Genomic DNA, 72,089 nt, shown 5'->3' with positions numbered 1-72,089 from the left:
CTAGGCTACTAGGAAAAATCACTCCCTTTATCTTTTATGAATATGCTGTAGGTTTTTGCTTTGTGGCTACCATGAGGCTGACATAGACCATCTTGTACATATAGTAGTCTACATAGATACCAGTTTAACTTCAATCACCTACAAAAACCCTTTTACCCCCCCCTTTTAGGTTTTTGATGTCACAACTTACATCTTTTTATATTGTATATCCATTAAGAAATTACTGTAAGTATAGCTTTTTAAAAATATGTTTGTCCAGTATCTTTTCTATTAAAGTAGTTAACATACTGTTATAGTATTAGAGTATTCTGAATTTGACTATATGTGTAATTTAACCAATGTGGTATATACATATTTTCATATGTTTCATGTCACTAATTATCACCCTTTCATTTCAGCTTGAAGAGTTCCTTTCAGCATATTTTGTAAAGTAGGCATGGTGGCGAAGAAACTTCATTTCTGAAGGGCAGTTTTGCTGGGTCAGTTATTCTCGATTGGCAGTTTCTTTCTTCTAGTACTTCGTATACAGGATTTCATTCTCTCCGGGTCTGTCAGATCTGTACTGAGAAATCTGCTCTTAGTCTCTTGGGGTTTCCTCTCTATGTATTTGTCTATTGGATTCTTCAGTTTGCTCAGTGTATTCTCCAGCTCCACAATTTCTGTTTGGTTCATTTTTATGTTTTCTATCTTTCTGTTGAACTTCTCATTTTATTTTTCTGTTGTTTTCCTAATTTTGTTGAATTACACATCTGTGTTCTTTATAGTTCTCTGAGCATCTTTAGAACGATTATTTTGAGTTGTTTATTGGGCAATTCTTGTATCTCCATCACATTGGGGTTTGTTACTGATGGCCTACTGTGTTCCTTTGGTGGACTCATGACTCCCTGGTTCTTTATGATCCCATATAGGCTTTCATAGATGTCTCTACATTTAAATAACTAGTCACCTCTTCATCCATGTCAGCATGCCCATCAGTGGCTGTATTGTCCCCCATCGGACGTGGATACCGGTGGACACTGGTGACAGGTGTCAGGCTAGTGGTGTTCAAATACAAAGCTGGAGTGGCTTTATGAAGTACACTCTAGGAAGAGGATGTAAGCTGTGGGGTCTAGGCTGGCATCTTGCACTCATGTAGCCACAGAGGCCTGGGCCGGCCACCAGTACAGTCACTTTAAACCATGACTGCTTTTCTTCCTTGTTCCTAACTGTCTGTATGTGTCTCAGCTTTGTCAGTCTCTGGGTGGGGGTGAAACTGAAATGGGACCTTCATAAGGTACCCCGAAGGCTGGGGGAGGTGGCGGCTCACTCTCTCCACTCTTCCTTTCCTGGTGAGGGGAACTGTTTCTGGTTGTCCTCTTTTCTTTCTAGAAGTTCTCATCTGGCTCTGAGTAATGTTATCTTGAGGAATGGGATAATGCAGGCAAAATGAAGCTTCCTTCCTTCCCTTGTGAGGTTATTCTCGAATTTTTGCTCTCCTACCTTGCTGAATGGACTCCAGTGCTCTCCAGAGCTGTTTCTGTTCCCAGAGAGCTGGCTAACTGCTGATCTTTATTGGGGAATGGAGGGTGGGGCTTTCTGCATCACTGTTTTGGTAAAATCTTTCTGGCCGTCACTTCAGAGAGTTTGTGACAAAGGCCCTGTACTTACACGTGTGTATGCTTTTTCCTAGAGAATTAATTCGTATTGTTCATCAGATTTTCAAAAAGGCTGGGGTAGAGGTTAAGAATGATTACACCATATGACATATAAAGTATTTCTTAAATGAATACTTGCATTGGACTCTATTTCTTCTTGAAAGATTTAATATGCACCATTTCTTCTAGAAAGATGTCTCCTTTAGAAACTCCTCAGCTAACAAAGGTGAAAGTCTGTTATTTCACTCTCAGCAAATGACTAAACATAAAAAAAAAAAAAAAAAGTTTTATTTCCCATGAAGAAGGAATTCATAGGGCCTGGACTCCATCTTAGGCCTGTTCATGCTGATCATGCTCGGCCACCTTTCCAATGGACTCTGAACTCTGTGTTTAGTGCCTATGAAAACAACAACAGAAGGATAAGACCCCCTCCAGACAGGGGAACCTTGAAGATCGTATCTAGGTGACTCATTGCCTAAGAGAAAACATACGCTAATCACCCCTTCCTCCAGACAGGCCATAAATTTTTCTGTATCTGTCGGAGTGTAACCTCGGATTTATTGATTATTGGCTAATTGTTTGACTGTTTGAGCACATGAGCACATAGCACGTGAATGATGGGGTTATTGGGATTGTATTTTCCTTGGTTTATGTAAGTCTCAAGGAATTTGGGGTGTTGGGTTCGGCACGTACACATGGGGTATAAAAGATGTTCACAAATGCTGGTCGGGGTCCTTGGCTAAGAGGAGACTCTGCCTTGGGCCCGCCGGTGTAATAAACTGCACTCCACTATCTGCATTGTCCTTCTGAGTGAGTTTGTTTCCCGGAACGTGTGGCTACAACACCCAGAGCTCCCTGCTCCCCTTTTCTGGAATCTTTCACATCTGAGAAGCAAAGTACTCCTGAATGTCACAGGGGCTACACAGACAAGCTGTGGCCCCAACACTTCAGGGTCATTGTCCCTCCAGATATGCAGTCCTGGCTGTGCTGTAGTCAGGGACACAGCCGTCTGGGTCTTCAGTCCACACAGGCCCAACTCTCGTGGGGCACTCTCTCTCATTTTTTAGTGCTTTGAGAGCAAATTTAATAAAGGATACAGAAAATTCCTGGTGGGCTACTCAGATCCCAGGTGCCATCTGTTTTGGTGGTCATGGGGCTGTCCACTCTGATACCTGCCACACCCTGCATGGTGGGGGCAGCCTCCAGATCCTGAGCAGCTCCAGCTCCTGTGGAGCTCAGGCTTCTGATAGGGTGTCAGGACTGCTCTCTCCAGCCTGTGCTGGATCTCCAGCCCCACTGAGGCCCAGGTCCAGCTGCAGAGCCTCTGGCTCCTCCTGAGGCTGTGGGAGGTTGAGGAGGGCAAGCACGCAGCAAAAGCAAACTCTGCCCACTCCTGTACTTCGGTGCTCTGGCACCTTTTGCCCCAACAGTCAAGCGTCCCATGGTTGAAAAAAAAAAACAAAACAAAAAACTCCTCCATTTCTCTCTGCAGCAGCTGGTTCCTCTTTTCTGCATCTTCCCATGCCCACTCTGAGCTCCTCAGCTTCATTCTGTCTGGCTCTGCTCCTCAGCCAGCAGCTCTGTTTCTTGGTCTAAGGAAGGAACTGGTGAGGAAGGAAGGCTAGAGGAGGGGGGGACAGGAGGTGGCATAGGCTGAAAGCTTCCAATTGTGATAACCTAACTTTGAATTGATCTAGAATGAAAACTTTTTTTCCTCCTAAGCTGCAAGTATTTGAAATGCTCTCTGGTGTCTTTGGGGTAGGAGATTAGCATAACTTCCTTTTCTCTCAGTCAGGTCTTCCAGCCTCCCAGTGGGGTTTCTCTTTGAAATAAGAGTCGAGTGTGTGGAAAGGATTCAGGAGCAAGGCTTGAAGGCCAAGAAGAAAAGTAACCAGCCTATTTCCCATCCAAAGAGTAACCAGATACAGCTGTAACATTAGACTGAAGTGCTTGGGAAAATGATTCTTATTATTATTTATTTAAGAAACAAATGTAGATTGCTGAGGACAGGGCCTAAATCTAGCTTTGATGATATAGTTCAGTATACTGTGTAAAATTTAACAAGCTAGTTGATTTATTTCCTTAGGGGAAAAACTTAAAATTAATCTTAAAAAAACCCAAAATGATTATATATCAATTTAGAAATACAAACCAGAGATTCTCAAACACCCAGAGGATACAATAGACTTATGGCCCGTTCCTATTTCCTTCCGTATTGGCTACATTCAAGTTTGAGCAATTACTGAAGGAAGTTATAATTCTCTGGCATTTTGACTACCTGTGGGAGCTATAATAAGATCTCAGCTGAAACAGGAAACATCCTATAAATCCTCCTTGTATGACTGGAATTGAACGTAGTTTATGATGTTTGCAATAATCATGTAACTTTGTTGGGGGCAACAAATAAATTACCTTGTAAGTTACATATTACCAAATAGCCTCTGCTGAATAATACCCTGTTTTGTATATTTGTCACCTCTTTGTAACAGCAGCCTGTGTCTGCACTGTAGTTAACACACAATCAACTGTGAGATATTGAAATGAAGAGAAAAGAGGCATTTAACACTGAGTTTGTGAAAGGTTATATGTAACAGGATTTCCCATGAGCAAATTATACCAAAAAAGATACACTACATTTTCTTAGTTTGAATAGAAAAGAGTTAGGTGACTTGAAAACTAGGGACTATGTCAAGGGAAGGGAATATGGTTTATTGGCTCAATATATTTTTTCAAGGAATTATTATTTATGAGCCTGAAGGAATACTACCCCTTGTCTTTCTTTTAGCTCATTCAAAAGAATTTCAACATAGTTATTCTTTAATTACTATCCCTGGAAAACTAACCTTGAAAAAAGAAAGACAAAAATAAACTATTATATTTCTTGAGTCCAATTCATTTGAAAACCCTGTATTGGAGTTACCATATATGTGGGTTTGAACCAAACTCTTTTTGTTCAAGTCAGTCTACGCAGTTCAGATTCAGGATACCTGTAGTGCCAGTCCCGCCTGATTTTGCACCTCCAACCTATGACCTAAGCAAGTTGTTGTTGTTTGGTTGCTAAGTCGTGTCTGACTCTTTATGACTGCAGCACATCAGGCTTCCCTGTCCTTTACTATCTCCTAGAGTTTGCTCAAATTCATGTTCATTGAGTTGGTGATGCCATCCAATCATCTTATTCTCCGTTGCCCCCGTTTCCTCCTGCCCTCAATCTTTCTCAGGGTCTTTTCCAAACAGTCATCTCTTTACATCAGGCGGCCAAAGTATTGGAGCCTCAACTTCAGCATCAGTCCTTCCAGTGAATGTTCAGGACTGATTTCCTTTAGGATTGACTGGTTTGATCTCCTTGCAGTCCAAGGGACTCTCAAGAGTCTTCTCCAGCATCACAGTTAGAAAGCATAGATTCTTTGGTGTTCAGCCTTCTTTATGGTCTAACTCTCACATCTGTACATGACTACTGGCAAGACCATAGCTTTGCTATATGGACCTTTGTCAGCAAAGTGCTGTCTCTGCTTATTAAAACGCTGTCTAGATTTGTCATAGTTTTTCTTCCAAGGAACAAGTGTCTTTTAATTTCATGGCTGCAATCATGGTCCACAGTGATTTTGGACCTAAACAAGGGTGGATGTAGTTGAAATGAGTTGTGCAAGTGAAAAATCAGAATTTCAGTATCAGATGTGTTGAAACACAAATTCAAACATTTTAACAATCTGCATCTGTTTTCATTCATGATCCTTGCTCTGAGTGTTGTACAATTCTAGCAAGGGATTTTGTGAATCAGAGAACAGACTATAAAGCCCAGAAGCTACAGGACTGTTAGCTAATCGGTTCGGACTTAAGTAAAATGCTTTTCTGCAGAGTGTCGAAGGGATGCTACCTCATGACTGTATGCATTATGAATAAATTAGGGAAGGCCCCGTAAAAATAGGGGGAAAACCTACAAATCACACTCAAGAAAATTAAACAATAATAAAGAACCCCTTGCCTGAGACCTTTACACTGACCCTTTAGGATATCTGCATTTCTGCTCTATGTGCTGTTGTCTAGAGTATACCGTAGCTTAAATGCTAACACAAAAATTCAGTAATGATTCCTGTATTATTTTGTGCATAACACCTAGGCCTTCTGTCGTTATCAGGCTGAATCCCAGTCTTCTATAGCTGAAAAATAACACTTTCCTATTTATTTCTTTACAGCATTCTTAAGAGCCAGCACTCTACAGAGAGGATATTATACTAGGAAAGCTCGACTCTTAATGTATTATTTCCTGGTGGAGATAACCACTTTTCCTCCAACTGAGGAGGCAGTCTTAGGTGGACAAAACAAGGAGGAATTGGATGGTAAAACGAGTTTTGCCTGTGCTCCCGTCATCAGTACTTAGGTGGACAGCTTGACCCCATTTTGCTTGCCATGTAAAGGTAGAGGGTAGAATTAGGGTCATCTTTGTTTCAAAAATCTAAAGATGTCTCCCAGGTGAATTTAGAGTACATAAAGCCACCACTAAATGCCCCTTTTATCATCTTTCAGCTCATGAGAGGTGCACATTTGTATGAAAAGTCTGATTCCTCAGGAGGTCCTAGGAGGTCAAAAGCTGCTAGTGCAGGTCTTCCCTATCCAAGGCCTGGGATGGTGGCTGTGACTTGGTTCCCATGTCACCAGGCCCTAAGGCACAGGAGATCTACTCTGCCTGCAGCAAAGCCAAAAGGGGCATGAGACTACATTAATGCAAGTTGGGCTTGGAAAGTGTAAACACATAAAAATATGCACAATTTTTTTCTTTTAGAATAAGTATGGTACAGTCTGTTAATTGGTTAATATATGATTTTTCTTCTAGTGTATTCCACTTAAATAATTTTTACATGTTATAAAGTAATACTTGTTTATTGAAGGAAATAATATTTACTGAAGAAAATCCATATTTATTCAGGAAAAATACAGACAAGGAAAAAACACAAATGTTAAATCACCCTAAATTCCATGTTTATTAATATGGAATTAACATTTATTTTACATTTTTATCATTAACATTTTATCTAGATACAGATAAAAAAGATATCTATATATATAATATACATACACATGTGTATATGTTTTAGAGCTGTATGCATTTCTATATCTATATTATATCTACATCTACCCCATACATCCGTTGATCCATTGATCTCTTGATCTAATTATTTCAGTATCCATATGTACTTACTTGATATCACAATACTCACTGTTCGATAACTTTTTAAAACTTAACATATCATGAGCATTTTTCCATGTCATTTTCCACCACTACTGTGTAGTCTACTAAATCATTTTGAATGGTTCAATTCATAGTATCCCATGTGCCATACTTTTACCAATCCCCTGTTGTTTTATTAAGGCCCATCTGCAGAAGTGAGCCAACATTGTAAGGCTTTCAGCAACACTGTCCGCAAATGGTCTCTTCCTATTTCTGCTTCCACCTGCAGGATTTGAAAGGGCCTGCTTCCACGCCTTATTACTGAACATTGCTCTAAAACTCTTGCGAGGTGTTCTTGTCTGAACAGCTCAAAGTATCACAGACATCCACTTAACAATGTCTTCTACTTAGGCAAGGGAGTGAAAAGGGTTCTTATACTTATTTTAGTGAAAAACATTCAATATTTGACTGAAGTAGGAACTAAGGGTAGGTCAAGCAAAGACCATGAATTGACTCCTGATCAGCTGACTTCCCAGTTATATTTCTTTCATTTTAGCTATATTGCCAGAATTTCAGTTAACTGTATATTCAAAGAACTGTTATTTTAGTTGAATGTCATGGTTCATTTTGTAGTAGTAATACATTTTTTCAGTTCAGAGTTTCAAAATGGATTCTAATTTAGTTCAGGGCAACTTCAGGACAAAATAGGCTTTTAAGAGACCTGTAAAAAGAAACTAAAATAAATTCCTAGATATAAAAATACCCCTTAAGTCAAATTGGTGAGTATAAATTAATTAAAAAATAGATTAAATTTCTGACAATACCCACTGAGTTAAGAAAATTATACTGATTAGAAAATGCATTGAACTGAACACAAAATATTTGGAAAATAGCTTGAAAGTTTTGCGAAGTCTACAATATATCAGAATTTACTCAATCCTAATTTTGTTGCATTTTCAAATATTAACTTCTGGTATTTAAGAGTACCTTCACAAACTGAGAAGAACTATCTCTAAAGGGCTGCTATATAAAATACATAGTATAAATGCTGTGTACTGAAGGATAGATTTACTCTAGGAGTTACTGTAAAATGGAATAATCTGCATTTGATTGATATAGAATCTCAACAAAAACACATAAAAATTCAATATGGGAAGGAATCATTTAACGGTAGGGGTAGGCACAATCTGGGTGGAGATAGGTGTCCCCTGGTGAAGACCTGCCATTTTTGCATATGCACTTACCTCTATTCAGTTTGTCTTCTTTGATCCTCATCTCTGACTTCCTTCTTCTATTTCCCCTTTTCTATATATTTTAATCTTTTCTTGCTTTTTTCATGTCATTCTTTATTTTAGGTTATCGAGCTTTCCATAGTCTTTTCCAGTGGAGGAGAAAGAGGGAATATGCTTCTAATTGTGATTCCTTCTACTAACTCACTTTATCTCCAATGGAACATTCCTGTGTGTTTCTCTCAAACAGGTAAAAGTATAATAAATATAATAAATGAATAGACAGCATCACTAACTCAATGGACATGAGTCTGAGCAAACTCAGAGACGGTGAAGGCAGGGAAGCCTGGCATGCTGCAGCCCGTGGGGTCATAAAGAGTCGGACACGACTTAGCAACCAAACAACAACAAAATGTATAATGGAAGGAATCCTTAGTAGCCTTTTGCCCGCAGCATCATCCTTCAGCTGTAGGTGTAAAAAGAGAATACTGTCCTAGAATTAGTGATATTAAATGGACTGGGTCAGGGGTCTGAAAGCCCCGCATCCAAATCCAAACCTACTATTCACCAGTTCCTTGCTAGGGGACTGACTTAAAACGCTGTGTCTTAGAATTAAATAAGATAATGTAGCTCCAGCATTTAGCACAGACTTTGGCATACAGAAAAACATTTTTTAGGAGGTGAGATAAACAATCATTTGGGACTCTATTAAGTATGTTGACTCCACTAGGTGTTACTGGGAGTTACTTTGCCATCTTACAGTTAAACACCATTCCACTGACTGCAGAAAATCCAGTGTTTCCCCACAAATTACCAAGGAGCTTATGGTCATGGTGCCCTATGGCTCCAGTCTCAAGCTTCTGTCAAATTATGTTTTAGGGACTCACCATCCCATGAAAGCGTCCATGTTTTGTGACACTTTCATCCTGCTACCCAGTGTTTTTTTTTTTTTTTACTTTGCATGCACACACAAAAATTACTCACAAAAGATATTTATTTGTATGTGGAAAGCTTGACTGAAGTTTCTGGTAAAGGGATTTATATTATAGACAAGTTAACTTACAAATGAATTGTTGGATACTCTTCATTTTGAAAGTTCCTTGGTCGTTTTTGAAAAATCGGCTTTAGTTTCTGTAAAATGATGATAAATAGTAATATCTAAATCATAGGATTGTGGTGAGGGCCGAATGAGATTAACCATGAAAAACACTTAGAACAATGCCTGGCGGGAAGTGGTGAGCTACTGCTTCCACTCTTACTATTGTCATCACTGTTATTGTTATCTGCCCAGCTGCCATGTGGCCTGGCCGTCCTCTCCCTTCTTTATCTTCTTTCTTCTGCACCCCCATTTATGTTTGTTGTCTTGGCAGCTGCTGACCTTTAGCTCTGGCATTCATCTGAGGTGGCTGTGAAAACATTTCCTAAACTGAGATAGTTTCCTTTCTAAGGAGAATTCTGCAGCTAGCTGTTAAGATAAATGCATTGGCAGTTTTTTCGCCTACAGCTTATATATTTTAAGCATATAGAATAAGTTTGTTTAAGAAGGTAGGCTCCAGATATATTGTATATCAAGGTCAAATTCATCCCTGTTTCTTATACCTACTAAGTATTCAGTATATTTGTTGACCCAATAGTGTGTTTCCTATCTTTGTACGAGAGTGTACACTCTTTGATGGCAAGATTGTGTCTGACACATTCTGATCTGACACAGAGACTTTCATGTAGTGGATGTAATAAATATCGACTGATTGACTCCTTTCTCCACCATCATGATTGACTCTTTTCCTCGCTGTCTCTTTTACAAAACTTTCAGAGTCAGGTGATTTCTGGCCAAGAAACAAAAGCAGAATCATTTCATTCTCCTCAAACTTTATATGAAAATTCATAACACAGTCAGGTGAATCCCCAAGAGGAGACACCGATGAAGAACCAGGCTGAATCTATAAGGAATTGTACATCCGAGACTCACATTTATGCTGTATCAAGGTCACTAGCATTTTACCCTATCAAGCTAAAAAAATGCCGTTACCAGTACAGTTGGACATATTTTATCGGGAAAATATTTTTTTTAATTTATGCCTCTGCGCTAATAGGTTGGTTCAGCAATAAATATGTGAAACCTATTGTATAAAAAATATGAATAGATGGAACAATATTGAATATATATTCAATTCCAAGGAAGAAAAGTACTTTTAAGAAGAGCCAGCAATTTTTTTAAGGTAGCTTGGAGGTTTTAATTTAATGGTTCTCTCATAGAAGGAGAGGAAGAGGTGATGATGACGATGCAGAGACCACCCGTCTGCACCAGCTGAGCCCATCTGCAGAGGGCGTTCTGCAGATGCCTTGCTGCAGCTCAGCTCCCAGCTGCACAGGAGCTGAAGAGACCTGCATGGGAGCAAGTGGTCTGCAAGATTTGCAGTGTGTGTGCGTGTCTGGGGGCATGCGTCTGTGTGGACGAGCATGTCTGTATGCGATGTGCAGCGCAGGGGTGGGTGGGTGTTGAGGAGGCGGGGTGAGGGTGGTACTCTTTTCATCCTTGTGTCTAGCTGAGCCTCCTTTGGACAGCTTTGGATGCATTTGGCATTTTAAAAACCTTGTAAGTCTCCTACCAGCCTCAGGCCTAATACAGTTTAGGGCATTTTATTTGAAAGAGGACATTTACATAATTCTTAGAATCCAAGGATTAATCTTTATCATCTGCAAAAACCAGGAATTTAACACATATTCTGCTTTTCCTGACATTTCCTGAGATATCCATGATATTGCCTGAGATATTGCCAAAGAATGTTCAAATTACTGCACAGTTGCACTCATCTCACATGCTAGCAAAGTAATGTTCAAAATTCTCCAAGCTAGGCTTCAACAATACGTGAACTGAGAACTTCCAGATGTTCAAGCTGGATTTAGAAAAGGCAGAGGAAACAGAGATCAAATTGCCAACATCCGTTGGATCATTGAAAAACCAAGAGAATTCCAGAAAAACATCTGCTTCATTGACTACGCAAAAGCCTTTGACTATGTGGATCACAACAAACTGGAAAATTCTTGGAGAGATGGGAATACCAGACCACATTACCTTTCTCCTGAGAAACCTGTATGCAGGTCAAGAAGCAATAGTTAGAACTGGACATGGAACAAGAGACTGGTTCAAAATTGGGAAGAGTATGTCAACGTTGTATGCTATCACCCTGCTTATTTAATTTTATACGCAGAGTACATCATGTGAAATGCTAGGCTGGATGAAGCACAAGCTGGAATCAAGATTTCCAGGATAAATATCAATAACCCCAGACATGTAGATGACACCACCCTTATGGCAGAAAGTGAAGAAGAAATAAAGAGCCTCTTGATGAAGGTGAAAGAGGAGAGTGGAAAAACTGGCTTAAAACTCAGCATTCAAAAAACTAAGATCATGGCATCCAGTCCCATCACTTCATGGCAAATAGATGGGGAAATAATTGAAACAGTGACAGGCTTTATTTTCTTGGCCTCCAAAATCACTGCAGATGGTGACTTTAGCCATGAAATTAAAAGAGACTTTCTCCTTGGAAGAAAAGCTATGACCAACCTAGACAGCATATTAAAAAGCAGAGACGTTACTTTGGCAACAAACATCCGTCTAGTCAAAGCTGACTACTTTGACTACTGGTTTTTCCAGTAGTCATGTAGGGACGTGAGAATTGGATCAAAAAGAAAGCTGAGTGCCAAAGAATTGATGCTTTTGAACTGTGCTGTTGGAGAAGACTCTTGAGCGTCCCTTGGACTGCAAGGAGATCAAACCAGTCATTCTTAAAGGAAATCAGTCCTGAATATTCAGTGGAAGGACTGATGCTGAAGTTCAAACTCCAATACTTTGGCCACCTACTGTGAAGAACTGACTCATTGGAAAAGACCCTGATGCTGGGAAAGGTTGAAGGCAGGAGGAGAAGGACGGAGGATGATATGGTTGGATGGCATCACCTACTAAATGGACATGAGTTTGAGTAAACTCTGGGAGTTGGTGATGGACAGGAAAGCCTGGCATGCTGCAGTCCATGGGGTCGCAAAGAGTCAGACATAACTGAGCGACTGAACTGGGGGAAAAAAGTGTAGAATGAGGAGTGAGTTATTTGTGTGGTGTTTCGTATGATAGAATAACAAATGGCACTGGTGAGGAGGAAAGTCAAGGAGAAAATATAGAAGGAAGGAAAGAAGGGAAGAAAGAAAAGGAGGGAAACAAGGAAGAAGGAAGAGAAAGAAGTATGTTGTGGGGGAGTGGGATTCTGGAGCCTGCTATGAATTTACTCAGTATTCACAGTGGTGAGAGTAGGGTCTGGGAATGGAAGGGGATCAGATATCTGGTTACTTTCTTTTGTTTTTTGAGATGTAATTGACATATAACGTGTTAGTTTCAGGTGTACAGCATAGTGATTTGATATTTGTATGTATTGCACAGTGATCACCACAATATGTAGTTAACATCTGTCACCCAATATAGTCAAGATTCTTTTTCTTGTAATGAGAAACGTTCTCCTAGCAACTTTCAAATGTGTGATACATTGTCATTAACTGTAGTACCGTGTTGTACGTTATAGCCCTATGATTTACTCAATTTGTAACTTAAAGTTTGTATTTTTGCCGGACATTTTCTAATTATGGCATTGCTTCATTGGATTCCAAGGGCCACAGAATCCAGCTGTCCTGTCTGATCTGTTCATCTCTGTAAACTCCTGGACTAGAGCAGTGCCTACAATAGAGTAGATACTTTATGAATATTTGTCCAATGAACAAATTCAGTTTTTTCATAAAGACATCACTTTATCTTTGTTTCCCATATTTAAAATAAACAGTTCTCTTCACCCAGCATGCTAACTTGTGGCTGAAAGACTCACAGAAAGGGCTGAGCTGACCTCACTTTTCAGGAATCCCAAACCAGGGAGGGTAACAGGAATCCCTGGGCTCCACCTAGACGAGGCACAGATCACAGACCCGTTTACCCTTTCCAGTCCAGGAGAAACAAACAGCAGAAAGTCTTGGAGAGAGAATTTCCAATTTAGCTGTGCCAATCCCTCCACACACCCTTTGTAGGAAACATGAAGGTGATCTCCTTGGTCATGAAGGTACTGCTGGCCAAGGTGATTCATCCAAAGCCAGAAATCACCTCATTGACAAGCAGTGGAACTATTATTACACATAAAAATCTATTGTTAGTTCCATAAGTTTCTATGAAGATTATCTCTTACACAGAAAAGAATGGGCAGTTATTAATTACTTATTTCCTTTGATGAGAAAATACCAGTATTGAGTTCAGAATGGGGCAGGTGGGGGAAATGTCCGTGTTATATGTGGGAAGAGCAGGTATCATTAAAAGAGAGATACTTGGACAGGTAATGTGCCCACCTAACAAAGGGGCGGGGCATTTTTAGGATGAGGAGAGGTACTTTCTCAGACAAAATTAGTGATTATCATAATAGCTAACGTTGATCAGACCAGGCACTGTTCTAATTGTTTACACATTTATCTCATTTAAACCTCACAGCAACCTCATGAAGCCAAATACTGTTAACATTCCTGTTGATAAGAGGGAGAATGAGGCTGAGAAGGGTTGACACACTTACTCAAGGTTACAGTGTATTGCTGGCCTCCTCTATTGATGAATGGGGGAAATAGGCAATTTGGTAAGCTCCAACCCCAGAAATATTAAAATGAAAGGCTAAGATTTTAGGCACTTAGGCTTCTATTCCAGAAGTAAGTTGGTAAGCATAAACCTGGGAGCATGACTCTTAGCAGTTGCCAACTTTGTAACCTCTGATGTTGCCTATTTTTGTTATTCCTCTTAATCCCTGTCAAACGTTCATTTTACAATTTTAAATGAAATGAACTGGACAGCTTATATCTAGAAGCAGTAAGGAAAATTGAGCTTGGGACCAAGAGACAGGTTAGGGATGGTGGCTGGGTCCCTGGAGTCTGTTGGGCAAAGGAAATCACAGGCACAGGCATGTAAAGAGGCCGTGGAGATGAGCAGATAATTCCAGGACATGAGATTATGTAAATCATGGACGCAGACTCAGGCATCTTTGAGAGAGGTTGTGGAATACTCTTTTCTGAAGGTGTTTAGACTTGGGGCTTATTTCCTGGAGCTCTGTCTTTATATTATCAGTGAAAAGGACATGTGGTTTCATGTGTCCTGGCCACAGCATCTGAAATATTCTGTCCCCACACCCACTCCAACTACTCAGACATAGGATACTGCTTCCCCTAGACTCGCTTATGAAGCATTGCTAAGAGTGCTTAAAGAGCTGTAGAAACAAGTACTTTGCTTATTAAAAATTTTATTTGAAAAATGATGAGAATATTATGTAAACACTATTTATCCCATCTTTGTATCATCATGGTATAAGGTAAGCAGCTAAATTCCTCCTCCTGCTTGCACACACATTTAATTCTGCTCTCCAGGGGAAAATATTTTATCCTTTCCATTTTATCCTTTCGTCCTCATTTTATCCTTTTATCCTCATTTTATCCTTTCCAACTTGTTCCTACAGAGACTTGGATGTTTTTGTAGATGTTATTTTATCCTAAAACTGCCTTTTGATGTCAGAGGAGAAGGAACTATTATGACCATTTTACAGATCAGGATATTCAGGCTTAGAGAAGTTCAATGACTCACACAAGGTCATTATGTTGGTATGACATGGAACTCAAACCAGTGTGCCTTGCTAGTGTTCATATTTGGTGAGGGTACCATAGTAAATAACTTCTCAGTGTTACCATTCCTTTCTATAACAATCAATAAAGACTTCTTCACAGTCACTCATTCACTAATTCACGCAACAAATATTTTTTGAGTGCCTTCTAGGTGCCCATTGTAGGTCCTACAAGAAATAGTCAGATCACTACCTGTGTTGAGCTTACCTTCTAGGGGAAGAAGATAGATAATAATGTAAATATATAGAGAGAATATTAACAAGGTGCTGAGTTAGGGAGAAAAAGAAAGCAGTGGAAAAGGGGGGATAAAGAGAGACACAGGATTGGGCATTTATCTTTTTAAATAGGGTCATCAGGGAAGTCTTCCTTGAGTTCACATGTAGGCAAAAACTTGAAGGAGGTACAGGACTGAGTCATGTAGACATCTGGAGAAAGAGTACTCCAGACCGAGGAATCAGCAAGGGCAAAATCCACGAGTCAGGAGCATTTCCGTTCCCAGTATGTTCAGGAGAATGTTCAAGGGAATGTATGTGGTGGAGTGGAGTGAAGGAGAGAAAAAACAGTAGGAGATGAAGTCAGAGAGGAAAGGGGAAAGTAGATTCAGCTGGTCTTGGGGACTGCTGGAAAGATTTTGATGTTTACTTTAAGTACAAATGAAGGAAGTGTAACATAATCCAACTTATATTTATAAAGGGTTGCTTTCACTGCTGTGTTGTGATTAGACTGGAAGGGACAGAGTGGAAGCAGTGGGACTGGTCACAAGGCTGTTGTGATCATAGACTTGTTCCGCTGTTCTAACAGTTGAGGTGATGAGACGTGGTCTGGTTCTTTATATATTATTTTGACGGTAGAGACACAAGGTAAAATGACCCCTAGGATTTTGTCTTGAACCCGTGGTAGGATGGAGCTATCATTAACTGAAATTGAAAAGATCGCAAGTAGGCCAGGTTTTAAACTTTTTTTATTCTTTCCTTTCTTTTTTGGCATGGTAGTGGCAAAACATCAGAGCACAATTTGGGGCATGCCAAATTTGAGGTGTTTACTAGATATCGAAGTAGAAATGTTGAGTACATTTCAGGGTCAAAGTCTGAGCTAAGAGACATAAATCTGAGAGTCATCAGTTTCTAGATGGAACACAGAAGTTGTGAGATTGCATGAAACTGCCAAGGGAGTTAAATACAGAGGAAATACGGGGGTCAAGGACTGAGTCCTGAGGTCCTCCAACATTAGGAAATGAAGGAGATGAGGATTTCAAGGATCATCTCTCAAATAGAAAATACACCAAGACTCTCCTGGGTGTCCAAACAATCTGTCGCCATCACCTCACTCATACCACTATCATCACTTCCATGACCATATACCTCTTCTATGATGTCGATCATGTGAACTGGATCTGCCATCGCAGTGCTGTGCAGAGCAAGTTAACGTCTCACCTCTTTGCCTGTCCAAGAGAGCAGTAAATTTGCTGAGTGGAGAAATTTCTTAACTGACATTCACATAACAAGGAACACCTCTGACTGTACTACTATCACACGTTGGTCCAGAAAGGGCTTTGCTCTGGATTAGCATGCCTCAAATAGAGAAGCTAGTAGAAAAACATTCTATTCTTATTTAGATTATGAATACTAATCATCTACTATGGGGCCAGCACAATACAAGGTATAATGGGGTACATGAAGAGATACTATATGGCCCTCAACCTTGAGGCATCACAAGCTATTACATGCCTCTATAACAAGGGATAATCTGATTAAGTGATGGAGTCGTACGTAAGTATAGTCACTGGTTGCCAAGATTGGGGAAAAGTTCATGAAGGTCATCCTTATCCAACTGCCTTCCTGGAGCAGAGAATATGTATTGAGAAAGAGCTGTGTGTTGGCTTGGATGAAGGAGTGGGACAAGTTCTGTGTAAGGGACATGAAGAGACCAGGATCAAGGGAGTCTTGGGGTGGTGGTGGTTGGTGATGGGAGCACAGCTTGACTGATGGGAGAATGTCAAGGGTCTGGCTATCCCAGACTAAAAGTGTTATGACAAAAACTTCCAAGGGTAAGCCTCAGCTCCAGCTCACTTCTTCAGTTCAGTTCAGTTGCTCAGTCATATCTGACTCTTTGCGACCCCATGAACTGCAGTACGCCAGGCCTCCCTGTCCATCACCAACTCCTGGAGTTCACCCAAACTCATGTCCATCGAGTCGGTGATGCCATCCAGCCATCTGTCATCCCCCTCTCCTCCTGCCCCCAATCCCTCCCAGCATCAGGGTCTTTTCCAATGAGTCAACTCTTCGCATGAGGTGGCCAAAGTATTGGAGTTTCAGCTTCAGTGTCATTCCTTCCAAAGAACATCCAGAGCTGATCTCCTTTAGAATGGACTGATTGGATCTCCTTGAAGTCCAAGGGACTCTCAAGAGTCTTCTCCAACACCACAGTTCAAAATCAATTCTTCAGCACTCAGCTTTCTTCACAGTCCACTTCTCACATCCATACATGATCACTGGAAAAACCATAGCCTTAACTAGACGGACCTATGCCACTTTAAAGAGGGATTTGGGGGGAACTGGACATCAGGACTCTGGGAAGCTTCTGATGGTGGATGTGGAAGCTGTGTAGCACCACTGAATTCCTGGGTCTTCCCTTAAGTTCAGGATGAGAGGCACAGAAGGTGATGCTGAAGGACTGTTTTATTTCATCCCCTCACTCCCTACTAGTGTTAAGTTTAACCTCAGTAGGAAAATGTGTTCTTAATTTAAAAAAAAAAAGCTTTCTTTTTTATATTGAAACAGTTTTGAAGAAAAAAAAGGTTGTTAAACTAGATAAAATGACACATATTCTTTGTTTTACTTATTTATTTTATGTACTCACCCTCACAACCTACATTTATTGAACATCTATTCTGGGAGATAGCGAGCTGAGGACACACGATGGATGGAGCATAATTGCCTTACTTCTCTGCAGGCCCCTGTCTTGTGCTCACATCATTTATCTTATAGTTGGAATATTTTCTGGTAGGAAAAAACCTCACTTGAGTGTGTGCCCCATCACATCCACTCTCATAACCTTAAACAGGGGTTCAGTTTAATTCAGCCACTCCCCGCACCTGTGTGCCTCAGAGGAGAAAGTAATGAGCAGATATTCTGTTGAATAAAGCCAAGTTGTTCTTTTTGTTGCAGTCAGTCTCAGGGCTGAAACCGCCCTTGTGCTCATGCTGAAAGTTACCAGCCTGCAGAAAAATCTAGTGCTAAACTTGCTTAGTTTTATAATTTTATTCCCATAACAAGGGATGTTTTCCATTGAGTGGGAAAGAGACATAAGACATTTATTTGGTGGGATAGGTGGTTTTAAGACTTTTCTAGTCAAAGCATTTTGATTCCATGATTAGCAACATCAGATTTTCTTCTGAAAGCCTTATTTTGGGACGAGCACGTTGAACTTCAGAATGTATTTTAAGTGCTGTAATTGCTCTAATAAAAAAAGATAAACACTGTGACCATTTCATAAGTTTCAGTGTTCACATTATTTCTTTGACACCCAACAAAGCCAAAAGGAAATAAATGAGCTCCAGAACTTTTGGCATACTTCATCTAAAATGTTTTTTGTTTGCTTTCTTAACACTTAGGACCATAATTCTTGTATTGTCCATTTAGGACTAGGTAAGTGCAGCCACACTGACTTTAGCAAAAGCTCATTCTTTTTTTTTTTTTTTTAATTGAGATTTCTGGGTCATTTTCAAAACATTACACTAAGGAACCTTTAAATGGTAGCAATATAAGTGTTTTGTTTAAGCTTAGTCATTTGATGGTTCATGTCTGTCTGAAAAAGACTCCCTAATATGGGTCTACCAAATATCATCAAATACATAAAGTAACTTAAATTTGTAGTTCAGTATGCCATCTTAAAACAAAATGTCAGTCCAGGAGAATTCTCACGTCAATGTAACATTTTATGGGTTTCTATAAAATGTTTAATGTGAATAAGTTATTTTAAAGGCTTCAATTTTAGGTTGGCATATTAATCAAACTGTAATGGAAAGTCTAACTCTTTAAAATTTTTCTAATTAGTTTACTTTAAACCAAATGGACTTAAAATTGGTTGTTGATTTGAAGAGCTGTATAAATTACATGTTAAAAATCCTGTTTTTAAAAACAGAATGGAATAAAGAGTTGTATTTTGTTCATTTTTAATCCAATTGCAAGCCTCCTGTCTTGCTGCCAAGATAAAGGCTCTAGGCAGCTCTTAGCCACAGTTGATGGCATTATTCACAAGTAGACACTGTCTCATCTTCTCTAGAGGCCACAATAATGAGACACGGAATCTACTTCCATTTTTATGGTACTTGACTTGTCAAATCAGAGACATCTCATCAGGACTAGAAAGAGGGAAAGAGGTGGTGTTGATAAATGGCTGATGAAGTTGGCATGGAAGTTTCTTACACTCTGTTAGTGCAACTGATTGCAACCCTGGATAGTTTATCTGCAGGTCTCAATGACATATTTTTTCCACTTCTTCCTTCTCCCCTAAATTATCATTGTCAGTGAAAAAATTAGTATATACTTTGGAGCTACTGGAACGATTTAAGCTATATAAATTTAGTTGAGAGTCGGTTTATCATTGAAAAATTGATTTAAAAAGCCCTAACACCACCCCTCAGAGAAGGCAACAGCACCCCACTCTAGTTCTCCTGCCTGGAAAATCCCATGGATGGAGGAGCCTGGTAGGCTGCAGTCCATGGGGTCGCTAAGAGTTGGACACGACTGAGCGACTTCCCTTTCACTTTTCACTTTCACGCATTGGAGAAGGAAATGGCAACCCACTCCAGTGTTTTTGCCTGGAGAATCCCAGGGACGGGGGAGCCTGGTGGGCTTCCGTCTATGGGGTCGCACAGAGTCGGACACGACTGAAGCGACTTAGCAGCAGCAGCAGCAGCAACACTACCCCTAGACAGCCAGATAAGTAAAAATTCAAATATATTATTTTTATCTTCATTAGTCAAATTTGTTTATTAACATGTAGATTCAATCTAAGGGCTTAAAATATATACATAAAATTGATCTAAAATAAATAGAGAATATAAAAAGAAATATAAAGATATACCTATATTTGTGTATGTTTACTTACATATACTTGGTGAGAGAAAAAAGAGAAGGGGGGAGAGAGAAGAACCCTGGGTCTGGCAAGAAAGTGGGGCTTGAGGGTCACAATTTGGAAGAGTTATGTGTCCTCTGGAATATTTGCAAATGTAAATAATTTCAGACCATGTCTGCTTTCAAGTACAGAGATACATTTTGAAGTTTTTAGTTTCCTTTTCATCTCTGCTTCTCTTGTATTTTCTCCTCCCTTAGTTTGAAAGTTATATATTCTTCTGCTGTTTTTGTAGTGGTCACCTGAAATTTTTTTAAAGGATACATTTAACCTAACACAATCTAATATTAATGATTAGACAACCAAAGTATCAGTCCACATGATAAAGGATTTTGTAATATCTTAGCACTGCTTACCCTTTCCTTTGGAATTACACTCTATTGTTAACTAGTAAATAAGTATCTATGGGTGGACATTCTCTAAAAAAAAAAAGATTTGGGGGAGCTAAGAATTCAACAGATGTGCATTTTTTATAAACAATTTATAAACTAATTAATAGTGAAAATGTATAGGAACTGTTACCTCTCAGGCATTAATATCTTGGAACCATTATGTCTTGAGTTGAGCCTTAGTTCACAGGCCCATATGATCATGCTTGGAATTCATTACTTTTATTAGTGGGGAGTGGCAAATAAAAGAGTCTTAGTGACAGTAAATGATAAACCTGGTGGGATATATGCTGAATTACAAGCAGATTTACACAGAAGCTCAGCGGTTTTCATGGATCTTACCCCAGAATCTTATAATATTTTATGGCTTTAGCCACAGTATAGATCGGATTCCTGAACAGTACTCATATCATAAAAAAGGTGTAACACAATTTTGGCCTTGTAAAAACATACAGTATGTCAAAAGCAGTTTTAGTCCTAGGCTTTTTCCAGGGGTAGGGAAAGGGTTATTCAGCACACCGTCTATTCCATCTTATATTTCTGTAGTACTTGATCTCCAGGGCATTTTTCTTTATAGATAGGCAAAGAACAGGCAATATAATAAACAGAAAAATTTAAATGGTGAGAGTTGAAGTTCTGGTAAATAGTACTTTATACTTACCATCTGTGACCTATTTGTTCTTTGTAATAATTTTTATAAAAATAAACAATGTTATTAATAAGAGTAGGACTTTGATGTGGAATCATCTTTTTGGGGTTGTATCCCTTGTGGGGATGTACTGCTGGGGCACTGCACAGAGGTGTCATTCCTGTCCCTATTATAGAGGAACTAGCGGGATGAAACTAGACACCGGGGAAATCTTGAAGGGGGTTAGTACACAAAGCCCTCTCTTACCAATCCAAATTAGGATTTCAATTAGAAAAAAAAAACTTACAGAGCATCAGAAGAGAAACTGATGGATATGATTACCAACAAAGTTGACTGGAGAACATGACTTTATATATAACTTTTGATTGCAGGACTAATAAGAATTAAATCCTCAGTCATAGGAGTGCTGGGCCATTGTAGGCCTTCCCTGCACTGGCTGTACCACTCTAGAAGTGACCAGATTGGTCATCAGAGGGTTTGAAGATTTCCAAAGCAGAAGGAAAAGCCCAGAAGCTTTCTGCACTCAAGGTCACCAGGAAAGTGGCTCTTCTGGTCAGATTCCTCCTGTTTTCAGTCCTGGGGAGGAGGACAGTTCCCCCCTTCGAGGAATTATCTTCTTGTTTCCCCACTAGCATGAAGTTGATCCCTAGGATCTTTCCAGCCTGTCTTCGCTGCACCTCTTTTCATTTCCTTTGTTCTTCTTCCCTGCCTGGGGTGGAGGGGGGCTCCAGGGGCAGCTATCAAATATTTTTTTGTCTTAATAATTTATTTCAATCATGTAGCATGGCCTTAGGGATATATACTATTTGTTATGTTGTTCGTTAGTCACTAAGTCATGTCCAACTCTTTGTGGCCCCATGAACTGAACCCCTCCAGGCTCCTCTGTCCATGGGATTTCCCAGGCTGGACCAGGTTGCCATTTCCTTCTCCAGGGAATCTTCTCAACCCACGTCTCCTGCATTGGCAGGTGGATTCTTTACCACTGAGCCACCAGGAAAGCCCCATTTATAAATGCAACAATGAAACATATACTTTGTCTATTTTGAGATCTATATATGAAAAGACACAAACCTTAGTTCTCTATAGTCAGGAGAGTTGAAAACATGGAATGTGTGAATACCTACATCCTAAACTGTTTAGAATAAGTTCATTCATAAAGAAAACCCACACATTGTTATTTCCCTGGAGGCAGCAATAGCTAGATAGAAACCATGGACTGACTGTCTATTTGGATACTTTTCTCTTTCTAAATGTGATTGAACTTTTCTATGTAAAGTAGTTTTTTGATTGCCTTAGTCATAGTCTTACTATAAATCAAGTGTTACAATTTTATGGTTTTCTTGGTTCTTCGAGTTGGACACGACTGAAGTGACTTCGCAGCAGCAGCAAATACTTTAGGGAAAATCTTAGCCTGTTGTTGGCTTGACCACATTCTTCAGAGAAAAAATGATCTCTCAAACAAAATGCATAGCAGATGTAAAGCATGCAAAGTTCCCCACCTAACCTTTCACCATAAATGATATTTTTAACACTAAGCAGCACCCACTGAGTGACTGATGTGGTGCTGCGTGACAGAGTTCCTTGAGGCGTGTACCACCCTGGCAATTATGGTCTTACAGATACTTCTAGTTAAAATTTTTTATACCAAGAAGAGGAAATGCGATCTTCTGTAAAAAGAATATCCATGGATGATGTGGGGAAAGAAGCGAAAACAACACAGACCTATAATTTGGTAAAATGAAACATGTTACCTATATGACAAAGAATCATTTCAAATGTACACAACTTAGGCTCTTATTATATAAAAAGTGACTAAATAAATATATACTGAGGTAGGAGGTAGATGCCCCACCCCCTCAGGATAAAGCGGTTGGATATTCCCTGTGGACTGAAATTAGAAGACAAGAATAGCAGGACAATTAAGAGAGGAGGCTGGGCCCTGCCCAGACCATATAGTTCTCATTCTCCAAGTCAGGAGACCTTCCCGACCACACCCGCACAGAAAGACTCCTTGGAGGCCAAAGCAGGTTGATGTCAAGGGATGTTCTACCCATAAACCTTTTCAGTAAAATCCATGTTGACTAAGAGTTGTGTGCACATACATGGGAAGACACTGAGATATAGCAACTATGGACTGTAAAACAGGCAAATCAAAATGATTGTCCAAAGGAGACTTGGAAGAAATACCTTCTAAAAGTAATTCAGACTTCCACGAGGGTGCAACTTGGGGACTCTCCCTCTGAGTCTGCCTGTCTATCCACACATATTGTACTCTTTTTCCTCTTAATGAATACTTTACTTGTTTCACTACTTTCCATCTTATGGGAATTCTTTTCTGCAAAACCAAAGGGCCAGCGCCTTGGTCACTGACCATTGGTCTAGTGGCTGGGATCTGGTGCTCTCACCACCATCACTCAGCTTCAGTCTTTGACTGGGAACCCAAGCACCACTCCAAGCCATTGCAGGCCGAGGTCACCCATGATCATATACCAAGCAGAAAATATGTTAGGGAAATGTAAGCAGTTTTTCGAGAGAAGTTTACAGGTACTATCAAAAATGCCAACTTAACTCATTTTCCACCTGCCGTTTGTATCCAAGCCTCACCTCCCAGGCCTCCTCCTTCCTCTTCAAGTTTGGGGCCCATCTGAAGAAAACGGTGATGTTTGTGGTTGAGCTTATAAGGTGGTGTCATCTAAACCCCTGGAAGAAGAAGGTGTTCTCTCTTTCTGCACTAAGGGACCAATTTCAGGACTTTATCAACCTCAACCCAGAATATCCTTCAGATCTAGTGTAAATCTTCTTTATAATGTTATAACTTAGTCTTTCCTCAGTTATGATATAGGACCAACCATTATATAGTTCTTTCCATTTTGTAGAGAAAACTTGTAACCCTGTACATTTTATGATGGCCAAGACTTTGCTTTGTTTATCATGTCATCTCTACAGCTAAAAACCAGCACTTAGAAGGCAGCAATATGTGTTCAATGAATGAATGGATGAATGACCTTTTCCAGGATAACAATATTCTTTTAAACTTTAGAGATGATATTCTACCTCCTCATCACTGCCAAATAGAAGTTTCATTGTTTCCTCTTTATCCTGTTTACTTTGGTCCAATTAGACACAATATTCTAGACCTTGATAGCTACGTTGTCATTGTTAATCACCATCAGTATCATCATAGTCAAAACCATCAGACCATTTATGTTGTTTATAAAACAGTATAAATGGACTCCAGTGGGCACTCTACTACAAGATCCTCTTAAACACCTAGAATTTGTTTTCATTCAAAGCTTACACAATTTAAATGGTTTTAGTTTCAAAATTGAGAAGAAAGGAAATCTAAGAAAAGGGACACTATTTCTCACTCTTACAAAATATTTTAAGAATTAAATTGTTTTTGTTTGACAATTACTAGTAAAAACTAGTCAAACTCTGAATGTCTATCAAGAGAGATGAAGGATTTACCAAATGTCTAAGCTTAGAAGTATCTGGATGATCTGAATCGATCGTCAGGTTTTTACCTTTATCAGGCCAAGGGAAAGAATGGCTGATTTTATGTCCCTATCTCTGTATAAATCTTTCAGCACCTATTTCTGAAATTCTGATGAGCATTTATTCTTCAAAACTAAAAAAAATATTTTTTAAAAAATTATTTGGCTTTAGTTAATTGATACAGTTGCCAAGTTGGCAGAATCATGTTCTCATTATTTATATACCTATGGAAGAAACTGAGTCATCTTCCAGCTTAAATATGATATGTACAGCTCACATTGAACAAATCATAGATGACAGAGGACTCGCAGGATTATCTGACCAGGATTTGAACCTTTGCCCTCAGCAGTGAAAGTGAAGTCCTAACCACTGGACTGTGAAGGAATTCCTGGGTTATTGCTTCTTATTGTTTTTTTTTTTTTGCACGATTTCTAATCTTGTGGGGATCATTTTAATGCCATTTTCTAATGTGGCCTTGATGGATACAGTCAGTTGCTCAGTTGTTTTATAAATAAGGTTGCAATGACGTGTGTGCTACTTGACTTCTCCATCACCATAAAGAGGGAGCTGAAGAGTAATTCAAGACGTCTACAGATAGAATAAGATGAAAGATGTAGCAAAACATGTGTGTCTATTCTAGAGTAAAATGATAGAAAAGGTATTCTAGAAATCATCTGCAGTTAGATATTGTCGAAGGGAGATTAGAAAGAAATCCAGGATCATTTGGATTTCAACTGACAGTAGGCACAGGGAGGGCAAGGAGGTTTCCTTGGAGGTGTCCCATACCGTCTCTTCTGGATTCCCAAATCCTTTTAAGCTGTTTGCAAGGTTTGTAAGATTTTAAGGGATTGTGTAAACTGATATACTTTATATAGGCACTTGGTGTTTTTAAATGAATGAAACACATACACACTTTCAACAGAGAAGAGGATGGTGTAAAGAGAAAGAATATTGAACCAGGCACATTTAACCACCAGTAACTGAGTTCATGACTTTACATAAATGATTTTATCTCTGAGTTTTCCCTTCAAGTGAGATAGGAAGGGCTGGGAGGTTAAGGAGGAGGAGCAGGTGGGTGGGTGATGTTGCTGAGCTTCATTCATTTACTGAGATACTATGGTTCCTTCTGGAACTTCTTTGAAGCTGGATCTATGGTTCTTTTGTTGCAATCGGAATGGAATGGTGCTATTTTCCTTTAGAAAAGTATATTAGGGTCAGAAAGCCAGCTGATTTCATTGTCAGGCCTCACTGGGGCTCTGAGGACAACCTTTGAATAACTAACTGAGGCATCGAGTCCTCTCTACCCTCTACCTCTCTTCAGAGTGTCATTAGCTGTTAGGCTGCTTTATAGAAATTTTGTTTCAAAGTCTTTGTGACAGAAGACAACCAGGAGATAAAAATCATGAAATCTCTTTAGCATGTAAAGTTTGCTAAAGGTAAATCAGAGCTAATACCTAATTAAAACGGTGATATTCACTGTTCCTGGACAGCAGTAATCGGCATCACTTGGGAACTCGTTAGAAATGCAAATTCTCAAGCCTTACCCCAGAACTACCAGGTGAGAAACTCTGAATGGGGCTCAGCAGTCTGTGTGTTCAGAAGCCCTGTAGGGGATTCTGTTGCACATTACAGTTTGAGAAAGGTCAGATCTTCCCAAAAAGGAATTACAAGGTCTGCAGAATAGCTCAGGTAGAGGCCATAAAGCAGGAAGTTCTCCCTGTTTGGAGCTCAAGGCTTTGCATTCTATTCCTGGGCAGCAAAGCCAGGGGTGGACAACCAATATGGCTGGGTTCAAACAGAGACCCAGGCTCACAGAGAGTCCTGTCTATCTTTCCCATTTCCCAGCTCCTTTCTGCCCAGGAAGAAGCTGGATTGTTGAACTTGTGAAGAGCATGGACTCAAGTCCCGCTTCCAACAGGCCCTTAGCCAGCTGTGGAAGCTTTGGGAAATTCCTTCATTCCTCTGAGCCTCAGTTTCTTCATCTATGGAACCTACACCTCCAGCAAAGCATGGTGTGGTTTACATGCCTCACTCATAGTAAGTACTTAATAAAGACTAGTCCCCTTGCTCAGCTCACACAGAATGAGAATGGTTGCAGTCATTCTGACTGCTCAGTGTCTGAGCTGCCCTAGTTGTTAGTTACTCCACACGTCAGCCCCACACTTTTCCTTAACAGGACAGCTGTGGACAGCCTTGCAGACTGCTCCTGGGATAAGTTTAACGTGTATTTAACAGATGAAAATAATGTTAACATTTAAATGACTGACAAAACAAGATATTGCAAAAATTGTTTTAATTGGTCAAACTTAAATTTTTGAAAAATGACTATTTCACAGTGATAACTTCTAACAAGATCTTTTTCTGATGTCTCCACAGGAACCCTTGTCAGGAAGTTAAATGGAATGGCATTACCGTGGTGCCGGAGGCATTTTAAGAATGATTGGCTGTAACTGTGCCTGAATATAGTTTCTAAGCAGTCATTGAGCCCTGAATTGATCCACAGGCTGAACTAGGTTCGAGGAGGCTGCAAGAGCCAGGTGCCACGAGGTTACTCTGAAGTGCCCTCATCCCTGGAAGAGACCCCTGGATGAGCCTTGGGGAGTCCTTCAAGTCCTAGAATCTGGTTTTCATAAGATCTTTTTCAGCAAGGTATTGGTATCAACAAGTTGCATTTACCATCTTAATGACTTCCTCAAATATAAAATCCACTGCATAAAAGTGATTTTTATCCTTAGTTTTAAAATGTGAGTTGTTAAAGATCCCTATAGCTATGCCCATCAAAATATCACTTAAAAGTTACAATTCTCCAGCTTCTTCTGTGTGGCCTACAGATTATCTACCTTGAAATTTCTTCACCAGATAGGGAGAAATACCTCAAGCTGTCTTTCATGTACAAGCCCAGGAGCAGTTTTACACAAAGATCAGTGTTCTCTCAGTTAAACGCTGGTTAAATAAAACAGTGTAAAATAGAATCTGAGAGAAACAAATTACCTAAGACCTGTTTCCTCCAGGGCACCAGGTTTCAGCCTTCCTTTAATTTTCTCTTGTTGTTGTTGTTCAGTCACTCAGTCGTGTCCGACTCTTTGTGATCCCATGAACTGCAGCATGCCAGGCTTCCCTGTCCTTCACTATCTCCTAGAGTTTGCTCAAACTCACATCAATGATGCCATCCAACCACCTCATCCTCTGTCACCCCCTTCTCCTCCTACCCTCAGTCTTTTCCAGCATCAGGGTCTTTTTCCAATGAGTTGGCTCTAGTGTGGGCCAATTTGAAGGCACTCAGCTTTGGTGGGTCAGCTCATCCACTAGCGGAAATTATGCCATGTCTCACTTGTTTCTTTCATGTTCCCACTGCCTACTTTTCAAACTTGGCTATTGTAATTTACTCAGTTTGTACTGTACTTCTCTATAAGAGAAGTTAATATTTAAAATATTGCATTCTAAGTTCCATCAACCAACATTTCTTAAATGACTATTTCTAAAGAAATAGAAGATGAAATCTCTCCTTAAAAAAGAAATACCTACTATTTAGGAAGACAGAGCACACCCAGATGGAATAATGAATAAAATTTTTTGAAGCAATAAATTGGCAAGTGCTAAAGAATAATTTGCAAAAAAAAAAAAAATAAATAAGAATGATGTTCAAGGAGAACTAACTAGAAAAATGAACAGAACCAGGCAGGGTACTCAAAAAAGCTTTTGAAGGCCAGTTCAGTCAGTTCAATTCAGTTGCTCAGTCGTGTCTGACTCTTTGCGACCCCATGAATCGCAGCACGCCAGGCCTCCCTGTCCATTACCAACTCCCGGAGTTCACTCAGACTCACGTCCATCGAGTCAGTGATGCCATCCAGCCACCTTATCCTCTGTCATCCCCTTCTCCTCCTTCCCCCAATCCCTCCCAGCATCAGAGTCTTTTCCAATGAGTCAACTCTTCGCATGAGGTGGCCAAAGTACTGGAGCTTCAGCTTCAGCATCAGTCCCTCCAAAGAAATCCCAGGGCTGATCTCCTTCAGAATGTAGGCATATATAAAGATGTTAGCATCTTTTCTTTGGGATTTTTATATATAATACATATAATATAATATATATATATATACATATATAATGGAATACTACTTAACCATAAAAAAGAATGCAACATTGCCCGAAATATTGCCATTTGCAGCAACATGGATGGACTTAGAGATTACCTTACTAAGTAAATCAGAAAGAAAAAGACAAATACTACATGATATCACATACGTAGAAACTAAAATATGACACAAATGAACTTACTTATGAAACAGACTCAAAACCATAGAGAACAGACTTGTAATTGTCAAGGGGATGGAGCTGGGGGAGGAATGGATTGGGATTAGCAGATGTAAACAATTGTATACAGGATGTGTAAACAACAAGGTCCTACTGAATAGCACAGGGAACCACATTCAATATCCTGTAACAAACCATAATGAAAAAGAATAGGAAAGAAGATATACATATATATGAATCTCTTTGCTGTATAGCAGAAAGTAACGCAACATTGTAAATCAACTATACTTTAAAAAAATTTTTTTAAAAGGCTTCTAGGAAGCAGTGAAATTTATTTTAGATTTTGACAAAGACAAATTTGGATTAGAAAAATGTTGTGAGGGTACATGTTAGACAAAGGAGATATTTTACTTTTGTGCAAGAGGAGGAAAACACACTTTATTTCAGATAATTGTAGAACCATTAAACTGGCTCATTCTTTTTCTCATGCTATTAAGATATAAGATGAATAGAAAAATATATTTATCAATCTATTATATCTACTCCTCCCTTCTAAACTATTGAAAATCCCACCTACATTTTCTTTACAGAGCCCACAAATGCTCTAATATTGACTGTTTTTGTTTCTTCCCCTAAACGTTACTTGCTAAATCTTTTTTCATCTAATTTATTTATATAATTTTTGGCTTACTTTTGTTAAATGATACAAAATAATTGTAGACCAGGCAAAGTTTGTATACTCACTTAAATGTCTCCCTATCTAACATCTGTTTTTTTTTTTTTTTCTTCTCCTAAATGGAAGAAACTTCCTTCTGAAATAATTTACTGCAGTCCCAAATGGCTGTTTATGGTCATTTTAGAGATAAAATTCCATAAATTCAAGTTAGCACTGACATTTTATAAGTGCTGTCATGTCAAAGCTGGGGAATGGAAACCATCTCACTGGGTTCTCTAAAGTGGAAGCATCTTTTGTCTGCTTATTACTGTGAGAAATGGCCGGATTAAAGCCTCCAAATGTTTCAGTGATGCAGAGCAAAGGTGACTTCCTGTTTTGTTTTAGGGTTTGTTTCCTTCTCTTCTCAATGAAGGCTGTGTTTTCTGACATTCTGCAATCTTTTTGCTCAGTGATTTCCCATTGAAAGGGCAGGGTAGGAGGGCCTCTGCAGGTCATTCTATTTACAATATGCCCTGAAAAGGGAGGAAGCGGGGAGAGGGAGGGAAAGAGGAAGCTCATTAGTGGAAGGAGCAGACCAGGAGGGGATCTGTTTTCCATTTTCTTTTCTGGATTGAGCTCATTTGGATGGAAAGGATATTGTTGTTATCCTTATCATCATTATCATTACCAGTGTGGTCTAATTTTCCTACACGTTTGTCTCAAGTGTGAGGTGAATTTACTGGTAGAAGAGTTAATAAGTGCCATTTTATTTTAGTAAAATCAGGGGTGGGTGCGTGAGGGAAGCCCAAGTACTTTAAAGCAGTTTTCACTTTGAAGCTTAAAATGCAAAACTCAAAAGTTTTAATTCTGCAGTGCAAAAGAAAAAAATTAAAAGAAAAAAAGACCTGTTACTTGCTTCTCGTGGCCTATTTGTAATTATGTACAGCGTTTCTTCTCTTTTTATGAAAGGCGATTTCCGCCCACACCCCCCCTACCCCGGTCCCCCACACCCCGCCACCACCTAGTTATTGAAAATGCAGACCTCTGCAGTCAGGAGTTCTGGATTGATAAGGCTCCATCATCGCTGCAGGGGTCCCTGTTTTCTGCGACTTGGACATTTTTCAAGAGACGTTGCTTAAGTCTTCCCCCTCAGGTCTTTCTGCAGAGCCGGTAATCACAGAGGCGAGGCTAGAGGTTGCTTAAAGGGAATACCTCCAGGGAGCGTGGGGCTAGGGTGGGTTCCCAAGTAGGGAACTGGGGGCACTCCTTCGTGGAGATTTGGGGTGGGCTCTTCAGTGAGAGGCTGGGGGCTCTCCTTTGGAGCCGGGGATAGCGGGGTGCGGTGCTCCCTGGTGTGGGTCGTCTCCAGTCCGCTCTGTCTCGGGTTATCGCATCCTCTCTGCTTTTGCAGGCTTCTCCTTCCTTCGCCTCAAAACCACAGACCCCTTCCCGGGAAGGGGAGCGGGCGCTTGGAGGTCTGGGACCACACGGGGGCGGGGCTGCCTCTCGCTCCCGGAGGCTGGAAAACCTAGAGCAGCGGATCCGAAGCGCAGACCTCCCGTCGCGGCTCCTCGGACGGGTCCCCTCCTGCCAGCGGCGGTCGCTGCAGCAGCCGCAGCTCACACCAAAGACCCGCAGCTGGGTCTTTTTGCTCAGCCTACCAGACTTGCAAACTCTTACTGCACCCTAGTCCTCCCTTAGGAGTCTTTGCCCTCTCGTTACCCCCTCCTGCACCCCCCCGCCCCGTTCTCCTCCTCACTTGGGAGACCTTCATGCTTCTTTTAGCACCTTTTTGTAATCCAGGGGACGTGACACCCCAGAGCTCCAACTACCTCAGCTGAATTCTACTTTTTTTTTTTTTCTCCCTCGGTTCCTCTTGTTTTCGTCTCATCTGCGAAGTCGGACGCTTCTGCCAGAGGGAGCGAGGAATGAAATAGATGCCGCGGCCCCAGAAGTCTTAGACGTCGGGAAAGAGCAGCCGGAGAGGCAGGAGCGGCAGGGGCGGCGGCGGCTGGCGCTCGGCGCAGCTTTTGGGACCCCACTGAGGGAATTTGATCCAAGGAAGCTGTGAGATTGCCGGGGGAGGAGAAGCTCCCATATCATTGTGTCCACTTCCAGGGCGGGGAGGAGGAAACGGCGGAGCGGGCCTCTCGGCGTTCTCCCCACTGCTGCACCGTGCCCCATCCTGCCGAGATCATGGTCTGCGGGAGCCGAGGCGGGATGCTGCTGCTGCCGGCCGGGCTACTCGCCCTGGCTGCGCTCTGCCTGCTCCGCGTGCCCGGAGCGCGGGCGGCCGCCTGTGAGCCCGTTCGCATTCCCCTGTGCAAGTCCCTGCCCTGGAACATGACTAAGATGCCCAACCACCTGCACCACAGCACCCAGGCCAACGCCATCCTGGCCATCGAGCAGTTCGAAGGTCTGCTGGGCACCCACTGCAGCCCGGATCTGCTCTTCTTCCTCTGTGCTATGTACGCGCCCATCTGCACCATTGACTTCCAGCACGAGCCCATCAAGCCCTGCAAGTCTGTGTGCGAGCGGGCCCGGCAGGGCTGTGAGCCCATCCTCATCAAGTACCGCCACTCGTGGCCGGAAAGCCTGGCCTGCGAGGAGCTGCCAGTTTATGACCGCGGCGTGTGCATCTCTCCGGAGGCCATCGTCACTGCCGACGGAGCCGGTGAGTCCGACACTGCCCAGCCTGCCCCGACTCCCCTGCCTTCCAACCGCTCACTTCTTGGAGTCCTTGTTACTCCCATTTACTCTGGTTCTGTGGATTCGGATCACTTCGCTTAATCTCTGTCTTAATTACGCCTCTATCGAACACGGTGCCTTTTTTTCTCTCTTCTCACCTCCCTTCTAAACCGATGAAGTCTATTCGTACAGGCGATCTGTCTTTCTAAAACACTCAAGTTCATTCCACTCCCATCACACTTCTGCTCAACACTGCCCCTTCACTTCCGCTCTTTACATGTCCTAGTAACCACATATAGGGTGCTATTTGTTTATAATCACTGAACGTTTGTGCGTTCTCAGCCATCAGTTTTCTCTATCCCTCGTGTTTAGCTACTTGTAAAGACTGTATGGTGAAAACAGAAAACTGAAGCACCGTTTTCTTCTTATCATTAAAAATGCCAAGATAATTTCAGTAACCTTACCCCAACCCACAGGTGTTAGTGGTATGTGTTTGCTCAACATCCAATTTGAGCAATTACCTTCACCTTAAATTTTCCCCTCCTTTCAATGAGATAAATTGTTCTTCCATTCCAGACTGAAATAGCTGTGAAACATTGCTATGCACTGCTAATTAGCTTCTGAGACTTGCTCCAGCCACAAAGCTGGTGAAGTGAAATTGCTGGGCTCTTTTCACATTCCCACATGCCTTCAAGTCATTTTGTAAATGACATATGGATGAAAGGAGTTATATTTAAGGCATGTTATCATCATACACTCATGTAATGTTATTTTTAATCTCACCCCTTATCCCACTCTTATGCTCTGCAAATAATTTGTCTTCAGTACCTTTCTGTGTGTGCATCAACCACAGATTCCTTTCAATCTTCCCCTACTGTAAAACTTTATTACAGTTCTGTGTTAAATGGAATCAATCACGAGTTGTTTTCTCACTAGTGTTTGATCTAATTAGGACAGTCATAACTCTTAAGAGTCCAACTAAACCTAGTTCATTATGGTCCATTTAATTCTAACTCAATGTCATTCCTACCAATTACCCGAAACTCGAAAACTTCACCCTTCACATACTTTAAATAAACCCCATCTTTTATGACTGGTCCTCTTTCACACCCTCCCCAGATCAACTCTGCCCTTAGGTACCTCCTTCTCTGTTCATTTCTTGGGCATCAACTTTTTCTTCTTTTGCCTCTCAACTTGTTCAGCCTAAGCTCATGTCCTTAGTCCATTCCTAGGTGAACAGTTCTTGGTCAAGGAATTGATTTGGAAGAAATGCTTTCTGTGCACAGTGACCCACTTAACATAGAGGACTAGGGAGGGGAAAAGTACTAGTACAAATAGCTGCAAAACCAAACTGAAAAGAAAGATTTCCAGATTTTTTTGATGGTCACCTCAATTTATCACCTTAGACTATACCTATTGTCTTGATTTTAATAATCAACAACTGATTAAACAAATCACAAAGAAATGTGTTTCTTATTTATCTTTGGGCTAAAAGAGCACTTGAGCTTTTATACTCATTAATGTTATAGGCTGTACAGATGCTGGGAAAGAGCTGCCCTGGTCTGTCAGGCACTTAGATCAGTTAAATGCAAACACTCCTCTCAGGCCAAGGGCTAGGAATGCGGTGGCCACGGTTCACACTGAAATGCATTCCTCCTCCTGCTCTGAAACCTCTCCTAGAGATGGACCTCAACTGAGAGAGGTTTGGCAAAGTTAGTGGCTCTCAAAAGCCATGGTCAGTATGGATAGGGAGCAGTTTCCTCAAGTGTCCCTGAATTACCTATCATCGTGGACCAAATGTAGAACAATTGCCTCATTGAAGCACTCGAATAAGACATGCATGGAAACAATTTGTCAGTCCATGGGACCTGATTACTAAGCTGCTTTAAAAGGCTGTAATGTGCTTTGCTGACAGTTGCCCTTGCTAGAAAAAGAAGTAGGGGTAGGTGGCAGTTGGAACCGTTTGTTGGTGATGTTCTCCCTTCTCCTTCCCCTATCCCCCAATGTGAATCAGAGACTGTGGTGGCAGGAGGGAGCTGAAGGGGAGGGGGCAGGGAACGGAGTGGTGGATTCTAGCCTGAAGGGTCCCCTGGCTTCCAAGGCTGCAGCTTGCTGAAAATTACATTCCCTATGCTGGGTCAAACTATCAGGCACCTGGAATTACTTAAGAACTACCACATGTGGCCAGTTTAATTTACGATGCAATATGCGCCTTGCTTCAGTGGGATATGATAGTTCATGAAGCAGGATTTTTTTTTTCCTTCCTCTAAGTATAAACAGAGTTCCTATGTCTTATGCCTAGAATCTAGCAGAATATAAAAATGAGGTCTCCCTGAATAAAATAGAACCACCTTTTACATACCTTCAATGTCAAGAGGATTTTCAAATCCTACCATTTACACAAATCTGTTCCCTTGTAGGGTATTATGACTCCACCAACAAGTTTAAGGACATTTTACAAAGCAGAATTTTATTGAATGGGATATTGCTTCAGTCTACTTTTTGTTTTGAAGTACTAAGGGCAAGCAGGTTTTTATACAGAATATATCCTATCCTCTTGATGATTACTAATAAATTCACATTAAATTTATTTTTTCTACATTTTGTATTTATTGTAGACCTGTGACTGCATGTACACCTGCTTTATCTGTGATTTCAATTCAGTTTAGTCATTCACCCAGTTAATAGTCAAATATTTAATATTGTATGATGAATAAAGGGTGTGGGCATGGAGTGGGAAAGACCAGATGTTGAATCTTGACTCTGCCTCATATCAGCTATTACTATAGGGCAGTTGTATAGCCTCTCCAATGCAGAGTTTTCTAATCTGTGACATGGGGACATACTGCCTACATCCCATGGAGATGGTGAAGATGGAGTTAAACAGCATCTGTAGTATCTCATGCATAGTTAGTCCTCAACAAATTGCTGCTGTTGCTATTGCTATTTTACCATTATTATCATTGGTATTAAGATTTATTTTTTTGTTTATTTGGACAAACCTAGTCTGTTGGTAAATGCAGATAGAGCTTAGAGCTTTTGTCAGTTCAACTCTGGGAAACAAGCTTCATACTGAGAACACCCTGGGTAGGCCAGTCTTATTTCTTCTGAATATAAACTTAGTATTTCATTTTACACGAATTGACCTGGACCTCGGGCTCAAGAACAAATCCCTTTGGGAGCAATAGGAATAAAGAATGAGCTTGACGGATGTCTGTTAATTACAAACAGTTTATCTCAGAAATGAAGACATTGAGTGTTTAAGAAAATGTATGGTATGATATTTCACCGCAATTATACTGCCCCCTGGGTTGCCATGCCAAGGGCTCTATAATCGCTCCTCAGTCACTGCTGCTTTTTTGTCACCCAGCTCTTGAGCAGCACATTTCTCCCAGCCCTCTCTCGCCTGGCAGAGCTGCGCCAGCTTTCACATGCATGCACTGCTGTTTAATCATTTCTCCACTTTCTGGGGAACAGGCAGCCTTTTCTTTAGCCCTGGTCTACAAATATTTGAGGGGCCAAATAGCAAGAAGGGAGAATTATTTAGTGTGATATGAGGAGGAAAATGGAATGGAAAGGGGAAATGGAAATTTTAGGGTAAGACTTCATTGTGTGAAGTTTTGAAAGGCACTCTGGATGGGGCTAGGAAGGAGTACCTTAGAATATAATGATATTAAATTATGTTTATAGCTAACACAGTTATCAGTGGTAATGGGATCTTAGGTAGTCTCCAAATTGTATATTAATAATTCTTTTCTATCTTGTTTCCACAAAATTCTAAATAGTTGCTTGCTACACATAGCAAAATTGACTAAGTTATATTTGTCCTTTCTCCTACTAGGTGTATGGAAAGAGGAGACCAATTACCACCATATAGATAGAGAGTTTTGAATGATTAAAAATTGGCCGTATGTCTTCAGTTTAAAGAAAACCAGTTTTAGAGTTTTGGCCCTTAGTTGGAATCCCAGATTTGCCATTAATGGTATACTTTGAGGGACTTCCCCTGGTGGTCCTGTGGTTAAGACTATGTGCTTCCACTGCAGAGGGCGTGGGTTCGATCCCTGGTCAGGGAACAAAGATCCCATATGTTGCATGGTGCAGCAAAAAAAAAAAAAAGTTATACCTTGAGCAAGTCGTGTGGCATTAACATAGAGACTGTGAAGAGCAAAAGAAATAGCTATATGAAGTGAATGATAAAGGGTAAGACAACAGCAGTGTGATTGGGAAGACATCATTCTCAGACCAGGAATCATTACTGGCCAGAGAATAAGAACTAACAATACTTAGTATGTGGCATGTGCTGCTTAGTATGTGATGCATATTAATTTCTTTAATTCTCGTAATAACTACATGGTAGGTACTATTACTCCTATCTGCAGAAAGGGAAGCTGAGGGATATAGAGAAGCTAAGTGATTCAAGTCCATAAAACTATTAATAGAAGATTCAAACCAGGACCTGTTCTAAGTTATACTTCCTCTCTTATGAAGAAACAGGTGATGTTAACTGTACAGAGAATCGGTGTCTTTTGACCATCAGAAGGGCTTCCCTGATAGCTTAGTTGGTAAAGAATCTGCCTGTGAAGCAGGAGACCCTGGTTCAATTCATGGGTTGGGAAGATCCGCTGGAGAAGGGATAGGCTACCCACTCCAGTATTCTTGGGCTTCCCATGTAGCTCAGCTGGTAAAGAATCCACCTGCAATGCAGGAGACCTGGGTTCAGTCCCTGGGTTTGGAAGATCCCCTAGAAAAGGGAAAGGCTACCCACTCCAGTATCTTGGCTTGGAGAATTCCATGGACTGTATAGTCCATGGGGTTGCAAAGAGGTGGACACAACTGAGCGACTTTCACTTTGACCATCAGATTTCAGTTATAGTAACCCTTTTGTTTTCATTGTATTTTGATTTATATGTGGCTTTAGAGAATGGAAGGCAACTCTGGACAATGAATTCCAAGGGATAAGAGATTAGTACTTCTCTGCACTTCTGAGATAGGAGAGAACACACATTCTGTACGCTCCTGTCTATCCCTGAGCTCCTCCGTCTCTGCAGTCCCCAGAGTGAACTCATTTCCTTACCTTCATAGGTCTGTTCTCTTCTAGTATTTTCTATATTGTTAAGGGGCACACCCACCCATATTCCAGGTCTGAAGGCAGCCTTGCTTCCACCTTTTCTTTATCCCCCACATTCAGTCGGTATCAGGTGCTTTAGGTCAACTCTGAATACAATTCCCTCCCCTTCTTCTCTAATGCTACTTTCTTTGTTTGGACCTCACCATTTCTTCCATGGATTGTGGAGCTAGAATGATAATGGGCTTGCTGACCTCCAGTATGGCCCCTCCATGTTCCAATAGGGTGATCATTCTGAAATACAAATCTATTGTTTAAAATTTTCTGGTATCTGCCACTAGCTTTCATGATTTCATGCCTTCTTACCCCTCTAGTTTCCTTTCTGTCTACTTTGCTCTATTAGCCCCATTGGAAGACTTGTAGGTCCCTCCACTCCACGAGTGCTTTGGTTTCTCACCCCAGACTCTGGCATGTGCTATTTTCTATTTGGAAAACCCTCTCTTTTTTCCCCAGCTCCTGCTTAGAACTCTTCTTCTGGAAACCTCTATGACACCTACTTGAAATCCGTGGGGCATTAAAACCTGCTAGTAATACCTACTATTTTAATTTAGGATAATTTGTTAGAATTCCTAAGTTTAACTTTCTGAAAACAGGCTTTTTTTGGATTATTTAGAATCAGAAAACTTTGGCTTTCTCTCTTCTAATTCTAACAGCTGATGTCTAAGCACTTTAAAAAAATGTAGAAACATTTTCCTATGAATAAGAATGAAAGAAGAAAACCAAACGCCTAGGATCAGCTGCTTTAAAGGGGTTTTCATTTTCTGAGAGAAGAATTTTTTCAGTTTTATTTGAACCTGTTGACATTAAACAATTACTTTACATGTGGGTCAGTATACTTTTTTAATTCACAGCGAGGTCATCTTTGTATAAATCATGTGCACATTTTCCTAGGATATAGCTTTTTCCTTATTTTTTATTTATTGTTAATTTTGGGCTGAACTAGGCCTCTGCTGCTGCATGTGGGCTTTCTTTAGTTGTGTCCAGGGAGGCTGCGCTCTAGTTGCCGTGCGTGGGCCTCTCACTGCGGTGGTCTCTCTTATTTTGGAGTGTGGGCTCTGGGCGCCCCAGCTCAGTAGATACAGCGCGTGGACTCTTGAGCATGTCCACTCCAGTAGCTGTGGTGCACAGGCTTAGTTGCCCCCCAGCGTGTAGAATCTTTCTGGACCAGAGATTGAACCCTTGTCCTCTGCATTGGCAGGCGGACTCTGAACCACTGGACCACCAGGGATGTCCTTTTCTTATTTTTTTCTTTTTCGTTTTTGGCCACGCTGCACAGCTTTCAGGATATCAGTTCTCCTACCAGGGGTTGAACCCTGACCACAGGAATGAAAGCCCAGAATCCTAACCACTAGGTCACCAGGGAACTCCCTAGGATATAGATTTTAAAATACCAGCTGATGATTACTAAGCCTGGGAAAGTAATCCATTAATTGTAGTTTTGAGTGTTGTTGTTTTAAACTGGTGTTATACCTTCTGGTTTCATTTATTCATGATATGACCTATGAAGAAAAAGGACAGAGGAAGAACATTATTTTCTACTAGGATAAACAGAGGCATTAAACTCATTTAACACAAGGTATTAATGCAAATGGAAAATGCTGGTGTAAGTGTACTGAATTGTACTCACTTATATGTGATTAAGAACATATAATTATGTACAGCATAATGCTTTGTTGGGGCAGTCAGTATTATTCATTAGAGGCTGCTTTCTTAACTAGAACAAAGAAGAACTTAACATAATCACCATTTTCATTACCATTAATCATGTTACCATTTTCTGGGATTTGGGGATCTTAAAAAGAGTCAATGGCAAATTTCCAATTATTATTATGTCTATTAATTGCACTGGCTTGAGTAGTCCCTTGATGGTAGACTTCCTTTCTGCTAAACACCCGTTTAGTGTGCGCTTAACCAGGAGCACAGGAACACTTTCTGCACATTTTCCTTAAGCACTAAGAATTAAAATGTATGCCAGTAAAGTGTGATACATCTATTATTGAAAAGGTGTATTTAGTTATTGTAGCCATCACGAAAAGTGTTGGGTGAGTACCTAGTATATGCTTAATTGTTGGAAATTTTCATGAAACTCAAAAACTTTATTAAATCCAGAAATGTATCCACAGTTGACAAGGATTCAAGAGTATATCAGCTTTCAATCACATGAAAGAATGCATCTTGTCCTTATTTGACCTACAAAAGATAGTGTCAACCTCACGACGCGAATAGGAATCCATTTCTTTGAGACACCTGGGTTGTTATCCAAATCAGCTTGTGACTGAATTAGATTTTAGTATGAGAATTCTTGAAATAATAATGAATGGTATGACTCTTACTGTACTCTATCATCTCCTTTCAGATTTTCCTATGGATTCCAGTAATGGAAACTGTAGAGGAGCAAGCAGTGGTGAGTATACCAGAAAGATATCTGGTTTTCGCTTGTGGTCAGCAGACTAGTCTTGATGTTACCTAGATATTTAAACCTCATTTGGGGACGTTTGTGCCCTGCATGGGCTTCCCTATTAGCTCAGTTGGTAAAGAATCCATCTGCAATGCAAGAGACCCTGGTTCTATTCCTGGATTGGGAAGATCTGCTGGAGAAGGGAAAGGATACTCACTCCAGTATTCTGGCCTGGAGAATTCCATGGACTGTATAGTGCCCCACATATTAAATGTAAACTTATAAAAACGTTCCTTTGTTTGTGTTAATTTTATTTTTTAAATTAATGATAAAATTTGATCTTTTATTTCGGTATACAGTTCTTTGAATTTTAACACATATTTAAATTTGTGTAACCACCAGCACAATCAGGATACAGAACAGTTCCATAACTTCAAAACAAAAACAAAACAAAAAACTCAATTCAGCTCATCCTATTCCTTTATGATTACAAGCTTCTCCCACCCTTAACCTCTGGCAATCACTAATCTGTTTTTCATTGCTATGCTTTTGTTTTTCATTGCTATGCTTTTGTGTTTTTTTTTGAGATTGTAGTGTGCATGGAATGATAGAGTATGTAACTTTTGGACATTGGCCTCTTTCACACAGCAAAATATCTTTGAGATTTATCTAAGTTTTTGCATGTATCAGTAGTCCATTCCATTTTGCTGCTAAACGTTTTATTCCTTGGATATATTACCATTTGCTTGTCCATTTATGTCTTAAAGGATATTTGGGTTGTTTCTAGCTTTTGGCAATCATAGATAGAGCTATTATAAACATTTGTGTATAGGTTTTTGTGTAAATATAAGTTTTCATTTCTTTAGGGTAAATATCTATGAATAGGATTATTGGGTTAAATGGTAAGGGTATGTTGAACTTTATAAAAGAACTGCCAAACTGTTTCCAAAATGACTGTTCACTGTTGCACTAGCAACACTTAAGCGTTCCAGTTGCTCTGCATCTAAGAATGGCTCTAGCTGCATTTCACAAATTTTGAAAGGTTTTATTTTGGTTTTTCTTCAGTTCAAAATGTTTTATAATTTCCATTTAGACTACCTCTGTGACTCATGCATTATTTAGGATTGTATTGTTAAATCTGGTGCTGTTTGGAGTTTTTTCTGTTCTTATGTTATTAATTTGTATTCTAAATTCCATTATAGTCAAAGAATATAATTTGTATGATTTTAGTTGTTTAATTTGTTAGGGTTTATCATATGGCCCAGTATATGCTCTATCTTGGTGAATGCTTCATGAGTACTTGGGAAGTATGTATTCTGCAATTGTTGGGTGGAATGTTCTTTAAATGTCAAGTAGATTATTTGATTCTTGTTAGTTTTTTGTCTACTACGTCTGTTGATCACTGTAAGAGAAGTGTTTACGTTTCCAAATATTGTAAATTTTTCTATTTCTCTTTTCAGTCTGTCAGTTTTGTTCCATGAAGTCAAATGTGATACTATTTTGTGTGTATACATTTACTATTTTTATGTCTTATTGGTGAATTGACCCAATGATGTACTGCTCCTCTTTATCTTTGGTAATTTTTCTCTTTTCTAAGTCTATTTTGTTTTGTGTTAATATAGCCACTCCACTTTTCTTTTGGTCAATGTTTGCAAGGTATATCTTTTTCTATTCTTTTTCTTCTAACATATCTGTATCATTCTGTTTTAAATAAATTTCCTCTAGACGTAATGTAATTGGTTTTTAGGTTGGTGTTGGTTTTCTATCCATTCTGTCAATCTTTGCCTTTTGATTAGTATGTTTAGATTATTTACATCTGCTGTAATTACTAATATGTTTGCGTTTAGTGCCTTTATTTTATTTGTTTTATGTTCGCTCCCTTTTTCATTCCTGTTTCCTATTTCCTAGCTTTCTCTTGGGTTATTGGAATGCATCTCTCCATCCTTCTCTCTCACCCTTGTGAGTGTGAGTGTATACACACACACAAACACACCCACGTATGTGTCTGTGTGATATATATCTTTCCATAGGACAATGTTATGCTTTCTCTTACAACCATTAATGTCTGTTTCAAACATAAATATGTCTAAATAGCTCAAGAGGAGAAAAATGGCCTACTGTATTTATACAGATGTTTATAATTTCTATTGTTCCACCTTCTTTCCTGATGTCCTAGGCTTCGTTCTGGTATCATTTTCCTTATGTCTGAAGAACTTCCTTTATACTTAGAGCAGTTCTGCTGGCAGCCAGTTCTATCAGTTTTCTTTCATATAAAAATGTCTTTATCTCATATGCATTCCTGAAGGATATTTTCACTGGATATAGAATTCATTTATACTATTTCAATTATTTCTGTCCTCACTGTTTCTCATGGGAAATTGGTTGTCATTGAAATCATTGTTCTCCTGTAAGTAATGCATCAGATTTCTGGCTGCTTTCAATAATTTTTTCTTTGTCTTTAGTTTTCAGCAGTTTGATTACAGTATATTTAGACGTTGATTTCTTTGGGTTTATACTATTCAGGGTTAACCTAACTTCTTGTATCTGTAAGTTTATACCTTTTCTCAAATTTGGGAAACTTCCAGCAGTTATTTTTTTCAAATATTTACTTTTATAACACATTCTCTTTACTTGTGAGTATATGGTTATATGAATTTTAGATCTTTTGGTATTTCCCATAGGTCCCAGAGGTTCTGTTCATTTTCCTCCAGTCTTCCTCTATTCTTTAGGTTGGATAATTTCTGTTTGTATTCCTTCAGGTTTATTGACTTCTTCCTTGTTATCTCCATTTTGTTGCTGAACTCATCCAGTGTATTTTAAATTGTCAGTTATTATAATTTTTTAAATTAAGATTTTTCTCTTGATTCTTTATGATATCTTGAGTTTCTTTGAGTCTTTCTATCATCTGCTTCATTGCAAGGGTATTCACCATTTACTTTTCGGAGAATTTTTAGAAAACTGCCTAAAGTCATTGTTGGATAATTTCAACATTTGTGTCATCTGATTTTTTTTCCCCATACAAACTGAGATTTTCCTGGTTCTTTATATGCAGAATAGTTTTTTCTTATATCCTGGACATTTTGAATATTATGTCCTAAGACTTTGGGTCTTTAAGATCATATGGAGAATGATGCTATTTTTTTTGTTCTGGCGGCAGTCAACCTAACTCGATTTAGGCTGCAAATTCTGACTAGTCTTCTGAAGACTGGTTTGCAAAGGCATTTGTGGTGCCTTTCAGGCCTATCCCATGTGTGCGGACTATTCAGTGGCCAGTGTGAGATCAGGGCAGTGATTTGTACCATAGATCAGTTTTCAAAGTCCATTGTATACTTTTTAGTGTCAGAGTCAGCATACCCAGGAGTGAGCCCAGCAGTTCATAAATATTTCCATGGGATCATTTCCCAAGCTCCTCCCTCTCCATAATTGTCTCAGTACTCTTCAATTTTGGGGGGCTCCCCCTTTTGGATCTTTGGCCAGAAGGCTGGGGCTTTGTGTATCCCACTCTGTGATGTACTTCCTGTGACTTCTTGCGTATCGGGGGCCCAGTGAGGACAGAGCGCTGGGGCTCGCCCCAGTCGGAAAGGAGGGCTCTCCTCCGGCAGCGTTCTAGGCGTCTGAGGACCTCCCTTGCAGCAGCTGCTGCTGCCACCACTGACCCAGGATTGCTTCACAGATGGGATGGAAGCACTGGAGTGTTAGGAGACCCCTTCCCACTTCCTGAGTTAGAACCGGAGGGCTTTTTCTAGAGGACTGTCTGCATGATATCTACTTCCAGGCTGTGTTGAAACCAGGCGGGAAGGTACTAGAAGTGGAAAGAATGGCAAATGCACCATCGGTTTGATGGTGCTGGGCTTCTTTCTCAAACTTTCTACTCCTGTTTACTTTTCAGAGTCCTTGAGGAGCTACTTCTCAAATTCTGTTTTATAACTGCGTTCAGTGGGAGAGATGGGATGGAGTCTACTTACTCCATCTTTCCATAAAATAAACCCTTAAATGGAGTATAGCATATGTGCAGAAGAGGAACAAATCCTAAGCATGCATCCCAGTGCATTTTCACAAAGTAAACACTCTTATGTGGCCACTGCACAGATCAAGATGGGTACCATCACCAGAAACACTTCCTTGTGCTACCTCCAAGTCACTGATCCCACCTTTCTTCCCAGAGGTAACCTCTGGCAGAAGTTCTAGCAGCAAGAATAATTTTGTCTGATTTCAACTTTGATGAGAGGCATCATTATATACATATAGAAGTGTGTCTGTGTGTGTGCCTTCCTCATAATACTCATTATGCTGTCTATAGCAGAAGTTTTTAATTACTGTATAGTATTCTATCATACGAATATGCCACTCTTCATTTATTCATTCTAAGGGTCCTGGAAATTTGCATCATTTCTAGGTTTTTTCCTTCTCCTTTTTTTTTTTAAAGCAAGTATGACTAATGTTGCGTTTGTTTCTGCAAAAGCATTTTGCATTCTACAATGCAAAAGCATTGTAACTACAACTAGTTCTTTTTTACTTTCTTGAAATAGTAATTTGTACTGATTTGGTCTGTAAGTTGTCATATATGGAAGTGGAATCTTTATTAAGTTGTAAATAAGTTTGAAGCATCAATTTTCATTAGACTGGAGCAGTTTCACTGTTGATTTCCACTGTATCTTATCAGAGTGACAAGTATTTGACATAAGGCAGTGTGCATCAAAGGTACCTCAAACAGTTAGCTTTTAAAAACAAAAGTGAATTAAAATGCTTTATTTAGAATTATGTTGCTTTTGAATGCAACTGAGAGTGTTTATAGTGTCGTAAAATCAGCTGGAAATCCCTGGTGTCCGACAGTGGTGCTATTTTGAGGATTACTCCTGTTACGGTTGCTCGAAACAAACTGAAAAGCTCATTTGTGTTGTACATGGAGCACTCAGTGAGTCAAAATTTCAGGCCAAGTACGTGCATGCTCTATCAATTTGTCTAGAACTTATGGTTAGAATAGTATAGCACTTCACTGTGTGAAAGAGAGAAGACATTAATGACACTATGAATTAAGTACAAATATAGTTCAATGTGTAAAAGCGAGAGTGAATATGTTGTTCCTGTGTTCAGTGTTTATGTTCCTCTTTATAAAAGAGGAATGTTTTCCTGTTCCCTGGTATAATGGGAGTGATAAAAACAAGGAGACAGGCAAAACCAAGCTCACTTGCTTGTGGAGAAACACACTGACAGAGTCACATGTTCCAGGAAGAAAATAAAATCTGTTCACACTCAAAATGTCATACTTTGGAGTCATGTAACAGCTGAAGTTGATTATGATAAAAGACATGAGGAAGACACAAAAACACTGTAACCCTCATAACCCCTCTTTCAAAAGTGTCAAGCTGTTTACGTCTGGAATTTGGAAAAGCAATTCTTTCACTCCAGTTAATTTATCCTTTGCCTCAAAGCCTAGCAGTCTTCTTTTTTTTGGAGATAATGACTGTCTGAGCAGCTTCCAGTTTATGAGTGTATTTTGCTCTTGTAAATCCACTATCATAATAAGGGGTGCATTCTCTCTAGTTTTCATAACATGGAATATGGAGAAAAACAATTTTAGTTCTATTCTGCTGAGTCACTTGGTCTGGTCAAATCAACCCAGAAAATTAAGGCAGGTATTCAAATGGTGCAGTGAAAAGATAAATTGTTTATTAAAACCGTTCTGAAAAAGAATCCCCCTCCCTTGCCCCAGTTTTCCACTTGGTGATGGTGACCAATTTATGGACTTTTGTATTTGAAAACTACATTTTCCCAATGAGGTGATGATAATTAGTAAATTTTGACACTAATTAAGTGTATGAGCATGACCAAATTACTTAACCTGTTATTCTGGGTCTGTGTTTAAATATAAAATCAGATAATTTTGATTGCTGAGTTCTGATATTTATTTCTGGTATATTTTCAAATTAGGGAAACATGAGTAATATCTGCTGGGCTTTCCTAGTGGCTCAGACAGTATAGAATCTGCCTGCAATGCAGGAGACCTAGATTCGATCCCTGTTGGGAAGATCCTCTGGAGAAGGGAATGAAAACTCACTCCAGTATTCTTGCCTCGGGACTTCCGTGGACAGAGGAGCCTGGCGGGCTACAGTGCATGGGGTTGCGAAGAGTTGGACACCACCGAGCGACTAACACACACACACACATACACACATACACCACACACACACACACACACACACACACACACACGAGTTGGATACTCTTGCAGTTTTAGCTAACGCCTTTCTGGTAGTTTTTCAAAGGTGCTTCAGAAGCACCTTAGAGGTGCTTCTAAGGAGCTGAGTAACTAGCGATACCTGACTTCCTGGACCTGCTAGGGCTGCCCTGGCCATCACCCCGCCCTGACCTCCCACCCTCTGCCCTGCAACAGCCAACCTCCTCCTACTGAGCTAACCAATGCCTAGCTTGGGGAGTATGGACCCATTCTCTCTCTTTCCTTCTCCAAATTTGTTTTTGTTCAGTTTCTAAGTGTCTGACTCTTTGTGACCCCATGGACTGCAGCATGCCAGACTTCCCTGTCCTTTACTATCTCCCTGAGTTTGCTCAAACCCATGTTTATTGAGTCAGTGATGCCATCTAACCATCTCATCCTCTGTTGCCCACTTCTCCTCCTACCCTCAGTCTTTCCCAGCATCAGGGTATTTTTCAATTTATTTCCTACTAACCTGGGGAAGGATTCCAATTTTTTTTGTCCTTTGGTGCAATGTTTGTTCACTATAAAGTCTGAATTAATTTGTGGTAACTTCGACCCTTTATTTGAAAATAAAATTAGGATAGATAAAAATAGTATTTTGTAATTACATAGTAGCTTACCTGTAGCTCAGTCAGTAAAGAATCTGCCTGCAGTGCAGGAGACCCGGGTTTGATCCCTGGGTTGGGAAGATCCCCTGGAGAAGGCAATGGCAACCCACTCCAGTATCCTTGCCTGGAAAATCTCATGGAGAGAGGAGCCTGATAGGCTGTAGCCCATGGGTCGCAAAGAGTCGGGCATGACTGAGCAAATAACGCTTATTTACTTACTTACAAATATATGCTTTTTTCACTGTTTTCAGTATTGGACACTTTGGATGAATACTCATTCCTAAGAATCCTTCTCCCTGGGCTATTACCCGAATTGTCCTAGTTCTTCTCTTCCTGTCCCCTAGCTGTGGGCGTTCCCCAAGGTTCTAGGCTTGGCCTCTGCTCCTTACAATGAGTTCTTCCTCTTGGAAGTCATCCAGCGACATAGGCTGGATGCTACATGTTTCACCTCCAGTAAACATTTCTACCTGGGCAATCTGTTTGTACTTCAAAGGGTATGTATTCAATAATTTTCTTTTCATTAAAATTTTACCCCTTGCAACTTTTGTTTTAATATGTGGCACCATTGTTTTCCCAGATCCTCAACACTTAAACTTCATCGTCCATCTACCAATAAACTCTTTAGTCCATCCGCCCCAACCATTCATCACAGATGTGATGACCACCCTTGTACTGGCATACTCAATGCCACGAACAGGGAGGGAGTGAAGGAGTGAACAGCTGATTGCACTTTTCTCCCACCTCTTTTCTGTGTGGCTGGCATCGGGTAGATGCATGGTGTCCTGTAAGACCTACTTTGCTTTTCTCTTAATTGACCTTTGCTGTTTTGGGCCATGCCGTATGACTTGCAGGGATCTTAGTTCCCTGACCAGAGATTGAACCTGGGCTTCAGTAGTGAAAACTTGATGTCCTAACCACTGGACCACTAGGGAATTCCTTCTTAATTGACTACTTTAGAGTACCTGTACAGCATAAAACTAGCATTTCAGATCTCACAAGAGAAAACAGGCATGTTGCATTGGTTCTCTACATTTTGTGTATCCCGAATGACTCTTGGATCCAGAAACCTTCTGAAAGGCAGTTTATTTAAAAATTTCCAAAGATAGAAATACTAAAGAAATAAAACTAAATTTCCTTTTCTTTTTAATATAACGTTAGTTCCCTCAATCTTAAGCAATTCCCTTTTACAAAGTGCAAATTACTATGAATTGAGACCTTTATTGCAATATTTGAGGTTTGTTTTTTCAGCTAAATTGAGCAAATGTTAGTTTTGCTTTTTAAAGCTTTATTATATTACCTGAGTTCACCAATTGACTTAATTGCATTTTCCATATACAGCTCTAATCCAGAATAAAATCTAATATATTCTTTGCCTAATGTATATGTTTAGGAAATAAATATTAAACACGTAATGAACAGCTGCTAAGTCATGACACACTTCAATTTATGGAAAAATGAAAGGAATTCATATGTTAATTTACTTACAGTAAAATGCAGAATTCTTAAGTGTATGGCATATTGAACTTTCACAAATATATATACCTGTGTCTCTATCACCCAGATCAAGATAAAGAACATTTCCATCTCCCTTGAGAATTCCCTTGTGCCAACTCAGTCACCCACCCCACCATGAGTTGAGCACAGGTCTGATTTTGATTACCATGGATTAATGTTTGTTCTTCAGCTTCATGCAGGTGGAATCATACCGCACATACTCTTTGTGACTGGCTGCTCTTGTTTTTGTATAATGCTTTTGAGATTTACCCATTTAGTTATGTGCATCATTTTATTGTGGAATAGTTTGCCTTTGTGTGAGCATAATACCAATATGATTTCTAAATTCTATTTTTTATGCAGTTCCCCCCAAACTAAATATAATAATCTAAATTAACTTTGTATCTCCAGGAAAAATTTGGCAGATTTTTATCCTCAAACTCACAGATTTTTTTTTGTTGGAAAATTTTCTCTTCTGTTTCATAAACTGCTCTTAAATTTGCATAAAGTATTTTCTGAACTTTTTGCTTGTTTATATATAACTAGTACTACTAGCTAGCATTCAATGAGTGATTAAATACCAGGCTGTGCACCAAATTCTTTATGTGAATTACTGTTTAAATTCTTATAATAACCTGATGGGGTAGCCAGTGTTGGTTTGGGAATGGGTATTGTAACTTGCCCAAGGCAACATAAGCAAAGAGGGACAGAGCTGAGATTTAAACTCATATGTCCTTAATCACGGAGAAAGCAATGGCACCCCACTCCAGTACTCTTGCCTGGAAAATCCAATGGACGGAGGAGCCTGGTGGGCTGCAGTCTATGGGGTCGCACAGAGTCGGACACGACTGAAGCAACGTAGCAGCAGCAGCAGTCCTTAATCAATTTACCATACTCTCTTGCCGAAGAATTGATGCTTTTGAACTGTGGTGTTGGAGAAGACTCTTGAGAGTCCCTTGGACTACAAGGAGATCCAACCAGTCCATTCTGAAGGAGATCAACCCTGGGATTTCTTTGGAAGGAATGATGCTAAAGCTGAAACTCCAGTACTTTGGCCACCTCATGCGACGAATTGACTCATTGGAAAAAACTCTGATGCTGGGAGGGATTGGGGGCAGGAGGAGAAGGGGACGACAGAGGATGAGATGGCTGGATGGCATCACTGACTCTATGGGCATGAGTCTGGGTGAATTCCGGGAGTTGGTGATGGACAGGGAGGCCTGGCATACTGCGATTCATGGGGTCACAAAGAGTCGGACACGACTGAGTGACTGAACTGAACTGAACTTGCACTAATGCTTATTATTAATATAATGGCCACATATATGATCATTCTGGCTTGCTAACTTTGATTCTTCAAATTTTGGAAATGTACATAATAGTTCAAATGGACTTCCTACATCAGGACAGAAATTAGCTTTGTGAACTTGAAGTAAAATAGCAGAGTCAGGCACTTTAAAAAAAATCCTATTATTTTGCCTACTTATGGTAGGTACCACAGTTCTTGCAGGTGGCAAGCAGCCTTGGGAAAATATTGCTTCTCTTACTCATTAAATGGTCTTTACAAATGAAGGATTGGGATTCCCAGTGAATCTTAGGCAAAATTAAATCTGACGTTTATGGGCCATTGTGTGCTGCTGCTGCTGCTGCTGCTAAGTCGCTTCAGTCGTATCCGACTCTGTGTGACCCCATAGACGGCAGCCCACCAGGCTCCCTCATCCCTGGGATTCTCCAGGCAAGAACACTGGAGTGGGTTGCCATTTGCTTTTCCAATGCGTGAAAGTGAAAAGTGAAAGTGAAGGCTTTCAGTCGTGTCCGACCCTCAGCGACCCCATGGACTGCAGTCTACCAGGCTCCTCCATCCCTGGGATTCTCCAGGCAAGAACACTGGAGTGGGTTGCCATTTCCTTCTCCAATGCATGAAAGTCAAAAGTGAAAGTGAAGTCGCTCAGTCATGTCCCACTCTTCACGACCCCTTGGACTACAGCCCACCAGTCTCTCCATCCATGGGATTCTCCAGGCAAGAGTACTGGAGTGGGGTGCTGTTGCCTTCTCCCCATTGTGTGCTAGGTACTGTGAAAGGTATTTTATGTTTATTATTGAATTCTCTCAGTAATTGTGCTGATCTGGTATCTAAAAAGATACCAGTTTTTAGATATTAAAAGTTACATGAATAGTAAGGCATGGAGCCTACATTCACATCCAGCTGTGTCTGATCATAAAAGTCCATCCTTTTATCAAGGCATTTTCTGAACTCTGCCTCAATGGTATAGACCTACTTAATGGTGTAGATCAGCATGGTTCCTGATTCTGTAAGAGATGCATTGTTGTTCTTTTAAAAATTTTTCTGGACTTCCTTGGTGGTTCAGTGGCTGAGATTCCCAGGTTCAATCCCTGATCAGGGAACTGAATCCCACATGCACCAACTAAGAGTTCACATACCACAACTAAAGATCCTGTATGCTTCCACGAAGACTGAAGACCCCTTGTTCCACAGCTAAGACCTGGTACAGCCAAATAAATAAATAAAATAAACAAATATTTAAAAATAAAAGTGTTTTTTCATCATTGAAATCAGGACACTAGGGTTCTGTTTTCTTGTCTGTTTTTTTTTTTTTAATGCACTAGGAATAATAATATCCTTTAGATTTTCAATAAAGTATCCATTTCATGACTTATAATTTTGGGAAGAGAGAATGTAGTCCTAGGGCTAGAATCCAGACATGTTTCACTATCTGTTTTTAGAAGGGTAGTGAAGCTGATTTCTGGAAGGTCTAGTGATAAATTGCCTATCCTCCATTAAGCTCTATCTGTACATGTTCCATAATGCACCCATCTCTGTTGCCATTTTGATGACTTTGATGATAAAGATCACTCATTTAGTGCACTGACTTCTTTACTTCACTAACCTGTTTGTTCTGCCCCAGCCATCTAGTTCCAGGGGCACATTCTGCACCTTGCCATCTAGCAATAGTGCCAGCTCTGTAATCCTAATTTCAAGTACACCCTTCTTTGCCTGCCATCTCTTTTCATCCCAGCAGATTTGCTCTAGTGTCATCATTGCTATAATTTTGCTCCCCTGGGACTGCCTATTCATCATATACCACTTACTAATATTGTTCAACCCTAACCTCCTTGCCTACCTGAGATTTCATGATCTATTGTAATACTCCTTCCCTTGAAAATACCTTCAGTTCATTTGCCAATCTTTTCTTCTGCCATAGTCACCTGACAAATTCTCAACTCTTGTTGCTGGAGAAAATTACTTAGCTGGGGTGACTGGCTTTACTTTAAATTCAAGATAAAATTCAAATACATAATCAGCATTGCCTAGCAGTACTACCTTGTATCTCTAGAAAGTTTGCCTTCCACTCAGTAACTGTTTTATACTTTGACTTCTGTCCTTACTCTTCCATACCCTGCTTCTTTTAGCCCCTCATTTCCTGCAGCTGATAATTTCATCCTTTAATGAGAAAGTAAAAGCTATCAGAAGGAATTTTTATCACCTTACCAACAGATTTATAAGCTGTCAACATTAGTACCCCTTTCTCCTTTTTCTTCTTATGCAGTGGATGGAGTGTTCCTCTGATTTTCACCCATCTTTTCCTTGCCAACTAATTTTATTTTTGGCCATGTCATGCTAAATGATCTTAGTTCCTTGACCAAGGATCAAACCCATGCCTCCTGCAGTGAAAGTACAGAGTCTTAACCACTGGACTGTCAGGGAAGTTCCCTTGCCAACCGAAATTGATAGACCTCCTTTTCTCTTAAGTCATTTGAACTCCTCAAAGAGAGCTCACCTTTTTCTTGAAACACCATCTTCTTTCAGGTTTTTTTTACTACACTCTCTTGTGTTTCTTCCTCATTTCTGGATGCTCCTTCCCAGTCTGCTTTATGACTTCTTCACTATCTTATACATAAAGATGCAGTTCCTACCAGGATAACAGCTGATCTTTCAGGTTTCAAGCTTTAATGCCATTTCCTTAGAGGACTTTGAAGACCAGACTAGTGCAGGTCATCAAGTTGTATGTTCTGATGACACATTGTACTTTGCTTTCATAACATGTATTATACATGAACATAGATTATTTTGTGTGTGATTATTTGTTCAATGTCTGTATCCTGTTCTGAATTGTCTGTGTCGCTCATCAGGTGTCCTATATGCCTGGCACAGAGCTTGGCATGTAAGAGACGTGCAGGAAATATTTGTAGAATGAATGAATTATGTAAGTGACTCAAAACATTCAACAAATGTTAATTCTCTTTTCCTTTCCCATCTCATATTTAGAGAAACATAGTTATCCCAGGGTAGTAGAGTCAGAAAACACTCTTTCTGTAGAAGAAAGGCAGTTCTATAATGTGATAGATATTGACATATGTTTAAATTATTTAAGCCATGCTCATAGATACCATTTATAGGCAATGGAAAGTATAGATCTGGATCTCAGTAAAGAAGTCAGAGTTAACCATCATAATATTTAATTTTTTACATCTGTTTTTAAAAATTGTTGTGGTCTGCTCCTATGTGTCTTAAAATGGAGCGAAGTGGGCTTTCAGGATCAAATACAAAACATATATTTCATTTCGACCAAATTAAAATTATTTAAACTCTGACCCAATTAGAAAGAACCAATATTAAGAGTTATAATAGAAATTGTAACACAAATAGAATTATATTTTCTTTTTTTCCCCTACTTTTTAAAAATAAATCTTGAGCACAGATCTAAGACCTTTTCCAAAAACAGTAGAAAAATATTCACTAACTAGTATTCCGAAGTCATGGGACATGAAAAGTTATAGGGGTTTTGGAATCTGCTAAAGTTAATTATAGTCTTACAGCTCTGGAGGAGACCCAAGAGAAGTCAGTTTCAAACAAAGGTCAGGATTAGTTAGAAAGTTGTATCACACTTAAGCTTGAACTCAAACAAGGTTGCTCTAAATAGTGGAGGTCCAGTGGGCATCAAATTTCAAAATTGTCAGATACTTATAACTTTTAGATCTTGTAAAATTATAGAACCCTTTAAAAAAAGACAGTTATCCTTGTGTGTTTTCAATAGGTGAGCTGATTTTTATGTGTAAACAAATGAATAAAGAAGGATGTGGTGACTTCTACTCAGAACTGTCTCTAAGAAGCCCCAGTGTTGAGAGAGTGTGGCTGTTCCAGCTCAAGCACTGCAGTGCACACACAGTAGGGCAGCCCCCCAGAATTGCAGACCAAAGTGTATGCAGCACTGGGCATATTAATTTTACAGACTCACATTCACTCTAGTGGGGTAAACTCATGTTCATACTAGGATAATGAACAGCTTTCAGTTTCAGTAGCAGAGAAGTAGGCAATCATTGATTCTAGAAGAGTAGCTGAGAGAACCCAGCTAGAGGACTGAGGAAGAGCTGCCCACGAGAGTTTCCTGGTCCCGCTCCAAGGATGCTGTGGGATATAGGACCACATGCTGTTATGTGACTCAAGGGAGTTGTATTTAATCCTAGACTGGAGGCAATGAATTGCTAATATAAAACCTTCCCCGCTTGAAGAACTCTTGCCACTTTATTTTGTCGCAGCCAGCCTCTTTAAATTTTCCGTATTTTTCCTTAGATAAGAGCACCAAAGCAGTTCCTTTATATGTTTTTCTTCTCAACAGTGGAATGCAAGCCAATCGAGACCTATTGGTCTTTGTGCGAAGCTCAGTAAAAAATAGATTTTACTTTGCCACGACAGCAGAACAAAACTTAGACGTTGTGCCATGTGGAAGCTGGGGGAGGAAGACTACTGGCAAGATTATTGGTGAATTAAAGTACATATGATGGTGATGCTGCTGGCCCAATACAAATCAGATATCAGCTCTTGGCAGTAAACAAAAAGACACTGTTGCAGTCTGATTTAGGGTGGCTAATACATGCAGCATATGCCTCCATTTTTTTTTTTTTTTTTTTGCCATTTCCCAATTCTTGGGCTTTCAGGGATATATATGTAGATGTGAATAGAAATACTTTACAAGAAAGATAATCCTCCAGAACTGTTGATGTAAGATATACTTTTCATGAATACCCTCAGATATGAATATGTTTGGGTTGAGTCAGCATAAATAAGTGAAAGAAAGTTCTTCTGTATTTGAGCCTTGTGGATATAAAATTCCATCCTCCTTTTTACTCTGCTGTTTTATTGAACTACTAGATACTTCAACTAGACGGATATTTGCTTCTAGCAAGAGCTAGGGATAGGCACACAGGAAAGGCCTTAAGTACACAGCATGGCATTTCTACCTCTGAGGCCAGCAGGAGAAACAAGTGCAGTGGGAGGAACAGAATTCAGTCCAAAGAATATAATGGATATATTAGGTCATTAGCTATTAGGAGTCTAGCTAGTATATATAGTTGTACATATGGTTGTGCAAATATCTACTTGAAAACTTCCTAAGTTATTTTACGATATAATATTTTGGAAAAAATCTCTACCTGGAAGTTTTGTGGAATCCATTGTTTATGCTTCAAGTAATCATATTAGAATCAATCCAGTAATAGTTGGTGTATTTTTCTAAATCTATTTAATGGGCAGTTGGTGTATTTTTGCCAAGAATTTTTTATTAGAACATGTGCAGATTTCTGAAGAATTACAAATATGTAGATAATTTATCTTCATGTATTATTTTTAGTGCTGCTACTGCTAAGTTGTTTCAGTCGTGTCCGACTCTGTGCGACCCCATAGACGGCAGCCCACCAGGCTCCCCCGTCCCTGGGATTCTCCAGGCAAGAGCACTGGAATGGGTTGCCATTTCCTCCTCCAGTGCATGAAAGCAAAAAGTGAAAGTGAAGTCGCTGAATCGTGTCCGATTCTTAGCGACCCCGTGGACTGCAGCCTACCAGGCTCCTCCGTCCATGGGATTTTCCAGGCAAGAGTACTGGAGTAGGGTGTCATTGCCTTCTCCAATCTTCTCCTTCTCACTATTTTTAGTGAGTAGTATCTATTTTTAAAGAGATAGAAAAGCACAAATCCATATCTATATGTAGGTGAGGATAATTTGTAAGTCAAAGACCATAGCATTTATTTCTTTGGAAATAGTCTCATCTTAAGAATCCCTCTTTTAAAAATATGTAACATTTTGGTACAAAAGAAAGCAACTGTACGGTAGAACTAGATAACTTTTCAGTTTGTTTTAAATGGGAATACAAAGGCTTTGTTAATAAAAACGTCATTTTTTGAGGAATCTTCTTCAAATAGCAACCAGCACTGATATGACCTATTGTCTATTGAGATCGTTATTCCACATAAACAGTGTTAAAAATTATCTGCAGAATCAGAGCGCTGCTGTGTGTAGCTCTGAGGACACCCTCAGCTCTCTCCTGGGTGAGAACAGCGGAGCTGCTGCTCCTGCTTTGGAGACCCGTGCTTGTCCCCAGGAGAGATGCTTATCTCTAGAGCTGAAAAGTGGAGAAGGCAATGGCACCCCACTCCAGTACTCTTGCCTGGAAAATCCCATGGACAGAGGAGCCTGGTAGGCTGCAGTCCATGGGGTTGCGAAGAGTCGGACATGACTGAGCGACTTCACTTTCACTTTTCACTTTCATGCATTGGAGGAGGAAATGGCAACCCACTCCAGTGTTCTTGCCTGGAGAATCCCAGGGACGGGGGAGCCTGGTGGGCTGCCGTTTTTGGGGTCGAATAGAGTCGGACACGACTGAATCGATTTAGCAGCAGTAGCAGCAGAGCTGAAAAGAGGGTAGTGAGGTGCTGTTCTCCTAAGGACTGCTACTTCAAAGCACATTATCCGTGAGTTCAGCTGGAAATAACATTTATGATAAGGAAGGGCTTCCCTGGTGGCTCAGATGGTAAAGAATCTGCCTGCAGTGTAGGAGACATGGGTCCGATCCCTGAATCACGAAGATCCCCTGGAGAAGGGAATGGCCACACACTCCAGTATTCTTGCCTGAAGAATCCCATGGACAGAGGAGCCTGGTGGGGCTACAGTCCTAGGGTCACAAAAAGTTGGATGTGACTGAGTCACTAACACACACACAGACACACACACACTTAGAAAACACCCAGAGGGATGGTATGGGGAGGGAGGAGGGAGGAGGGTTCAGGATGGAGAACACATGTATACCTGTGGCGGATTCATTTTGATATTTGGCAAAACTAATACAATTATGTAAAGTTTAAAATTAAAAAAAAATGTCAAATTGTCAACAAAAACTTCTGCTTTTTACTGGTCTCCATGCTAACATAAAACACTTTTAAACAAAAAAATTTTTGTTGGCTTCTTTTCTGTGATTCATGTGCCCAGAAATCTTTACATAAACAAATGCTTTCTCAGGTAATTGTGTATTATTTTCAATTTTTATGTTCACTTTAATGACTAAGATTTTATTATGGTTATGATGTATACATGAGGTGTATTTCTTAGCCAAGTAATCTATCATAAACAATGTAGTAATCTACTCTCTAAGATGTTAAATGATTTATCCTATATATGAAACACTTTGAGATAATTAAAACGTTTATTACATATGGTTGTATTATATTAGATAGAAAATGTTCTGGTCACTACTCACCAGATATTTAAAAAACACAGAGCATCTTATTTCAAAATATGTATACAGTAACTTCCTCCTGTAAACATAAAACTACCATTGAGTTTAATACCAGTTATTCTGCCTATAGAAAGTGCTCATGAGAATCACTCTGTTGTACACCTGAAACTATTATAATAATGTAAATCATGTATACTTCAATTCAAATTTAAAAAAATTAGATCCAAAAAAGAAGGAGGTCATGCCTCTTAAGAACTTGAAAAAGTCCACTGGGTTATAATAATATGTGCTTATCTTATTGTGTTGATTTTAGATCCAAAAGCTAATATTTGGAGGTGCGTTGCATAGTCTGTAAAATGTCTGTGAGGGCAGGTGGCCTTGAGCAGGGGTAACTAGTTACTGAGCTTAAGCATGACTTGCCTCTCGGGTGGCACTCATTCAGCTGCCTGAAGCGCTGAGTGTGTCTCTTTCAGGGTTCTGGGGGCATGCTCTCTTCATGCATGGTGGTGAACAGGGTTTCCTCAGGATTGGGACCTTTGACATTGAATAGGCAGCTCTGTAGACAGAACAAATGTGAATGTAGTTTCAGGAGAAAAGGACCAGACACAAAGAATATGAGCTTCCTTTGCTACTAGATTTGGGTCTGATCTTACCAAAAAATGTGCATAAACAAAAGAGAGCTAATGTTGAACTTTTGCTCATAATAGATAAAATGTTATGTTTTTTAGAACGCTGCAAATGTAAACCAGTCAGAGCTACACAGAAGACCTATTTCCGAAACAATTACAACTACGGTAAGGATAACTCTGTGATCGACTTACGAACTGCTAGGTTCCAAAAGGGTTTGTGTGTATGTGTAGATTGATAGAACAACTTATGAATAAGGCTTAAAAACAAACAAGGACAGCTTTTAAGAGCATAATCTCTCTGTTCTAAACAATTGAAATGTCTCATGCGGGCACTATTCTTAACAAATGCTTGATTTGGGGGATGCGTTTCAGGCAGCACAGCTGGCGTCTTAGAACCATGCAGTGACATACACAGGCAGTTGAGAGGGGCTCTTCCCTCTTTGATCGGCCGGCAAGGATATGGAGCTGTAGTGGGTCATGGGTTGTGACTCATTGGGGTCAACACTCGGGGGGTAAACTGAGCACTTCAATGCATAAGGAGTGGTTAAAAGAGTCAAACTGGATTTTTCCAAACATTCTATCTCATGGTAAACATTGACAGAGTTGGAAAGTAACACGGAGTTTGTTAGTATTCAATGAAATGTTGTGTTCTTTGAAAAAGTATTCAAGGAAATGTTTTGTTATCTAGCCTGACCTAGACATGTGCTGTTCTGATAAGCAAAGTATTAACTGAAGAGCTACCAATCTAAATGTAGCTGACAAATTTAACTGGAGGAGGAAAAGCTTCTGTCTCTGTGCCAGGTAATGTGTTAGGTGGTTTCCATACACTGCCTTAGGTGATTTTCTCAACTGCACCATGAAATGTTCTATTATCCCTATTTTATCAGTGATTACTGAACCTAAGTTATCCTTCCTTTAATTATTCAGAATGTACTCTTGGATATTCGAATGCTTCAGAGTCACAAATATCAATCACTGTTATACTTAGAAGGGTCAATTAATAGAGTTTTCTAGTTGATAAAATAAGCAACAAATCAGTATTTGCTGTATTCTGTTGGCATTTTATTATGATTCTTCCACTCTGGCATTTATGAGATTAATACAGTTCATGTTACTATCTCTGCCAAAGACTGTCAGTGTTGAGTAAGTGAATAAACATGGCAATTAAATGGATTTATAAAGTGCCTTCATTACTAAAATGAAGGCTTTATTATTCAGTTTACTTTAGAGAATATAGCACACACACAACAGAATTATTCCTCCTTTTCTATTATTTGGGAATTGGAAGGAGAGAAATGGATAAATCTCTGTAAGAGTAACCTTTGATATCTTTGAAAATACTGTATATTGAAAGATATCAAGTAAAAAATTCAGTGTAGTTAAATCTCTTTAAAATAAATATACCTAGTTCCTCAAATTTTTCTTCAATGGATTCAATTTTTATTTTTTGTTTACTAATTATCTTTAGAGGAATCTATAGTTTCTCTTAGCCAATGGTAGACACACTTTCTAAGGTGGAAATGTAAGAAATCAGATGCCTGGCTGCTGATCTGAGGACTCTATCCTCTATAAATTGATGTGAAATATAACAAGGAAAGGAAACTTTTAATTTTTAGATTAACTTTGTAAGATTGAAAAATGCTATATGAACTTTTAAGTTAATGAAGAGTTGTGTTAAAGACAAAAACATGAAAAATTTTATATTGGGAAATTTTACTTAGTTTGTATTTGTTTTACTTATTATTAATTTTTACTTTATCCAGTCTTAGAGCTGCAATGGTTAGTGTTACTATTTTTGTTAAAAGATAAAATGGTTACTAATGGTTACAAGTCATAGGAAGAGAAAATCTTCCAACAAGGTAGCCGAGTGAGTATTATAACAGAAATAGGATACAGATCACAGGTAGTGGAAAAAAGATAATTTCTTTCTCATGGTTAAACAATAACTAGATTTCCCATAATTTAAGAATTTTCACTTCTCTAAGTCTTACTCAGAGCTTCTTTGAGGAAGACAGGCACTAAAATTATAAAAGAGAAGGAAAACTCCTGAAAATATATTTTAAACTTTAAAATATGTTGATCTTTATCTTTCTTAAATATCTACATGTGTCTATTGAGAAAACAAACTGGAGGTGGGAGCAAATTGATAATTCAGATGAAACCTCTGCTTCATTCAGATTAATTCAGGTAAAAGCTCTTGAGCTTTGACAAAATTACTTGAATAATAAAGTAAGCCTTGTAGAGAGGTATTTACTTTGGAGTGGGTACATGTGCTAAAAATTTCTAATGAAAATAGTAGACGCACTGGGTAAATAAATCATTAGTTTGAGAACGTTTGCACAGCTCACTAATCTCTAATAGCTGATGAATGCTATGAAGCACATTCACATAAGCCAGGACACACAAAAATGTGTGCTAGCCGGGGCTGTGAATCTATCATCTGGTTCTCCCAAATGACATTTCAAAAAGGGCAACCTTATCTTTTGTTAAAATAAGAATAGAACACTCATAAAAAAAGACCCCTTCACTCAGAAATCACACCAAGCAGAGAGGCTGGCAGTTACATTTTGTTTGCTATAAGCCCTCATACTTGAGACAACTAATTCTCTGAAGATTGAAATACCTGTGAAGCAAAATTGAGGTTTTGTTCTAAAGTTTTTAGAATTAGTAGCTTAATTCTTATTGTATGTGTGTTGTACTGGTGGAATGTTATTGAATAAATTTCTGTATGGAATTGGGGCATTGATGGAGGGCAATGGTTTATTAGCTGGCTTTATATTTTCATGGATTACTTTTTCCTTTGTAGTCCAAAACCCCTAAAATATGTGGGAAGGAACTCAGATGAAAGTGGTTGGCAGATATGTGCCTAAGAGGCTTTTAAAAAGTACATTCATTTGGATATGTTGTGTTTTCTTCTGTATAAAGTCCATGGATATTGAACTAGAGCAATGAGGCTGCCTGGGCAAAAGCTGTTGGCTTCTTACTAATTGACATTTTTTGCTTCTTCCTAGGCCTTTTCAAAATCCCCTTAGGAAAAAAAGTAAAAAGCTCATTTACCCGAAGTAGGAATCTAAAGAATTTGGCTCTTCCAAAGGAGAGAAATACAGAAAAGAAGCAAAACAGTACTTTCTAGATTCTGAGTCAAATGTTTTGAATTTGCAACTGAATATATTCTTTTTAAAGCAGTTTTGTCTTTATTTTGAGAAGTCAAGCCCAACGTTAAGAGATAAACTGGCTGCCAGAATACCCACTGAGACAGTAGATTAATGCAATTGATGTGTTAGACCGTATTTCATAGCACATGAGTGGGACAGTTTTTATTCAAGCAGAAAATGCTGTATACATAAACAAGAGTATGAAAGATAGTCTGTACTGAAACAAAGGAAGAAAGGAGCTGATGTCTGAACAGTGAGCTAAGATGAAAGGGTGGAAAGATTGCAGAACTAGCCTGAGAACATCATAGAACAGGACAGCTTTATGACACTAAAGAAAACCCTAACTGGTTAGAAAATCTATTAATAGACCTGATGGAAAAAATGCCGACAGTGAAACAAAGCATATTTAGGTGGTGGGTCTTTACATGTAGTGAAACTAACATGGTTTAAATTCCTCTTGGCACAATTGAAACTGTACATATCTAAACAGTTCTCATGAAATACACACACAAATATAAATGTACATGCAAATTTGCAGGGGATCGGGGTGAATATTAAGGGGGCAGGTGTGCTGTAGAGTGTGTTACTCACTACTGTCTAAGGAGACTATATCTGCTTTATTTTTTCTCTCCATTCATTGAACATCAAATGGATACGAATTGACTAGAAAGAAGTCTACTTGTCTTTTTTGACTGGGGCACCTATAGTGTGTCATATTGCCATATCGGCTTTATTGTTTTTTTATCCAGTCATTCGGGCTAAAGTTAAAGAAATAAAGACCAAGTGTCATGATGTGACTGCAGTAGTGGAGGTGAAGGAGATTTTAAAGGCTTCTCTGGTAAACATTCCAAGGGAAACTGTGAACCTTTATACCAGCTCTGGCTGCCTGTGTCCTCCACTTAACGTTAATGAGGAGTATCTCATCATGGGCTACGAAGATGAAGAGCGCTCCAGGTAATTCACTCCTTAAGAATTCAGAATAATTTCTATGCACATCCTATTCTTACTGCATTTCTATAGAGATCTGACTCTGGGGTTGCTCTTTGGGATCTGTCTACCTTCTGGGGAATTAAAGATCAGTTTTAGTTGGAGCCTTCAATTCATGTATTAGATAGGAAAGTATATGTGGGAAATTGCTAGGTGTGCATTTTCCTGGGGAGAGGGATCATAATTTTGTTTGTTCTTAAACAGGTCCATGACTCCCAATAGTTGAGAATTACTGTTCTAAAACATGGCTGTCCCTTTCTAGTATAAACAGTATGTGTTTCTTGACAATGATTCCTTGTATTTTTCAGTAATATGTTTTAATTTTTCAAAAATGACTGCTTCTTTAAAATACAGATTACTGTTGGTGGAAGGTTCTATTGCTGAGAAATGGAAGGATCGACTTGGTAAAAAAGTTAAGGTAAGCCTAAATTTTATTTTATTATTGTAATTTATTTATTTGTTTATTTGGCTGCATTGGGTCTTAGTTGCCTAATGGGGATCTTAGTTGCTTGAGTAGGGATCAAACCTGCATTGGAAGGTAGATTCTTATCCAGTGGATCACCAGGGAAGTTCCAGCCTGAATTTTATATTGAAAGTGATATGCAGAAAATTAAAGTAGAAAGCCAGCCATTTGTCATTTAAACAAAATAACTACCTTCAACTACATGAAAAATATTAAACCCTGATGTGTGTGTGTGTGTGTGTGTGTGTGTGTGTATTACAGACATTACAAAGTCGGGTTTTGGAATATTAAATATATATATTTTTTTTTTTTTTTTTTTAAACCCAACTTTGTAATGTCTGTTTCATTTAAGGAGCACATTCTCTGTATGTGTGTCAGAGATCTAGCTACGGATACCTGACTTCTCACAGTGGGAAATCTAGCTGTAGTTAGTCCAGCCTTGTTCCTGTGGCTTCATATTCTCAGTAGAGCTCCAGGCTCCTTCTAGCTTATTCTTAAATAAGCTAGAAGATATTGTCATTTTTAAAGATATTGCTTCCACCATCAAGTTTAGCTGGAGGTCACAGCATGGCTGCCGCACCTCTACATCATACCTACATTTCAGGGAAAAAGAAAAGGAGGTAAAAAGAGATTCCAAGCATCCTACCCAACCACGTATTACTTAGGACTGGGTCCATCTCTAGCTGCAAGAGAAGCTGGAAAATATAGGGTATTGTTTTATTTTTTAGCTGGATATGTTGATTCCTTGAACAATTGCAGTTCTGTGACTCAGAGAAGATGGAAAGAATAAAGCATGAGCAGAAAACTGTGGATATTGTCCCAATGTATAGACACCAGTTCCTATGTACAAAGTGTAGCCACAGTCATCTGTATATAAGAGATCTGACCAAATTAGGTTCTTAGAGCAGTAATGTAGCTTTATTTTAAAACCAATGACTCTTAGATTCTGCAAGTGATGCATTTAAAAAAAATACAGTAAACCACCTTATTATCATTATACATATAAACCACCATATATATCAGAAGGTATCATTTCCTTTTACTAAGTAAATCTGTTTCAACAAAAGGAATGTGGGGGAAGTATTCAGAGGGATAAAGAATCAAAAAGGGTGTGTGTGCAAGGGTGTGTGTGTGTGCACGTGTGCAGGATGGGGAGGGGAGAGTAGGAATTGTACTAGACATAATACATCCTCTTCCTTCTGTGAGTTTGAAGGCTTGGGAAACATTTATGGGGTAAGTTAAACACCCCTGGGCAGTTTATCTTATACATCTGGCGCTTGACACAGCAGACACATTTCAGTTTAAGTGACCTACAAAAATACAGAGGGCATTATTTTGCAGGGAGAAAAAACCCTCTAATACGCTCTTTTATTCCCCTCAGTATTATGTCAAAAGTGTGATGTATTTCAAGTTTACTTATGAGAATTCTCTATTTGTGTCTCTTTTCAATTTGTTTGGTGTCTGTTAAAAATGGCTCTTCTTTAGTATGTGGGAATCTCTTACTGTCCTTTTAATTCGGTTTTCTGCTTGCTAATGCAGGTAGGAATTTGTCCTAAATTCCTGTACCAGTTGGAAAAGCTTTCAGCATCATTGCTGCAAAGCATGTAACATGGCTTGCTGCTTCTCTTTTGGTACCAAAACAATTATCATCACGTAAAGATACAGGACATCATGGCTTGCTGGTCCTGTTCCTTAGTTGGGCAAGCATTTTTTTTTTCATGGGTTTCTACAGGGAGCTCTCAGTTATTATTGTGAAATCACTTATAGTTTCATCTGGTTGCTGATGGGAAGAAATAACTGGAGTAATTTTTAATTCTTACTGTGGTTTTCCAGTCAATTTTGAGGATGTAAAGAAGAATTTTATGGAGGATATTGTTTTTTTTCCAAATAAGAATTGTCCTTCTCAGCTGATTTTTTTTTTTTTTTTTTTGCTCTCTGGGATAGATCAAGAGCAATAAAATTTTTTTTTATGGTCTTGCCATGCAAAAAAAAAAAAAAATTAACCTAAGTCTCTTTTATGTTGTTCCAATCAAGATGTTTCACTTGCCTTGGGGAGTTGAAAATCAGACTTTTTTTTAAAAAATGTGGAAACCCAATAAGATTGTGGAGTAAAAATGTGCTAAAATGAAGAATTACTGAAAGTAATTGAAAATTGAGAATTTGTTATGTACTAGGAATTTCATATATAACTCTTATTCTTATTTACTACCTATAATATCCATAATATAACTTCCTTTTAATTTATTAAATTACATGTGAACATTATTGAAGTTGTCAATATGAAATATTACTAAACTTGATTGTAGTTATTAAAGCCATTTGTGATGTGGTCCTTTATAAAACTTAGAATGAGGGCAGAAATGTGTTCTGTTTTGTTGTACTTGGTAGATGTGACTTGGAAAGATATTTTTAAAATTCCCCATCCTCTCTTCCCACTTTCATTTTTTTCACTGCTCAAATCACTTAGGTTTAAAAGGCTGTGCTCTTATGTGTCACAAGAGAAGAAAATAAAAAATAGCACTTTCTTCAAATTCTCTATGGAAATCTCATATTTGTTGATCACCCATGAAGTACCAGACTTGTGTACGTTACCTCAGGAAATACCCACAGATATCAATGTTTATTTGTGTCACCATTTACTGACATGGAGATTTTAAGTTTGAAATTTGATATGAAACCATTACTGATATATTATAGGTGGCCAGTTTTTCAAATTAAAGTAGGACATTTACATAGCTTCCACCTCATTGCTACCCCTGGGATATAGATTATACTTTTGGAAAAGTAGTAAAATGCTTTTGAGATCTGATTTTGCAGTCCTAGTTGTTAGAATAATAGAAATGATGGCCCTGGTAATATGTGCTTGTGACTGTTCTCTGTTTTAAATTTCACAGCGGTGGGATATGAAGCTCCGTCATCTTGGACTGAATTCAAGTGATTCTAGCCATAGTGATTCCACTCAGAGTCAGAAGCCTGGCAGGAATTCTAACTCCTGGCAAGCACGCAACTAAATCCTGAAATGCAGAAAATCCTCAGTGGACTTCCTATTAAGACTTGCATTGCTGGACTAGCAAAGGAAAATTGCACTATTGCACGTCATAGTCTATTTTTTAGCCACAAAAATCAGGTGGTAACTGATATTACTTCTATTTTTTCTTTTGTTTTCTGCTTTTCTCCTTCCCCCATTCCCTTTTTTGTGGTCTGAGTACAGATCCTTAAATATATTATATGTATTCTATTTCACTAATCATGGGAAAACTGTTCTTTGCAATAATAATAAATTAAACATGTTGATACCAGGGCCTCTTTGCTGGAGTAAATGTTAATTTGCTGTTCTGCACCCAGATTGGGAATGCAATGTTGGATGCAAAGAGAGATTTCTGGTATACAGAGAAAGCTAGATAGGCTGTAAAGCATACTTTGCTGATCTAATTACAGCCTCATTCTTGCATGCCTTTTGGCATTCTCCTCACGCTTAGAAAGTTCTAAATGTTTATAAAGGTAAAATGACAGTTTGAAATCAAATGCCAACAGGCAGAGCAATCAAGCACCAGGAAGCATTTATGAGGAAATGACACATGAGATGAATTATTTGCAAGATTGGCAGGAAGCAAAATAAATAGCATTAGGAGCTGGGGATAGAGCATTTTGCCTGACTGAGAAGCACAACTGAAGCTAGTAGCTGTTGGGGTGTTAACAGCAGCATTTTTCTTTTGACGATACATTTGTTTGTCTGTGAATATATTGATCAGCATTAGAGCAGTGGATTGTGACCAGACATCAGGTGTTATCAGCATAGCTCTGTTTAATTTGCTTCCTTTTAGATGAACGCATTGGTGTCTTTTTTTTCTTCTTTTAAAATAAATCTCCCTTGCTGCATTTGACCAGGGAAAGCAAGCATATATGCATGTGCACCAGGCTGTTATTTTTAAGATATGTAGCTCTATAAAATGCTATAGTCAAAAGATGGTAAAATGTGCAAGATTCTGGGTGTGTGTATTAATGTGTGTGTGTCCCCATACACTCACACTCAAGCTGAACTGAATGACAGGCCTGTGCACTGGCCTGCACTTTATCATTTGGATTTGTGCTGTTTAATGCTCAGTAAAATATGCTTAATAAAAGGAATTATGGTTGTCAGGAGAGAGGTGATTCTGACTTTTGAAACAAATGCTCACTCTCATTACCCAAGGTGCAGTGGGATCCCGCAGGGACCATGGGGAAGAAATGATGCTCTTACTTCTTCCTCCAGTAGGGTTCTTTAGAGCCTGTGCCCCAAATCTGAAAGTCTCATTCTCTTAAGTTTATATAGTTGGTATTAGTAGAACCAAATTTCTAAGTTGTGGGGTGCTGGAAACACTTAGGAAGCAAATGGTTTTGTTTCCTTCTATAAAAACAAACCTGCAAGAATGCAATTCATTCCTGAACAAGTTTCCTAAAATAGTAGATAACAGTGCATCCAAATACTCTCTTTGGAAAGGAAGAGAACGCCCCTGCCTTCTGACTAACTCCCAGACCCCAACACTCTCCATGATCCCAGAAGGAGTTCTCACCTTTGCTACAGCAAGGCCACCTAGTCTTTGAGCTGCCATATGGTCGCTTTGAGGTATTGTCACCACCTGCCTGTTGGGTTTTATTCTCAGGTGGCTAAGACAGGTCATCTGTTTCCAGATGCTGATGTTGTAGCCCAAAAAGGGGAGTTTGGGTGTCATCGATGGTAGTGAAGTCCTGCAGAGGAAGTACTGCACCTCAGTGTTCATTCTGACTTCAACTTGAGCTTCAAGGACTGAGGACTGGAAAACAACGCTTCTGCATTCTGCTGTTTGTCTCCTGCCTTTTTCATGTTACCGATGGGGAGAAGGGCAAGCAATCACTGCAGGAGATTCAAAGGAATTGGTTTCTCAGATCCGCAGAATGTCATCAGCTCTTCCAAACCTTAGGAAGAGGAATTTAAGTAGCAAAATCTTTTGATGTTCAGTGAAAGCCACAGATGTTTCCAGCTCCTTCAGTTTTCTTTTTCTGGGGAGAAGGAAATAATATTTGTGTAGAGATTTGATACAATTTATGCTCAATACATATACAAGTATGATATTTATAAGCAAAAGAGGACCAGAATTTAGGATTCAGCGGTGTTTTTTTTCCACTTTCCATTTGGCTCATCAGTGTGGGGCTCTGCCAGTTACGGTTTTTAATGGTATAAGGTCCAAGAATAAAACACATTTGCTTTTGCAGTTTGGTAGTTGCAATGTCTCCATTAATAAATTATGGATAGGCCTCTTTTGAAGGTGTCATGATTTTTTATCTTAATGGTCACATTTCTAATCAGATTGCAAAATCATTTCTACTCTCTAATTGCCGTATCAGAAATACATTTAATTAATGCCCCTCCATGGGCTTTTCTGACAGGTATTAACTTTCAAAGCCACTAAAATTTTAATACACACGTTTCCTTGTCAGTAACCTTGAGATTTACAAATTTAATATAATACTTCTTTGGAAAATCTTGTTCACCTTTAGGATTTTGGTTTTCCTAGCCAAATAATAACATCAAAATGATGTTTTAGATGCAGGCTGAATAAACTAACAAAATTAAGATAACAGCAAACTTGGATTCTCTTCATGGATATGTGAGTATTTCACTGTGTCTCAACCAGAGTGTAATCTGATTCAGTGCCATATGTTGTACTGAGCATTTGGGGGTGGGGTGGGACAAAGCCATGTCATTCCACATCTGCTATAGATTAAGAAAGCAAATACAAAAATTATAATCACTGCGAGTAAATAGCACTACTTACTGTCTTCTGCAAGACATTATTTGCTATTATCTTTCAACAAGTAAAATTACTGAAAAGTATTTCAAGAGTGGTATTTATTTAGACAGAATTTTAATATTTTAATCATAAAAACTTTCAGAAACCTGGGTGAAAATGAGGTAAAGCAGAGATTTCTAATACTGTTATTGAAATCCAACCGATAGGATTTTAAAATATGGTTGCCAGCTGTACTAATATTACCAAAAACAGTATAGTTTTACTTTTGATAATTTTCCTCTTTAGGGTAATAATGCCTGGTAGTGGCTCGAGCACTCTACACAACACTGGCATGTATATTACCTCACGTAATCCTTGCAAATCTGTGAAGGAGGAATTGTTATTTCCATTTTACAGAGAAAGCAAGAATTTAGAACTTCAGAGTTATGTAAGTAGCAGAGCTGGGGCTCAGACCATCTTATTCTTATTCCCCAGTTATATGTTTTTCACCATTGCAATTGCTAATAAAAAAAAATAAAGAGTAACACTGAAACATACTTATTACCATATGTAAAAGTGATAGCCAGTGGGAATTAGCTGTGTGATGCAGGGAGCTCAGATCCGGTGCTCTGTGACCACCTAGGTGGGTGGGGTGGCGGTGGGGGAACCCGTGTAATGGCTGATTTATGTTGGTGTATGGGAGAAACGGGCTTGCCAGGTGGCCCAGTGGTAAAGAACCCACCTGCCAATGAAGGAGACATGAGATACACAGGTTTGATCCCTGGGTTGGGAAGATCCCCTGGAGGAGGGCATGGCAACACACCCCAGTCTTCTAGCCTGGAGAGTCCCACGGACAGAGGAGCCTGGCAGACTGTGGTCCATAGGATCACAGAGAGTCGGACACGACCGAAGTGGCTGAGCACGCACGCATGGCAGAGACTGACACAGTGTCGTAAAGCAATTACCCTCCAGTTAGAAACAAAAAGAAATGTGCTTCCTGACGCTGTAAACACCCAGAGCCATCAGCCTGGAGCTAGAGCTGCCCACGCTGCTTTCTCCTTGGAGACACTGCGTCATTCAAAATGGCCCCCTTACCATACCTTGAAAAGAGGTTTGCTAGGGCAGCTGGATTCAAATTCTGTCTTTGTAACTGACTGGCTGTTTAGTGCACGCTCCACGTTCTAAGATCAGGTGAGCTGAGCTGGCTGGAGCCTGTTGGGCAGTGCCTAGAGCATGGGAAGTGTCAGAACTGTTTCACCTTTTACTTCTGAATACTCTCTGTGAGGTACTCAGTCCTCAAACAGGGCTCTCCCGAGTGCTTAACCAGAGAAGAAAAGTGGCTTCCAAGAGATCCTATCCCCTGCCCTGCTCTCTCCTCCATCTTTAAGATGCCAGACTCAAACCTCGCCCCCACCCCCTGCAACTCATCCTCAAGTTGAAGAGAATTGAAATGGTCTTCTTTTTCCCCCTCCAGCCAGGCAGATGTGCTTAGAAAGTAACATGATCAGGAGACAAGATGAATACTTACTCAGTTTTTTAAAAGATAAGATTTTGTAAAAATAACATAGTACTCAATTCTACAAATGTTATCACTGGTATTTCAAACATGATTAATTTTGGAAACCAACCAAAATACTTTTTCAATCACTTTTAAATACAGAGGACGGTAAACCTATAGAAAACTTCTATCTTTGTGCTGGTTATCCCAATGGAGATGTCAGCTTCTAAACTAATTCACTTAATCTTTCAATGCTAAAGTGGAATTGGGCTTTTATACTTTACTATTGTCCATTACAAGCATGAAGTAAGAAATTACTTCACATCAAGGGACAAAGCAGGTCAAACAGTTTTCTCTTAATTATTGGTAAAAGTTTGGCTCTCCAAAAAAGTTATTGTTCATGGTTTAGGTGAGCAAGGGGAGACCTCTGGCAAAGATACGTGTTCTCAGTATGAGCTGAATTCTGTCAGAGGAGCTTCTTGGTGTTTTTTGTTTCCTGGGGAGTTCCAGAAATACTAAAATTATATCAAGACAAAGTGTTTATGTTTCAAAAGTGCAGTCTCTGCATTCCAGGCTACACACTGAGGGTTCTCAAAACAGAGGCAGCTTTTATTGAAACTTGGAAATAAGGATAACTCACAAGGACTTGGACTAGTACATACTGGAAAAATAGAAGATAACCCAAGAGCCAGCTAAAAAGGGAACAAGCTAACCCAGGAGTTTCATGGTAAATACTTAAGACTTTGTGGGTCATGTAGTCTCTGTTGCAAGCTCTGCTACTGAGGTTCAAAAGCAAACACTAACATTACATACATGAGTGAGCTCTGTTCCAATAAAACTTTATTTACAAAGACAGGAGGTAGGCTGGATTTAGCCTTTGGGCTATAGTTTGCCTGTCTTTGTGGATCTAATCAAATGCTCCCCACCTAGTGGGAATTATTCCATCATTTGTTGGATTTAATTAAATAGATGGTTTTGGTAGCATAGAGAAATTAACTACTAAGAAAAGTTAGATTTGTGCTTAAGGAGAACTTTGCTTAAAATTTTACCATTAGAAGTTCGGTTTATGTGTTGAACATTATTCTCTTTAGGAATCTGCTTAAAATGCAAGGGCTTAGGAAATATATCCTTAGTATTAAGTACTAACTAATATATTAATTAGTATTAATAACTAATATTAATTAAGTACTAACTAATATATCCTTAGTATTAATTAAGTAGCTAGGGCTGAAAGAGGCCCTAGAAGCTGCCAGAGAATACATAGTACCTAGCATAAAGAAAAGAGGAGTGAAAGGGGAGAGCCATGAAAGGGAGGTGTCTGTCTCCTGGCTTTAAACAGTTATTCATAGGATCCATTTGACCATCCAATAATATTTTTTTGTTGTTGTTCCTGCAAAGGCACATTCTTTAGGAATAAAGTCCTGCATGAATGAGTGCTCAGATATCCAGACCGAGGGTGCCACTTCGTTCACTGCACACCCATTCAACAAACACAGATTTTGTTGCAAGGCTTAGGGCTAGGAAATGAAGGTAAGAAGTGGAATAGGATAATCCAGCAGGGAAAATCCACATATAATACAAAATGGCAGAATCTACAAAAGAAGCAAGAACAAAGGGCAATTCTTTTTAAAAGTCCCTCAAACTGCCGGTCTCATTTCTCTCCGGCCCTCCCTCCAGTTCATTCTAGTTCCATGTATTGAAATGTGTTTCTAGGGCTAATTATTCCTTATTTTTAAAGCTGGTGTGACAGTAATAGTGAAAAACTATAAATATGATGGTTGGTAGTTGGTATAAACCTTACTTACTCCTTGCTATTTCCTTAACATTTCCATTTAAGTTGCTCAAACTAGAAAAAGATACTAGGAAGTGTTGCTCATGCATTAAAACCCCCTTGTGTGTTTAACCCATTCACCATAAGCTTGATTTACAACAGCTTCCCTTGCTTGATGAATCCCACATGCCCCATAATTTAAACATCTTAATGTGCCTCTCACTGGAGTGCCTTTTTATTTGAATTTAAATTGATTCTGAAACTGCTCCCAGTCAGAAGTTTGTGTTTGGTAAGCCGTAGCTTACAGTGGAATATGGTCACACCAAGGTCCAATCTGCAAGGTATCGGATGGAGGTTCAATTGCTACCGTAATTAACCTAGTTCAGGTTAATTTAACCATAGAATATATACTCCGGCGACTAGTTTAATCTGCCACAAATAAATGAATAGCAAAGATCCTAAGCCACTTGACAACTGAAATACAGTTTGTTCATATAAATATAGAAGAACCCCAAGTTCATTTCTGAATTTGTGCAACTTATGCTTTTTTAAAGAATTTTCAATAGAAGGCAGACAAGATTTTTGTAGCATTCTAAACTTGAGAGCAATCATCCTTGTCTAGTCCAGATAAAACCAAACTTAAACCATTTTTAAAAAGTGGTTTATTATTTCTGCAATTCAAAAAGAGTATGCTGGAAGTCATTTAATGATTCTTCCAGTGATATGGACAGGCTCGCAAACAAAAATGGGAATATGATGAGGCAACGGGTGCACAAAGCGTCCAGAGAGGAGAGGCCTAGACTGCTGAGAACCCAGGGCTCCACAGAGGCTGCAGCCCTGGCCCCTGACTAGCATCACCACAGCCATGTTGATGCAGATCCTCCCCCTAAAACACAGAGGATGGTGATTCTGATCCGTGTAAACAGGCCCACCCTCTTGGACAATTGATTTTTTATCTCTGGAAATTAGGTGGCCTTAAAAATTCCTCAGGCTTGTGCTTGGATGGGCAGCATATATACTAAAATTGGAACAATACAGAGAAGATTAGCATGGCCCCTGGGCAAGGATAACATGCAAGTTCATGAAGCGGTCCATATTTTTAAAGAATATTACAAGAGATAAGGAAGGACACTACATAACGATCAAGGGATCAATCCAAGAGGAAGACATAACAATTGTAAATATCTATGCCCCCAACAGAGGAGCAACTCCATACATAAGACAAACACTAACAGATGTAAAAGGAGAAATTGACAGTAACACAATAGTAGTAAGAGACTTTACCACCCCACTCACACCAGTGGACAGATCATCAAAACAGAAAATTCATAAGGCAACACAAATGTTAAATGACACATTAGATGAGATGGATTTCATTCATAGCTTCAGGACATTCCATCCAAATGCAGAAGAATACACTTTCTTCTCAAGTGTACATGGAATATTCTCCAGGATAGACCCCATCTTGGGTCACAAATCAAACCTCAG

General features: G+C 39.4%; 1 protein-coding gene and 1 non-coding gene across 2 annotated transcripts; both read left to right on the top strand.

The window, feature by feature from the left end:
• The first annotated feature begins 30,330 nt into the window (after positions 1–30,330).
• Positions 30,331–65,727, top strand: FRZB (frizzled related protein). Its single transcript, XM_005895421.3, has 7 exons — positions 30,331–30,462; positions 31,192–31,966; positions 39,462–39,509; positions 57,077–57,142; positions 60,882–61,086; positions 61,474–61,537; positions 64,477–65,727. Exons 2-7 carry the CDS (start codon positions 31,489–31,491, stop codon positions 64,591–64,593), a joined length of 978 nt encoding a protein of 325 aa, XP_005895483.2. The 5' UTR covers positions 30,331–30,462; positions 31,192–31,488; the 3' UTR covers positions 64,594–65,727.
• Positions 65,728–71,595: 5,868 nt separating this feature from the next.
• On the top strand, positions 71,596–71,702 carry LOC138985094 (U6 spliceosomal RNA). The gene has a single exon (XR_011462364.1). It is a non-coding gene; the product is annotated as a U6 spliceosomal RNA (small nuclear RNA).
• Positions 71,703–72,089: the final 387 nt, after the last annotated feature.

This window comes from Bos mutus, chromosome 2 (genome assembly GCF_027580195.1).
Source record: "Bos mutus isolate GX-2022 chromosome 2, NWIPB_WYAK_1.1, whole genome shotgun sequence".
Classification (NCBI taxonomy): Eukaryota; Metazoa; Chordata; class Mammalia; order Artiodactyla; family Bovidae; genus Bos; species Bos mutus.
The sequence above is the reverse complement of the archived record's forward strand: the minus strand, read 5'-3'. Positions and strand labels throughout refer to the sequence as shown.

What these genes read in the sequence shown, in the direction of transcription:
- FRZB (XM_005895421.3), top strand. Translation starts at nt 31,489, where the DNA reads ATGGTCTGCGGGAGCCGAGGCGGGATGCTGCTGCTGCCGGCCGGGCTA. An exon ending in CGTCACTGCCGACGGAGCCG is followed by an intron (nt 31,967 to 39,461) that starts GTGAGTCCGACA and finishes ATCTCCTTTCAG; the next exon opens with ATTTTCCTATGGATTCCAGT. An exon ending in CTGTAGAGGAGCAAGCAGTG is followed by an intron (nt 39,510 to 57,076) that starts GTGAGTATACCA and finishes TATGTTTTTTAG; the next exon opens with AACGCTGCAAATGTAAACCA.